This window comes from Cavia porcellus, unplaced genomic scaffold, assembly GCF_034190915.1.
Source record: "Cavia porcellus strain 051 isolate PalLab524CR breed Dunkin Hartley unplaced genomic scaffold, mCavPor4.1 scaffold_23, whole genome shotgun sequence".
NCBI lineage: Eukaryota > Metazoa > Chordata > Mammalia > Rodentia > Caviidae > Cavia > Cavia porcellus.
This window is the reverse complement of record NW_026947506.1, coordinates 39,568,798-39,640,886: the sequence shown is the minus strand read 5'-3', so window position 1 is coordinate 39,640,886 and position 72,089 is coordinate 39,568,798. Positions and strand designations below refer to the sequence as shown.

At 38.2% G+C, this 72,089-nt stretch overlaps 2 protein-coding genes across 5 annotated transcripts in view; both read left to right on the top strand.

Moving 5' to 3' along the window:
* LOC100717928 (NXPE family member 3-like) overlaps positions 1-14,174 on the top strand; it is a 16,434-nt gene extending 2,260 nt beyond the window's left edge. The window contains 5 exon segments of the mRNA XM_063233612.1: positions 5,402-5,481; positions 8,621-8,704; positions 8,707-8,832; positions 13,643-13,984; positions 13,987-14,174. Coding sequence (XP_063089682.1) covers positions 5,402-5,481; positions 8,621-8,704; positions 8,707-8,832; positions 13,643-13,984; positions 13,987-14,174 — 820 coding nt within the window.
* Positions 14,175-17,372: 3,198 nt separating this feature from the next.
* Positions 17,373-55,052, top strand: LOC100718210 (NXPE family member 3-like). 4 transcript variants are annotated; one of them, XM_063234204.1, is made up of 7 exons: positions 17,389-17,527; positions 17,682-17,801; positions 18,275-18,405; positions 31,015-31,769; positions 38,751-38,830; positions 44,773-44,985; positions 53,596-55,052. In XM_063234204.1, the coding sequence occupies exons 4-7, from the start codon at positions 31,030-31,032 to the stop codon at positions 54,126-54,128; spliced, it is 1,566 nt and encodes a 521-aa protein (XP_063090274.1). In that variant the 5' UTR covers positions 17,389-17,527; positions 17,682-17,801; positions 18,275-18,405; positions 31,015-31,029; the 3' UTR covers positions 54,129-55,052. The 4 variants fall into 4 exon arrangements, with proteins under 4 accessions (XP_023420898.2, XP_063090274.1, XP_063090273.1 ...); XM_063234203.1 differs by having other exon boundaries at positions 18,272-18,405; XM_063234202.1 differs by lacking the exon at positions 18,275-18,405.
* The last annotated feature ends 17,037 nt before the right edge of the window (positions 55,053-72,089 follow it).

The window sequence follows — 72,089 nt, the reverse complement described above, 5'->3', positions numbered from 1 at the left end:
CTTGTAATCTCTACAGTAATTATTTAGGAATTCTTTTTAAAGTTTTGAAATTTAAAAATGGGTATCTTTTAAAAACTCGTTTTACTATTTATTTGCATTTTGAAGTGGACATAAAACTTTTCTGGTATTGATTCTCTGAACTTTGTTTAAATTTGTTTGTGACCTGCCTGGCATGATGCTACATCCCGACATGCTGCCTGCAGCCCAGCATGTTGAAAGGCTGAGGTAGAAGTATCAAAAGTTAAAACACAGCCTGGAGAATTTAGCAACTTAGCAAGATTCAATCTTACAATTAGAACTAAAATTCAATTTTGACCCAACAATTGATGTTTTTTGTTTGTAGCCCACATTCTTTGAAAATATTTTACAGTCTATATTCCTTCTGAAAGAAGATCTGAAACTATTTGATATAGCTTGTCAATTTTAAAAATTCCAAACATCTATATTTTACTTTTTTATATCTGCTGAATCTACTAGCTTCAGACATAGACATAGTATATTGTTTATATATTTGTAGGTTTGAAAATTTCTCGATCCAGCAGTTTTCCCTTTGTATATTTCCCTTTATACATTGATATGTACATTGAGCTTTGCATTTGTTTTATGTTATTGGTTATTATTCATTCTACTTTTTTGCCTTAAATTCTAATTTTTATTGTATTAATCTTGTCAAAAGGGCCTCAAATTGCTTGATATTGGTATATCTTTTCCCATCTCATTATATTTAAAATTTTCTGTATGAAATAGCTGTAGAAAAGAATCTTAACCTGACTATGTAGCATATTCTTAAGGATAGCTAAGTAGATCATGGAAGGAACTAGATCCCTAAGTGTAACTGACTTTATATAAATAGAATAGGCATTCAAATCAACAGTGAACAGATTAAATAGCCAAGAAATGGAAAACTAGATAGTCAGAACTTTGCACTATACAGAAAGATCAATGTCAGGAGGATTAAAAACTTAACTGTAGAAATCGTATCTTAACACTCTTTATGAATTGGGATTGATAAAGTATTGTTTTATTGTCATAGAGGAAAATATTGGTAAGTTGGGCTATATGTAAATAAAAACTGTCTTTGTTACAAGAAGCCATAAACATAATTTAAATCAGGCTCTTATAGATTTTGAGATGATATTAATAACACAGATAATTGATCCAAGATGAGTATCCTCAGTAAATAAAGAAACCGTACAAAACAGTAAGAAAATACGATAAAGGTCATGAGCTGGCACGCTGATGCACACCTGTACTCCCAGGACTCTGGCAGGCTGAAGAAGGAAGATTGCAAGTTTGAGTCCAGCCTGGGCACCGTAGCAATTTAGCAAGATGCTGCCAAAAAATGGGCAAAATGTATAAATAAAAATCACAGAAAAAATATGAATAGCAAATAAAATATAAGTATATATTCAGACTCATGTACAACCAGGGAAATTTAAATGAAAACCAACATATCATCTTTCAAAAACTCTTCGGGAGACAGGGTCTTGTTCAGTTTAGCAATTTTTATATTTACAAAAACTTTAAGTCTGAAAAAACAAAGGGTGATGAGGATGGGTAGAAAGAAAAAATCTCATATATCAATACCTAGTAAAGTTGAAGATGCATATAAGTTGCCACTCAACAATCTGCCTTCTAGTTGTAAACTGTAAAGAAACTTTCTTACCTGAGACCCAAGGAACACATACAAGAATGTTTATTGTAGATGTTGTGCGAGGAAAATGCTGGAAACTATCTCACAACCAATAGGAAGTAGATAATAGAATCATGAAGTTCAAATGAATAAATAACAACTATATCCTATAACAACTAAACCTTGAAAATATAAGTAATGATACACACATAATATAAAATACCTTTATCATGAAGTTTAAAAATGTTATGCAATTCTACTCTATATTTTAGATACATTATATAGCATATGTATAAAATGTGGATGAGACTATAACCACCGAATTTGCAGGAGTGACCTTATCTTTGCAGTGAATGGAATGGTAATAAAGTCGTTAGTGAGTGTCTTTGTGATACCTGTAATGACCTGCTTATTGTGCTTTTTAAAATTTAACTTTTTATTGTGAAATAATTATTGACTCACAAGAAGTTGAAAATAGTACATAAAATGATGTAACCTCCCTTCTCCAGCTTCCTTCAGCAGTAACATCTCACATATATGAAGGGAAATATCATGACAAGAAAATTAACATTAAAATTAACAAAAAAACAAACTCATTGGTACAGTTCTGTTAAATAGACTACAAATATTGTTTAGTTTTGATCAGCTTACATGTGTACCCAGGTCTCTATGTGTGTGTGTGTGTGTGTGTGTGTGTGTGTGTGTGGTCCTTCACAATAGATTTATGTAAGCACCAGCACAATCAAGATACAGGAAGCTTCCATCACCAGACAGGAAATCCCTTCTGCTGTCCCTTTTTGGCACTCCCACCCTCCAATTCCTGTCCCTTCACCAGGTGACACTATTCTATTTTCCATTTCTATACTTTTGCTACTTTTATAATATTATACAAATGGAGTTAAACAGTGTGCAGTCAGTTGTGATGGGTTTCTTTCCACTAGGCATGATACCCTTGTAACCTGCCTGAGTTATTGGATGCATCAATAATTCATTCCTTTCCCTAGCTCTCTGAGATGTCACTGTATGTGTTTAACTATTCATACTTTAAAGGACATTCAGGAGTGTTTCCAACTTTTGGCTCATTAATAAAGATCCTGTTAATATTTATACTGAGGCTTTTGTATGACAACAAATTTTCATTTCTCTGAAATAAATGCTGAGTGCAATCTTTCAATTATGCAATTGATGAATGTCCAGTTTTAGCTTTATTAGTTTTAGATTTTGTTTCTGTTTTTGCCTTTGTCTTTGTTTTTGTTTTCTGAGACAGGGTCTTATGTAGTTCATAGTGGCCTTGAACTCACTCTCTGGCCCAAGCTGTACTCAAACTCATGGTGAGCCTCCTGCTTCAGCCTCCCAAGTGCTGGGATTATAGGCATGTGCCACCACAGTCAGCAAATGTTTAGTTTTATAAGAAACTGACAAACTGTTTAACAGAATGACCTTGTCATTTTACATTCCAAGAGATCTAGTTTTTCTGCATTGTCTTGAGCACTGCTGGGCTATTATTTTTTTAAAGACAGACTTGATTTATATCTGGAAAAATGTTAACATCTAATAGAACTGGATGTAAAGTATACAGTAATTTTTAAAAACATGCATAGAAGACAGATAACAAAAGTAGACCAGTTTTTCAGGAAGTTGTCCTACATAAGAAAGGAGACATTGCTACAGCTTCAGAAAGAGTGGAGTAGCTTTGTTTAATGAAGGATGTATGACCACGTTTATATTCTGGAAAAAAAAAGAACTCGGAGGAAGAATAAATTAAATTAAATAATTACATTACCAATCTCTGGTAGCTCATCCAAAAGAACAGTTTGTGCTTTCATTGTTTGATTGTTGGACCATTTTTGATGCCTATATTTTGTAACCTGAACAACTACTTTTAAGGTAGCAATATGCAATATATTAAACATTGTTAATCTCTTATTATTTACATTTTTTGGTAGGAAGTATAAAGGTAAGAAAACCTCTCTGTGAAGTAGGAGATACTGTCCAGGAAAGAGACGAAAAGAAAATAGCAAGCTCCCAACATCAGCTTTGGAGAATGAGAAAGGCATCTAACTGGAATCAGATGCGAGACTTGTCCAACGGCATTCCCAGCACCACCAGAACTGGAACCCATTAATTCTAGAGACAGCAGTTCATTCATTTGTGCAATGAACACTGACTAAAAGATGCTGTGTAGCTATTTGTCTAATTTTAATACTTCTCAGCAGACAGTAGTTTTACTGTGTCTTTAAATTTTTTGATTTAAGCATTCAAAATCGCCTTCATGAAAGTGTGATTTACATGTTCCAAAGTGTGCATGTTTCAAGTATGCGTGTCAGTACATTTTAATGAGCACATACACTCATGTAGCTACTGCCACAGTGAGGATATAGAATAGTTCCACCTCCCCAGAGTTGTCTTGGGCCTTTCACAATCAATTTCCTCTACCAGGCTCCAGGCACAGGCAAATGCTGATTTGCCTTCTGACCCTAAAGATCACCCTTGTCTTTTCTAGAATTATGACTAGAATTCTAGAATTTTGAATTCTAGAATGATGTCCAGGATTGTCAATGAAGTCATAAGTATACACTCCTCTGGCTCCCTCTGCTCAGTGAAATGTTCTGGAGGTTCAGCATGCTGCTGCTAGGTGTGAGCAGTTCTTTCCTTTCATTCCGTAAGAACGTTCTGCTGTATAGATATACCACAGGTTGTTTACCCATTTGCTTCTTGATGAACATTTGAGTTTTTTCCAGGTTTGGGCCAATATGAATAAAACTGTTGCCAATCTTGATGTATAAGACTTTTGTAGACAAATATTTTCATAGTAGGGAAACATCTATGCACTGATTTGTTTGTTTGTTTTGTGGTACCAGGGATCAAACTGATGACCTCACACTTGCCAGGCAGGCACTTACCCCACTGAGCTAAATCCCCAGCCCTGAATTTTTTACTAATAGATTTCTTTAAAAAGTTTTAGATTTATAGAATTTGAGCTGATGGCACAGAAAGTTCTCATTTTCTCTTTCCTCTACTGTTTCTCCTGTTTTTCACAACTTGCATGATTGTGGTGTATATGTTATAATTCATGAGCCAGTATTAACACATTAATGCTAATCCCAGTCTACTGTTTATTCAGATTTCTTTAATGTTTATGTAATGTCATTTATTTCTTTTCCAGGACCCCATTTGAGTCACCATAAATTTAGTTATCCATTTCTTTTAGCGCCTCTCGGCTGTGACAGCTTCTCTGACTTTTTTCTTTGTGCCTTTTGGTATTTTGGGGCAATGTCTTGCCATGTAGTTCAGACTGGCCTTGAACTACTATGTAGCCCAAGCTGGTGTCACACATGCAGATTCTCCTGCCTCAGCCTTCTGGGTGCTGGGATTACAGTGTGTGCCACACCTGGCAGCTTCTCTGAATTTCTTTATCTTTGATGACCTTGACAGTTTTGAGAAGTACTGGTTAATTATACTGTTAGATTCACTTTTATTGGAATTTGTCTGTTTTTGTTCTTACACCAGAGCTGTATGTCTTTGGAGGAAGATGCCATAGGTAAAACTATATTTGTTTTAAGGCACAAAATATGATTCTTATGTTCCTCCAATCATTCTTTTCTGTGTTGTAATTGTCTCAAGTTATCAATGTAATAATTAGATTGCAATGACCTTGTTCATTTTTGAAGTGAAGCAGAATAAAGGTGACCAGTCAATCGTCACACACCCTCGCAGCTTAAACTTCACCTGGTCGCATCCCTCAATGCAGCTGTCCTGTTTCTCTAGGAATGTGACAGACCAACTGCTCTCTCAGGGCATTTCTCCTATCCTGGTCAGACTTGCAGCCACAAGCAACACCACTCTGGGTGAGTAGGGCTGGCATGTGCTGGGGCTGGGATGGTATCAGACCTAGGTGGCTTCAGTTCCTTGACTGAGAGGGTGGATACTGTAGAGGCCAGTGGCATGGACCATAATAACAGATTTCCAGGATTCGAAGGCTATCCCTGCCCATTGCTATTCTTTTTTTAAATCACTTTATTGAGTTATGATTGACATAGAAATTGCACATATTTAATATATACAACTTGATGAGTCTGATGTTAAGTGTACATCTGTAAAATCACCATCTTTACTATACTATACACTATACATTTATAAACAGCACTATAAACTTATCCACGACTCACCTGCAGGTAGTTTTAAACTGCAATGTGATAGGGCTGATAAATAGACCAAGAGTAACTCTAGTTTAAGATTCTAATAGAGACTAAGGAGTTCAGTTCTGTTTTGAAGATATACTGCTGTGCAGATCATTGTAAATTAGGTTACATCAGTTGTCTAAACTAGATATTACGATATTTGGGGGCAGTAAACTTTCCATTATCTGCAAGAATGCTGCACACTGCACAGGTAACTGGTAGACATTTCATACTACATATGTATAGAAGTATATGCTTCCTTACACTACTGTGGTTATAAGATATTTTACATTCAATATTTGCTGAATATTTTTAAATGTCTGTTAAGGGGGAAGGAGAAAAGTAAGAAAGGAAAAGATGATATATATATGTTGGTAAACCTATATAAATGTATGCATGTATATCTAAGCAAGATATACTACTTATCTCTGTCAGTTTATCAAAAAGAACAGTTTGTGCTGTCATGGTTTGATTATTTTTGTGCCTAGATATTGTAACCCGAACAACTAATTCTAAGGGAACAATATGCAATATATTAACTAGTGTTAATTTCCTACTGTCTTTTTAAAATTTGGTATCATTTCTACACTTTTTTTCTGGTTTGCTTTTTAAAACAAAATACCTGTTATCTCTGAAAGTTTCCTCTTGCCCTATTTATTTGTTATTGTTTACATAGGATTAAAATACTTAACACAAGATTTGTCCTCTTAGCAAAATTTTAAATATGTAATTCAGTGTTTTGTGCTGTGTAGTTGTCTGCCGGGTTCCCTGTATATCTTGTACAACTGAAAGTTTGTGTTCCTTCACCAACATCTCCCTATTTCCCCTTCATCTCACCGCTTAGCAATCATTATTCCACTCTCTGGTCCTGGGAGTCTATTTTACATTCCTCCTGTGGTACTTGTCCTTTAGCTTATTTCCTGTAGCATAATGTCCTCGAGGCTCATTCATATTGTTGAAGGGGAGCGTTTAAAGCTGTTACTTTTCTAGCTACTTTTAATGAATAATTGACGAATAAAATTGTATAATTTAAGGTATACAATGTGATATGGTATGTGTATATGTCATGAAAGAATTACTACAATTAAATTAGTGAGCACACTCATTGCCTCACACACTTGCCTCATTTTTGTGTCCTCGGGTGTGTGTGTGTTTGATTGATAGAGACTCTTAACCTATCAGCTCTTAGCAAATTTCAAGTATACAACTGTAGTCTCCAGGGTGTGCCTTAGATCTCCAGAACTTATTTCTTTTATAATCCAAAGTTCGTAAGTTTTGGCTGTTTCCCCCTCATCTCAAATGCCTGGAAACCACTGTTCTATTCTGCTTCTGAGTTGAGTTTTTAGATGTTACTTATAAGGGCATCATGCAGTATCTGTCTTTGTCTGGCTTCTTTTACTTAATGTAATGTTACCATGCTCCACAAATGGCAAGGTTTCCTTTCCTAAGAGTGAAAAACAAGGGCCAGGGATTGAGCTCAGCGGCATAAGCACCTGCCTGGTGAGGCTGTGAGTTCAGTTCCCGGTACTAAAACAAAAGTGGATAACACTCCATTTTGTAATATGTGACATTTTCTCTCTCCATTCTTTCATTGAAGGACACTCCGTTGTTCCTTGTCTTGGCTGTTGTGAATAATGATTCAAGAATATGGCAGTGTAGATAGTATCTCTTTAAGATCCTGGTTTCAATTAATTTGAGCATAACTCAAAAATTGGGATTGCTGCATCATAATAGTATTCTACTTGTATTTTTTAAGTGTTTGTGGCACTAGGGATTGAATTCAGGGTCTTGTGCATGCTAGGCAAGCACTGTACCACTGAGCTACGCCCCCAGCACCCACCTGTAGTTGTTTGAGAAACTTCCCATCATTTTTTTAATTTTAAATTTTTGTTAGCACCCACATGCAATATATAAGGACTACATCCCTTGTGTGGACTCAGTCCACATACATAACACATTTTAAATATTTTTCCGGCTCCTTCTCTTTGTCTCCCCTCCCCTCCCACTCCTCTTCTCTTGCCCTCTCTTCGTCTCTTGATCCCCTCAACATCTGTTTCAAAATTTTATTTTAAAGAGAAAAACTCCCCAAATTTGAAAAACAAGATAATAGGAGCGTAACAATGGTTAATATATTACATGTATTACTAGATGCAGGAATTTAATTATCCAAACAATATTAGCACAAACCTTTCCTTCTCAACGAATTAAGAGAAATTAGTAGTATAACTCTCTTCCCCTCACTATTTTTGATCATGGGCAAATTACTTAGCGTTTGGTGTCCCAGCATCCTCACTTGTAAGTGGAGGTCACAACACTTCTCCGTAGGTCTCATAAAAGACTAAATGAAATACAGTGTGCAAAGCACGTGGAAGAGAAGACTATCTGACATGTTGTTAGAGGCTAATGTTGGCTCCCTTTGGCTTCCTGGATATGTTTTAAACAATTCTTCTTTGTGAACTCATGAAGGAAATAAATACTGGAACATTAAGTAGCTTCCCAACTCATCTCCTGCTCCCAAGTCCTGTCTTCAAGGTTTCTGTAGATGGGAAAGAAGACTCTGAATTTGAAAACCTCCTTTCTTCCAAAGACCCCTATTGCCTCAGTTTGAGTTCTTATGCTCACGCACTTCTGGTTGGTTTCCTTTTATGAACCTAACAAACAAGGTCCTCCTGCACGGTATTGGCCCAGTCCATGTATCCAAGCAAAGGAACAGGAAGCTGGGTAAGTGGCACTGGGACTTGAAGAAAGGGCAGCACTCATTTCATGACTAAACAGTCTCATGTACCCAGTGATTGCTCTGTTGCAGTTGTGCGTCCTGAACAGCCGTGCTACCCTGGGATCCCAACCCCAAAGCCCTCTGGCTTCTACCATGGAAATGTCTGGTACTCCCTGCCTGCTCCAGCTGCTCCTTGCCCATAGGGGACAGCATCGTGGGCTGCCTAGCTGGCCGCATCGTTCATAAGATGGGGGACTCCACGCTTTGGCTGTGGTGGGAGTATCTGCGTGATACCGTGCCCTGTGAGTACTGCGAGTATTCCAGTCCCCACCAGAACAACTCAGAGAGCAAGAGGAGAGCTAGGGCTGAAAGAAGGCAGAAAATTACATTCATGGGGCAGAACTGGCTTTCATGAGAGTGACAGGATTTGGAGCAGGGAGAGGCTGGGAAACAAGGTACTCAGAGTCCTCATCATCTCAGCCATGAAGTGTCAGATTAGGGAGCTCGTAATGATGAGATGGCAGGTGTGTATACAACTGTGGCTGGAACTGAAGATTTGTTGGGGGATACTGGAGATACAGAGTTGGAATTTAAGGGAAAATGTAGAGAAATCAAGATTTGAAGGTTAATGTTTAAAGCAGCATTTTCTTGTTTGGGGGCAGATTGCAGAGAAAGAGAGGAAGAAAGAGAAAGGACAATGGTAAGGTGAGGCTACACTGGCAAAGAAATAGTGTCCACAGTGAAGGAAGATGCTGGAGAAAGCAACGGTGACTGCTGACTGATTGGTCTGGAGTGAAAGGAGGTGACTGAGTGACGCTGCACAACCATAAAGTGGGCTCAGAATGATGTCCCTGGGGTACTGGGATTGCAGCATGGCAAAGGAGTGCATGAAGACAGTGTATCTACATCACATTTCCTCCCAGCGGATTGAAGAGGTGGGAGAGGGCTTCTCAGTGAACCAGTGGAGGAGGTATTTGAGGACATGGGACTGAAGTGGAAATGAGATGGTTGAGCTTCAGACAGAATTTTGATATTTATTCTTTTGAGAACAAAAGATATAGTGGCAAGAGTGTCCTACAAACTGAGTGTCACCTGAGTTTCTACCTCTCATAAACCAGAGTCTAGAGCCAATCTCACAATATGACAGGGCATGGATTAAAGGATAGGTCTTATCACTAAAAGAGCTAACCTGAGAGCTGAGGAAGAGAAAGACAAGAAAGCATATGAGCACTCAACTCCCTTCTCTGTCCTCCCATCACAGGAAAGGAAAGATATCTTAAAAATAATAAGGAATCAGGAAATTACAGCTCAACAGCTGTAAGATGACTCCACGAAAAACAACATAGGATTGATAGGGATAAATGAAAAAGAAGGGGACAACACAAATGATATCAGAAGTAACTGCTAAAAATTTCCCACACATAGAGAATGGAAACTTACATTAGGATTAGTAAAGCATATAGAACTCCAAATAGCCATAACCAAAATAAAAATACACCGAGATATATAATAATCACCATCCCAGGAATCCAACATAAAAATAGAATATTAAAAGTTGTTAGAGAGAAGAGACAGATCGCCTATAAAGGAAAGCCTATGGGGATGACAGCAGACTTCTCAACACAAAAAATGAAGTCAAGGAGAGCATGGAGTGAAGTATTTCAGATCCTAAAGGAGAATGATTTCCAACCTAGACTGATGTACTCTGCAAAACTGTCCTTAAAAGTGGATGGAGAAATAAGATACTTCCATGACAAAGAACAGCTGAAGAACTTCATGATCACCAAGCCAACCCTGGAAAGTATACTGAGAGACAGATTAGATACACATAGGAAAAAACCACTGAGCAAGGCAGACAGTTAAACAGAACGGAAAGATAAAGATGCAACAACAGAAAGATAACACGTCAACAATAAAACAATATGTAACAGTTATAACCATTAATGTAAATGGTCTCAATTCAACAATTAAAAGGAACAGACTGGCAGAATGGATCAAGAAACAACATCTAACCATATGCTATCTACAAGAAACCCATCTAACTCAAAAGAAAACTCACAGACTGAAAGTCAAATGATGGAAAACAATACTACATGCACCAGGAACCCCCCGCCCCCAGAAAAAAAAAAACCTTGGGAAGAGCTCTTCTGTTTGCAGACAATGTAAACATCAAACCAACAATGATCCTAATAGATAAAGAAAGTCACTAATAACTAGATAAGGGAAAATTTCAAGAGGAAGAGATAACAGTCTTATACATATATGCACCAAATTTCTGAGCACCCAGTTGTACAAAGCAAGTATTAACAGAAATGAAAAATCAAATTAGCAATAACACTATTATAACAGGAGGCATTAACACACCATGGACCCCATAAGAAAAGGTCAACCAGACAAAAAAAACCAGCAAAAAACTAACAGAACTCAATCAGAGTTGTGAACAAATGGACTTGATAGACATATACAGAGTGTTCCACCCAACAACATCAGAATATACATTCTTCTCAGCAGTACATGGGACATTCTCTAAAAAAGACCATTTACTAGCCCACAGTACATATTTAAATAAATGCAAAAGAGTTGAAATTATCCCATATATTTTATCAGATCATAGCACCATGAAACTAGAAACTAATGATAAAAGAAATGGCAAACACAAACAAACACATGAAAATTGAATAACACAGTCTGAGCAATCAGTAAATTACAGGGGAAATTAAAGAAGAAATTAAGCAATACCTACAAGTAAACAAAAATACAAATACAACTTGCCAAAATCTGTGGGATTCAATGAAAGCAGTCCTCAGAGGAAAATTTATTGCAATGAGTTCCCATATCAGAAAAACAGAACAAACACAAATGAACAACTGATGCTATACCTCAAACATCTAGAAAAAGTGAGCAAGTCAAGGCCAAAACCAAAAGGAGGGAGGAAATTATAAAAATGAGAGCAGAAATCAATGCAATGGAGACTAAGAAAACAATCCAAAGAATCAACGAATCAAAGACTTGGTTCTTTGAAAGAATAAATAAAGTTGATAAGCCCCTAGCCAATCTAATTTTAAAAAGGAAAGAGAAAGCTTAAATTCATGTAATAGGGAATGAAAAAGGTGAAATCACTACAGACTCTGTGGAAATACAGAAGATCATCAACACCTATTTCAAAAACCTCTACTCTCATAGGTATGATAACACAGAAGAAATGGACAGATTCCTAGAAACATATGAAGCACCAAAGCTGGGTCAAGAAGATGCTAAACTGCTGAATATCCTAATTTCTATTAATGAAATGGAAAACGTAATTAAGGCTTTATCTACAAAGAACAGCCCATGCCCAGACAGATTCACTGCAGAATTCCACAAGAAATACAATGAAGAGTTAATGCCAATACTCCTTAAAATTTTTCAATGAAATTGAAAGGGAAGCAATTCTTCCTAAGTCATTCCTGGAAGCAAATATTACTCTAGTACCAAAACATGACCAAAATAAATCAAACTCACATGTATAAATACTGTAGAGTCTCCCTAATGTAAGAAATGGTAAGAGTACATAAGAGTTGGTGGGAATCATGATTCCCTATTACATTGCTTTGAAGCCTTATAATGATTGCATTCATTAATTGGAATGGGTTTATTGTAGGGAGCAGTGCGACCGCCCCATTGCTGCCTCCCCGCCTCTCTCCTATGGGCATATGATGCACCTGCCTACATTAACCACAATCCTCTCCTGCTTATACCCGGACATGACAATGACCCTGTTGTATTCATCCCCATAGCCTCTTCCTGTCCCACCAACCCGCCCTTGGCCCATAAAGGATGCGACCACTTCCTGAATAAATGAGGCTTGATTGGATTCTCTCGACTTGCTTCAATCTCTCTTTGTCTCCGCTCTGTTTCTATTCATCCCCATTCCCCCTCCAGGTACACCCCATGGTTTGATCCGCAGGCTGGATCAGTTTATCCTGTTTTGTTTGATTTTATTATCTGTGACGGTTGAACAGCTATTTTGAAGAAAACAAGTCATTATAATAGCCACTGCTGATCTAATATCATCTTACTCTGAAGTTCGACCATGCTTTTGCTCTTCTGTTTCCATTGGTTCTATCATATTATATCTTTTTGGGTTGTATGATGTGTGATAGTATAAACAAATTTTCTATGGAAAATGAGAGAATATAGTAGCCATAGTTGGTTTTCTGTTATTTGTTTCTGAAAGTTCTGTAATACTTTCATTCTCTTTAATGGTTTTATACTATTTTGTTACATTTCATACTATTGTATATGAAATTATGCTCAACTACTTCAAAGAAAGAGACATTATGGTAGTTACTGATACTTACAGGTTGTCTTCTGGTGAAATACTGTATTACTTACATTGTTCCTTTCTGATCTGGTTTGCTATGTCCTGTTTTGTCTTAATCTCTACAAAATAAAAAAAAGAAAAATGAGTAACCTGGTAGAATCACTTTGCACCAATTCTGCTCAAGGACTGGATTAGATTCTCAAGAAAGAGATGTTTCTAAAGATAAACTTAGAAGCCCAGGACAGTAGCTTGGCAAAACCAGAGCCTCCCAGCATGATATGGAGCCTTGCTGTGAATCAAAAACATTCCTCTTGGGGCCAACATTATCTTGTAACATATGGGAGGGCCTGCATGCAGCAACTCTGTGCAAAGAGGGGTCCTCATCTAGTGTGTGAGAGAAAAGGCCGGAACTCAGGTGCCAAGCTGGCCACCATGGCACAAGAACACAAACTTGCTGATGAGTTTCTAGCTTGGATGTATCCCATCCAGTGGGTGACTGAAGGAAGCCAATGGGTGAACCTAAGTTGGATGGCTCAGTCAGCAGACTGCAAAGAGTAACAACTAAGAAAGGAGAGTTTCTACAGCACTATCAATGAGACAAAATGCTAGCGGCTGGGAGGCTGAGGACCAAGAGAAAGCCTTCTCACTGTGGATCCAGGAGGTGACGGACAATATCCTAGATTAGGAAGAGGATCTGCTGGCCACAGTATATCCATGTGCTAACAAAGAGATGCTAGAGCATTTGAAATTTTAATTGAGGAAATATTACTTACTATTAACTCTGGATCCCCATTCTCATCTCCAAACAGCCCTGAAGCCTGTGGATCTCCATGCCACATATCACTCGGGGCCACTGATGGCCATGGACATGACTTGGGGCATAGTGCTGCACTGGCGGGCCCACAGCTGGCCCCTGGACACTCTCCGCACACCATTGGCCTCCCTGCACTCAGCGGTCAGGTAGCTGACAGGCCTCGCCGGGAGTCCACACACCGTGGTTGTGCTGGGCTTGGGACCCCACTTTACCACCTTCTACCCCTCCATCTTTGTGCGATGGCAGGGAGGGATTCGGGCAGCTGTGATGGCCCTGCTGGCCCAGGCACCCAGTACTCTTGTGGTCATCAAACTGGCCAGTACTGGCTACAAGTCTGTGTGGGCAGTCACTGGCTCACCCTACATGTGAACCGGCTCCTTCGAGCTGCCATTTCTAATCTCCGTGTGGCCTTTGTGGATGCCTGGCAAATGACCTCCAGCCTGGCCCTACCAGACAACATCCACCCAGTGAAGCTCATTGTCAGCAATGAGGTGGACCTACTCCTCTCCTTCATCTGTCCCACCTAACCACTCTGGGTGCCCTGGAACTGTTATCACAGCGTGCCTAGGGCCTGCCCACAGGGCCTTTGAAGAGGAAAGGTAGAACAACCAACTCACAGTGAGGGTGAAGAGTGACTCAGGGCTTACGACCTGGATAAATTCTCAACATTTGGGTGACCATCTTTTCCTCTACCTGTCTTGCACTACACTGATAAGTGCGTAATTTTTTATTTAAATGAGGGCACACATTATATGCATTCTTTTAAATTCCCTTCTTTCTTTTTACAACTTTGTTCATAGGCACTTGGCTCCTATAGTCAAGAGAGAAGGAAGCCTGGTTATTGTAAACCAAATATTGCATATTGTAATCCAAATATTATAATCTCTTTTCTCATCTTCTTCACAGCTCAAGGAAGTGTATGCTTGTAATTTCAATGAAATGTTATTGGAATTCTGTCAAGTTAATACCAATATACCATCTCCAGGGAAAGCCATGGTGAGATTAGACATTAAGACATACATCTGTCAGTTATGGGCAGCCAAAAGATCCTGAGTTCAGTCCAGGTGAGCATACATGGAACAAAGGCCTTGATCCAAAGCCTTTCACAAAATTTATTTTCTCATCAAGAAAAGAGTGGCTCAAGAATGAGTGAGATTCAGGAATTATGTGAGAAATGTAAGCTGAACTGACCAGGCAAGTGCCTCTGCAGTACATAGGGAAAAGTATGCAGAAAGACGGATCTGCAGAATTCGACTGAGGTAGCATTTGGATGATTTAGGAAACTGTTGCTTCATTTTCTGATATGTAAGCTTTTGTGACCTGGGAAGTCCTATCTTCTTATCTTGTGGTTCCAACCCAGTCGACATTCCTGGAACGATATGGCTCTGCCATCCTGCTGTGCTCAACCATTTATAGGGAAACCTGTGAGGAAACAGGAAACTCTGCGCTGCTTCAAGCATTACCAATCACAACCTTAGCTAGCCTTATTTGCATTGCTGAGAGCCAATTGAAGGGAGAAGGTGATAGCACAACTGGCTCTGCACATATCAGTGCATGGAAACAGGTTTGCTAATGCTATTGTTGTGCCTTAAATGGGAGTTACCCACGTCATCTCCTACACCTGGCTACTGCTCCAGCTGGCAGCAAACCTTGGCATCATCCAAATGGTGCTGTTTTTAGGCACATACAGAATTCAAGAGCTGTGGGGTCAGGAAGGCTTTGAATAGGAGCCAGCCACTGTGCCCCTGAGAGGGAAGTATGTAAAGCTGTGAGTGTGAAATCAAAGGTGCAGTGGAGACCCCGGAAGTGTGGAGATATCAAGAATGTGTATTATCTGAGGAAAACTGCAAGAAGACACCACAGCCAACCCAAGACAGCAGCGACAGGAGCTATAATTAGCAGAAGTACTGTAGCAGTGGAGCCACCCAAACACTTTGGAGTTCACATCTGGCCACAGATCACCTCTGATCCTGCACATGGAACTCCAGGATTTAATGCTTGCCCTGTTGGAAGTTGGACTTGCTTTGGCTCCATTGCTTTGTATCTGTGTTTATAATTTTATGTATAGAAATATTATCCTGTGTCATTGAATGTTGAAAATGTTTAACTTTCTTTTCATTTGTACAGGGATTTGCAGGTAAGAATTTGCTTTAAAGATCAGATAAGAATTTGGACTTGGACCTTTCAACAATGCTGAAATGATTCAGACTTTGGCAGTCAAAGAGTTTTGGCCCAGACAGGACACTGTAGCCAGGAAAACCTCAACGGGAGCCAGGAAGCCCCTATCTCCCCTGCTCCTAGGAATTTATCTGTGAGGCCTTCTTCCCCGCACCTGGGAATTTGCCTATGGTGCCAAACCTAGGACCAATGGGCTACCCGTGCATCCCTGATGCCCCCTTAGGTTCCACCCCAAACCGAGGCTACTTACATACACCTCATGCCACATATCTGCTGGAGAGATCACCGGACTCCAGCGGTGGGGGGTGCCGGTCATCTCTCTCCCTGTTCTCAGAATAAAGGCCGCCTTTTGTTTTATACTTTTCATCTTTTGGAAATAATCCTATCAGGCAGATCTTGGAGATGGATTAAATGCCCTTTTGCATAAAAGAATACGCATGAGTCTTTGGAAAGCCGGATGCAGAATGCTATGGCTTATATTTAGATGCCCTTCTCAAAGCCTCACATGGTTGTAGGTGGGGCTCTTTCAGAAGTAGCTGAATCTAGAGTGCATGACTCTGAGATTGATTCACGGTTTATGCTAGGCTCCGGGCACTAAGTGTGCTATCTGCCCTAAGTAGTTTAGATAAAATATAAAGGACATAATGACATTGTCAAAGTCCCTTTCTTGCTTTTGGTATTTTGTGGTCACCAGGAACTATTCTCTGTGATGGTCTTCAGCAAAGCCATCCTGCCTTGGAGCCAACCTATTATGGGCTGAAACCTCTGCGAGCTAAGTCAACATTTCCTCTTCTAACTTTGGGTGTTAGTATTTTGTGTCAGCAACCAAAAAAGGAACTAAGACATACCATGAATGAGCTTAAAGAAAGGGACCAAGTAGAAAGGACGTAGGCTATGCATGTTTATTATAAAATCATGTGGACTTCGGAGGGCATGGCTGAAAGGTGGGAAATACTGATAACGGCTTGCGCTGCCCCTTTTTATCCAGGAAAAAAGAGTTTTCAGGATCACTAAACCATTTCAAAGTTCAGTTAAAAGTACACACTTTGATCATCATTTTGACAAACTTTTATTCTATTTTCCAGTTTGGTTCCTCCAACGCTTATTTTTCTGCCTTAGGTGATGAGTGCCTGTAATCCCACTACCATGGAATTCTGTGGCAGGAAAACCACAGATTTGAGCCAAGTTTGGGCAATTTTGTGACTTAGTGAGACCCTGCCTCAAAATTAAAAATTAATAAATACAAAATATAAAACACTTGTGAAAGTACTAATTCCTCAGATGTGTAAACCAGGCTTATTACAGAAATCCAGTTGCATGCCACAAGGAAACCTGTCTGTTTACAGGAGTGTGTGTTTGTTCCAAAGGTCACATCTGAGACTTTAGGATTCTGGTAGAAAATCAGGACTTGAAAGAGTAAATTCTGAGGATGGCTGAGAGACAGAGGGCTGCAACAGACTGCATAGTATTGAAAGAACATGTACATATGACACATGACGACGTTTACGGAAGTGGGAACTTTTCCACAGTAAACACCATCCTGTATGATGGGCGAGTCTGTTAATTTGTGTTACTTTATGGTTTAACCTGGATCCTTGGTTCATTCTGATCGCACAAGAAGAAACCAGATAGCATGGATCTGTTTACAGGACAATCCAAGTACCGCAAGATTTTGACTGTGGGATTGTCCATTTTAGTTTGGGTGAGTATTTCCCTTGCCTGTACTGTCTCTTATTGCTGGCTCCTCTTTTTTCTCCCTGTGCAAACTCAGATATGGTTGAATTAAGAGCTTTTACCTAGTAAAGGGGATTACAGAAGCCCTTTGTCTTCTTATGACCAATCTTTTGTGATTTCAGGAACAAGGTCTGCAGGATGGGGTATGAGCTGCAGGAGGAGGCTGAGCAAGCTGACAGTTGAGGTCGATTTGGACTCTAAAATTTAACTTCAAAAGAGGTTGTTCTCAGGAAATTCTAGTGGTGAGAAAAAAATAAGCAACTTACATTGTTCTTTACTCTCATCTTTGAAAAATGTTTTCTGTCTTAGTATAAAAGAAAAAGTCTGTAGTGTAGGAGTCTGTAGTGTACAGCTGTGCTTTGTACAGACCAAAAAAAGTGGCAGGAAATCAAGAGAGGAAAAAAACCCTCCAATATGTAGAAAGTGAGCAGGTGACTACACTGACTGAGACTTTTTTAAAAGAACAACAGAAAGCCAGTAAGTGTTCAGGAAATGGCACTTTCTTGCCTGTTTTGCAAGCAAAAAGAAAATTTCAGCAATAGATACTCCATGGACCTCTTACAGTTATTATTTAAACAGTAGGGGTTTTGTATGGAAATAGTAATATTTCTACTCTTCTTTTAAAAAGTAGGTGATCTGGACTATGGTTTCATAAACTGGCCTTTATTCTAAGAGCACTGAGTTTAATAGGAAATCTGAACTCCTTAACAAGCAGGTCTAAAGAAAACTTAATTTTCTGAAGAAGACAAACTGACAGCTACGGACAGAAAAAGAGCTTAACAGAAATGAGGCAGAGAAGATTGGATGATAGGAACAGCTATTTTGGAGAAAATGACATCTTAATAGGTAATACAGATTTAGTATCATCTTGTTTTGAAGTCTCATCTAGCTTTTGTCCTTCTGTCTCCAATGGTCTAAATAGGCTGTATCTTATTGGATTTTATTATGTACGATAGTATAAGCAAAAACCTGTTAAAGACAAGGAGATTATACAGAAACCATTGTTCATTTTGTTAGTCGATTCTAAATACTCTGTAATGCTGTCATTCTCTCGAATGGTTTTACATTGTTTTGATATACTTAATGCTACAGTATACGAAGTTGTACTCAAGGATTTCAAAGAAAGAAACAATATGGTAACTACTTTTAGGTTAGGATTATCTGGTGGTGAAACACTATTCTGCTTAAATGGTTATGTTTTGATCTGCGCTGTTTCGTTGTTATGCCCTCTTTTATCTCAATCTCCACTCCATTATTTACTTTTTTTATCTTTATCCTTTTAATTAAAGGAAAAAAAATAGCAGGATATATTATAGTAACCCACTTTGACTTTTCATTACCTTGATTTAAAGCCCTGTATTACTCTCACCATCTGGTTTTTAACTGATGTTCCCCTATTCTGTTTTGCTGGATAGTATCAGGTTCGAAAGTTTAGGCATCAGCTGTGAAGATAATGAGATTCATTATGACGCCCATTCTTGTTGACTTTTATCTACTTTTGAAGACCTACAATGTCTCCAATGTTTTGATTTTGTCGGTTTTATTCTTTACTGTTTTGTTCAATTGTATTTTAACTAATGATACAGGCAATTCTATTAGAGATAGCGGGAGGCATTATGGTAACCATTGTTGATCACCTTGTATTATGTTTTTACATTATCTATTATATCCACCCTTTTGACTTGACCGATTCTGTTCTGTTATGTCACATTTGGTTTTACTCTCTTCCAAAAAAGTAATAAGAACCGTGGGAGCAATGAAACCCAAAATGTGTAATAGTCATGGTACAAAAGAGAGGAAAAGAAAGTGCTCCAAACTATATAACTGCAGGTATATTTAAGTGTATAAGATAGAAAATGATATCACAGAGTTTTATTGGATCAATGAACAGAACTGTTTGCAGTATCATTGATGGAATGTCCACTTTACAAGCTTTAATTTTGTGACTTGAACAATTATTTCTAAGATGACAATATGTAATCCATTAACTAGTGATTTCCTACTGTTCATTTTTTTCTGTAAATCTGTATAACTTCTACCCTTTCCCTGCTTTTTTTTTCTTTTCTCCTTAAATAAAATTTAAAAAAAAAAAAAGAAAACTTAATTTTCATTTCCAGGATATCTTTCTATTGTGTGAGAGGGGGAGATTTATTTCTGTAGCAGCTGAAACTTTCCACTGTTTAAAAGCAGTTCAACTACAACACACATAAAAATTACATAGTTTTAAGTGCTCAATACAAATTACATCTATGTGATCACAATCCAAATCCAGAATTAGAAACTGCCATCACCCGTGGAAGCCTCCTCATGGCCTCCATTCCTGTCACTACCACCCTCTTGGTCAGATCCAGCACCTTGACTTTGGACATTGTTGATTAATTAACTAATTAATTCATTTTTGGTACTCGAATCAAACTCAGGACCTGGAGCTTGCCAGAGAGGCACTTATGCCACTGAGCTGTATCCCCAGCCCCTTTTTGTCTGTTTTTTCATCTCACAGAATAATATTCACACACCATCTACTTGAAGTATAAAATATTTTTGCAACATTAATTCATGTTATTATGTGAAGATGTAATTTGTTAATTTTTATTTCATGATGGTATTTTAGCATATGAAAATATCAAATTTACTTACGCATTCTGCTATTAATGGAGATGTTTGTTGTTTTCTGTTTCAGGCTTAGATATTCCTACTCTAAACAGGCTAACCTTTCTGTTGGGGCTACTATATATTATACTTTTGAGCTAAATTGCTTGGGCCTATGGTACCTATATGTTAAGCTTAAGTAGATCCTGAGAGTTTGTCAAGTAATTTTTCAGATTTGTTCACCTCTTCACACAATATGAGAGGTTCCCATCTCTGCCAACACTGTAATTGTCATTTAATTTTGTCTTTTCTTGGAATATGTAGAGTTATTCCATTAGGATTTTAACTTGCATTTATTTTCTTACTAATTCAGTTGAATAGCTATCTATATATTTATGGATCTTCCTCCTTTCAGGTGAAATGCTCGCCACTTTCTGTGTACTTTCAATTGGGTGGCCTGTATTTTCTTATCAATTTGTAGAAATTCTTCATAAATTTTAGATGTGAGCTCTTTCATTTGTTATGCATGTGTGCTATAAATATCTTTCCTAACTTTCTATTTTGTTTTTTATTGTCTGGATACTGGCCTTCAGTGAAAGATAATTATGCATTTAATTCTAGTCTAGACCAATTTATCCATCTTTTACTTTACTGTTAGTACCCTTGTATTTTGTTTAAGAAATCTCCCTCATTTCCAAGCATGGAAATACTTTTTTGTTATTTTCTAGGAGATTTTGACTTACAACATACCCTGAATTGACTGTTGCTGGTGTTACAAGGTTGTGATCCAGGTTTTTTTTCTTAATAAGGATATTCAGTTGTTCTAACACTACTTATGGGAACAAAAAATTCCTATCCTATTTTGCAGTGCCACTTTTGCATCTGATGAACTGTCTCTAAAGTGAGGCTCTATTTCTAAGTGCCGTATTTTGCTCCAGGGAAGTATTTGTTTATTCTTATACCAATACCTTTTCATCTTAATGACTTTAGGCCTGTTAAATAAATCCTCACCTCATGTTTTTAAGACTGTCTTGTCTTGTTTCAAAAGCTTTGCATTTATATATAAATTTAGAGTTAGCCTCTCTTTTATACACACAGATACAAAACATGAGATTTTGATGAGAATTGTGTTGAACATACAAGAAAATTTTAGTAGCATTTACAGCTTTGCAGTATGGATTCTCCAACCCATAAACCCAATACTTAGGTAGACTTTCACACAATTTCTTGCCCCTCCTTAGCTTTTTTTTTGTTATAGTACTACTACTTTCAAGCCTTTATGATCTTCTATTATGCAAAATGTTTGCTGGCTGTCTCCACTGTCAGTAAGATTTTGAAATTCGTGGGACTACAAGTCTGTTTAAGTTGATTCTACTGCTCTCCAGCATGGCAGAAAATGTCAACAACTGTTTTCTAGCTTCCTGAACAAAAAACACAAGTTTGTCTGGGACAAAATTACAACAAATTAAGTTATAGATCGAACTGGATTCCATTTGTAATCATGATTTAGGGCAGCCTCCATTCTGAAAAACATAAGGTGAGCTCCCACTGGGCAATGGCAGAATTACGAGTTTTATAAGGTGGAAATGAGGAAATAGAAAAACAGAATAAAAAATTGGTTCATATCAGGTTATTTTAGGATTCTTTCTTTTAAAGACCAACAACTTTTCATTTTGACTTTGGAAGACTGGTAGACTGAAATCTGGAATAATCAGTTTAGTTTTCTTGACATTGTAAATCTATCAATATTTTCCTGATGATGAGTAAATTTTGATGATTATCAAAGAAATACTTCCCTACAATGGGTCAGGATATTATCCTACACTGTATTTCTTTCTTTTTGTTTTCTTTTGTTTTGTTTGTCTTTTTTGAGGCAGGGTCTCGCTATGCAGTTCAGGCAGGCCTGGAGCTCAATTTGTAGCACAGGCTAGTCTCAAACTTGCAATAATCTTTGTGCCTCAGCTTCTCAAGTGCTGGGATTACAGCGTACAGCACCACATCTGGTTTCCTATGCAGTGTTTTAAAGCACTCATGATTACATTTGTAGTTTAATAATTCAGGATAACTTCCTACCATAAAATAATCTACTTATATGAGTATAAAAGTCCCTTTTGCCATGTGAAGTTACATATTCACAAGATCCAAAGCTTACCACCTGGACATCTTGGAAAGCCAACATTCAGCTTACCAAAGTGACCAAAGCCATAATCCTGTGGACGTATGATCTGTGAATTTGGACTCCTCTTTTGTTCATACTGCCGAACTATAGGTGCACCTCACCCTCATAGAAGAGGCCTCTATCTTGACTTTTGAGAAGTAAAGTTTTATTAGCTCCTGTGACTTTCCTGTAAGATTGGGTTTCAGGGTCGTATTTTTGTATGTGATCACATGCGTCCTGTGTCTCCTTTCTTACTCTTTCTCCTTATTTCCTTCTTGTTGTCTAATAATCTCTGTTCTACTTTTGTGACATTATTTTTGTTTTGTTTTATTTTGAGATTCCATATAACAGGAAAAGGACAGGTATTAGCTTTTCTGACTTTGGCTCTTTTGTTCTATGATGATCTCTAGCTCCATCCATTTTCCTGCAAATGTCACACGAAATTCAGTCTTCCTTATGACCGAATAACACTTCATTGTGTATATATATCATATTTTCTTTATCCATTCATCTGTTGATAGGCACCTATGCTGGTTCCAGATCTTGGCTATTGTAAACTGTGCCACAGTGAACAAGGATTCGCAGGAGTTCCCCCTACTACACTGACTGGAATCCCTTTGGATGTACACTGAGTGGTGGTATAGGTAGATCATATGGTAGTTATAGTTTTAGGCTTTTTTTTTGAGGAACCTCCATACTTACTTCCACAGTGGTTGTACTAATTTATATTCTAACCAGTGTCCCTCTCTCCCATCTTCACCAGCTCTTACTGGTTTTTGTTTGTTTGTTTTGTATTCTTGATTATTCTGACTGAGATGATGAAATCTCAGTGTAGTTTTGATCTGCAATTTCCTAACGTTTAAAGATGTTGATCATTGGGCTGGGGATTTAGCTCAGCAGGCATAAGTGCCTGCCTGGGAAGCACATGGTGATGAGTTCAATTCATAGTACCAGAAAAAAAAAAGATGTTGATCATTTTCCCCTACATTTATTGACCATCTATACTACTCCTTTTGATAGGTGTCTGTTTTTGCATTGATCAGGATATTTGCTTTCTTGGTGCTTTTTGGGTTCTTTTTTTTTTGAGCTCTTATATGTTGTAGATATTAATCCTTTTTCAGAAGAGTAGCTGGCAAAGATTTTTTTCCATTCTTTAGACTGTCTATTCACTGCACTTATTGGTTCCATTACTGTTGTGAAAATTTTAAATAGATGTAGCCCCATTTCTTAATTGTTGCTACTGTTTTCTGTGCTATTAGGGTGCTATTCATAAAGACTGAAGACTTGTCCTGTGTCTAGGGCTTCAGTGTTTTTAAAACTGATTTTATTGGTACATTTAGATATATATAATGACCACATTCATCACATGGAATTTGTACCTGTTCATAATATATCTTGATTCTTCTTTTACTCCCCAATTCTCTCCCTTTCCTATGGACCCTTCTTTCCCTTCTTATTTAGAAAGCTTTGTTTCTATTTTTCTATCTGTTCTATTTTTTTCTTGTCCCTTCTTCCCACTCTTGCTCCCTTTCCACCTGAACATTTTCTTTCAATTTCCCAAGATCTATTATACATTTTGGTCCTTATTTACCCTTTCAGTTTCTCACACTAGAGAAACAATGTGATATTTAAACATGTGTATCCAGTTTATTTCACCTACCTGTGTGGTCTCAAGGGACATCCATTTAGCTAGAAGTGTCTCAAGTTTATAATTGTTTATAGCAGAGTAGTACTCTATATTATTATTTTAAAAAGTCATTTCTTCTTTATCCATCTATCTGTTTGGTGACATTTGGGCTGTTTGCAAGATTTAGCTACTGTAAATTGTGCTGCCATAAGCATGGGTGTACATATATCACTGTGCTATGATACTTCTAATTCTTGCAGGAAGATTCTAAGCAGGGGAATAGCTGAGCAAAAGGGAAGCTCTACCTAAATTTTTTGAGAAATATCCACACTAATTTCAACAGTGGTTGAACCAGTCTAAGACTCCCACCAACAGTGGAGAAGGGTTCTTTATTCCTCCACAGCCCTGCCAGCACTTTTATTGGTTGATTTCTTAACAAGAGCCTTTCTTTCTGGGGCAAGATGGAATCTCATTGTTCTTTTAATTTGCATCTCTGGAATGATAATTGATGTTGAACTTTTAAAATATATTCATTTCTACAAAAAAATTAAAGATGTACTGGCACTACTGCTCAAACTCTATCATGAATTGAAAGGGAAGTAATCCTCCTTTCCTTGTAGATAGGACTCACCTACTCACTCTCATTGCTGGAAGCAAGGCTTACCTGCTGCCAAAACCAGAGAAAGGTCCAATTTAAAAGAAAAAGAAAAGCCCATCTCTTTAGCCAACATAGTCTCAAAAGTCCGCAGTAAGACCCTGTATATCCCCACAAAGTCATGGTTCAGCATTCAGGGCCTCAGTCATTGGTGGATTTTTCCTTAGAACCTAACTAACAATTGTTAGCACAGAAATTCCTATTATTTTATGGCATCTGCAAACATTCTCCACAATTGTTTTTTTGTGGGGTTTTTTTGGTGGGAGGTTTGCAAGGAGAGCATTATTTACTCCTTCTTGCTTCCATTTGGCAGCTGCCTTGTACCCCATTGGGGGCAGATGTACCAGCATTCCCGCATCCTAACACATTGCTCAACTATGTATACCCATCTCTAGTATTCTCGATTTTGTTTTTCTTAAAATCTAAGAGATGACACCAAAATACCCTGAACCTTCTAAGACTTTATGAATACAGTATTTTATTACATCAAGTTCCATAATTGTGAGAGACATAGCATACTCCTTGCCTAAACTATAAAAGTAGATATTTATAGGATTCTTTTCTGGGCCAGGGATTTAGCTTAATGGCATAAGTACCTGCCTGGCAGGGTCAAGATTGTGAGTTTGATATGTGGTACAAAAAAAGAAAGAAAGAAAGAAATATAGGCTTTTTTCTGATTGTATCTTAAAGTCATGGTTTTCCACAACTGAAAGATACTCTAAGAACATCATGAATTTTTCAGGCCCACTATACTGGCCAGCAGAATACAGTAAATCCTCAAGATGACAAAATAGATTTCATCTGAGCAATGCAGGGACAGTTCAACAGATATAAATCAATAAATATAATGCATTATACTAACAAAACCAATGAAGAAAACTTCATGATCATCTCAAGAGATGCCACAAAAGCATTTGCCAAAATCTAGCATCCATTCTTAATATGATCTCTACAGATAATTGGAATTAGATGGTCTTTATCTCAATCTGATAAAAGTCATCTATGACAAATCAATCCCTAACATCATATTATATGGTTAAGAACTGAAACCCTTTATTCCAAAAATCAAGAACAAGACAAGGATGTCCATTGTCATAACTTATTCAATGTAGTTCTGGAAACATTAGCCAGAATACTTACATAAAAGTAAGAATTGAAAAGGAATAAGGACAGAAAAGGAATAAACTATATTATCAATATTTGCTGATGAGATGATATTCTACATAGAAGAATCCCAAAGCTTCACCAAAAGACATCTAAATTTAATAACCGAATTCAGTAGCATAGGTGGATATAAAGTCAGTATTGAAGGAGAGGGCCAGACAAATCGATAGTGATTCTTATTAACCAAGACAGTACAGCTGGAGGATTTAAAGTCGTGCTGAGACCTTGAACGCTGATAAAAGGAGGCTGCAAATCCCGCGCCTTTAAATCAACACACTGACCTGTGGACCCAGCAGGAAAAGCTGAGTTGCATTTGGGGACTGCGGGAAACTGAGACCCGGGCCGGGACTCCAAGTAGCAGCCAAGTCTGCACCTCTGCACCAGAGCAGATGTACAAAGCTCGCGCGTTTCAAATTTAAACGGTGCACAGATATCTGACCGGTCAGCCCTGTGCCGGGAGCTCACGCTGTGCACCGCCCCACGCTGTCCTGGGAGTGCGGGAAAAGTGGGCAGCTTGGTGTGCGGTGGTCCCGGAATGAGGACTTGCACCGGACTCTGGTGAGTATCGGGAACCCCGCGGCTGCTGGGGTTGGCCAGAGAACAGCTGGCCCACCACCACGGGGAAATCAATAACACAGAGTCTGGTGTAGACATATTAGCCTGGCGGCAGAAACTGCAGCGTGGTGATATCACCAGGTCCCCCTGTAGGAAGGGCTGGTGGAAGACATCTTGAATCCTGGCAGAGCCTGATTACTTGCTGGCTTCAGCTCCACACAGAGAACTTAGTGGGAGACATCTTAGTTTTGGGCAGATCTGCTATTCTGGTGCTCCTGTCACAGAGAGGTTTGGAAGAGAACGGCTGGGATTTGGGCAGAAACCTGTGCCATAGTGACATTACTCAGCTGCTTCTGGTACAAAGAGAATTGGCAGGAGCTACTGGGGCTAAACCAAGCCTCTGCTTGGGGCCCAATAAGCGGATACAAAATAGCCACAACTCAGTGACAACCAGAAAGTACAGCCTAATTTATGAACTAACTGACACAGAGGCTAGAGACTATCCTGTACCGCCCCTGCATCCCAGCCTACCCCAGATAACAGTAAATTGGGGAGGACAGCAAAAACTCAAGCCAGCACGCTTCTGAAAGGCCCTAAGCAATTCGGAGAGGGCCAGAGAACTCCAGGACAGTCTGAAAGAAACCAGAAACATGACAAGAGATAAAAATTAAAAAAAATCTTCAGCTTCTCAACAGGAGAAAACAAGCCCAGGAGAACTAAACACTGAAGACAACAAGCACAGTAATCATCCTCTACTCGACACAGCATCAGCCGAAATTAAAAAGTACCTACATGATCTCATAGAGGAATTTAAAGATGTACTCCTGATCCAAGTAAGGCAAGATATAAAGAGATTAATTAAAGAAATGACAAGCCCAGCCCAAGAGAACACAGATGGAAGAAATGAGGAAATCAGAAAAGAAAGAGAAGCATCTGAAGAAGAATTTAAGCATAACTTAGAATACATGAAACAGATCCAAAGAGAATATCAGGAAACTAAAAATTCCATTGAATATTGGCAAAATGCCTTGACAGAAACTAAAGACAGCCTTCTGAAACTTGAAGAGAGATTTAGGGCATATGAACGTGAAAGAAAAAGCCTCTTAAAAATAACAAGGAACCAGAAAGAAGCAATTCTAAAACTGGAAGATGACAAAAAGATACATAACCTAAGAATAAAGAATGTGAGTGAGGAAGCAGGAACATCCAAAAATGAAATACAAAAAATATTCACAGAGATATTAAAGCAAAATTTCCCATGTATAGCAAAAAGAAATGATATCCAGATAAAAGAAGCATACAGAACGCCAGCTACCTACAACCAAAACAGATCTATGCCTAGACATATAATAATCGAGATCCCAGAAATCCACCAAAAAAACAGAATATTAAAAGCAGCCAGAGAAAAGATGCAGGTTACCTATAACGGAAAATCTATCAAAATAACAGCAGACTTATCAACACAAACTCTTAAGTCAAGAAGGGAGTGGAGAGAAATATTCCAAGTCCTGAAGGAAAAAAATATGCAACCAAAGTTCATATATCCGTCAAAACTCTCTCTAAAAATTAATGAAGAAATAAGATACTTTCAAGACAAGGAGGAACTATGGGAGTTCGTGGCCACCAATCCAACCCTACAGAGAGCGCTGAAGGACATTACAGAGAAAGAGAGGAAGAGATATCAGGATTCCAGCTACAATGGCAGAGAGGCCTCAGTGAACGGGGCAGACAATAGAATGAGGGAATAAGGTGGACAAATTATAGCAGAAAAGTGGAGTAGCAGACATGAGGCAGAGACGGTAAGCTAGTCTTTAGTATAGACAGCTCTGAAACTATATTTAAAAAAAAAGCAGAGGTCATTGCTAATGCTGTATAATGATTTAAAAGACACAGTAGTCCTAGTGCCATATTTAGATTGAATTTAATTTGTTCTGGTCTGTCCACTCATGTCAGATTTGAAGACACAGACCTCTAGAACCAAAAATAGCAGGTTATACCATGGTAACTATCCTTACTTTCCTATTGACTTAGGCTGAAATCCTGTATTACTTACATTGTCTTACTATGACTGATCTTAACTGTATCTGAATCATAAGACTATTGGTTGGCCTTGAATGATTCTATTTGAAATTGGTATGCTTGTTAGAATCAACCCTAAAAGTAGAGGAAACTACTCTGAGCATGACAAGATGTAAAGGATATCCATACTGGTATGAATCAGTAACAGCTCTCAAATACTACAATGCAGTCAAAGATAAGTTTTTATAAAAATAGGTGATAGTATGTTTAACTATAATAAGCCAGTGTTGTGGACAAATCTATTGAAAATAACAAGAGAAAACATAGTAGCTCCAGAAGATCATGTATATTGCAGTTTTATGTGTCTTATCCATTGCATGTTTTTCTAGGAAATTGTTTTGCTGTCTAGTTATGACTTGGTTTTCCCTATAATACAGAGAGGATAGATATATAGGTAGAAATTCACACATGGGTTTCTTTTTTCTTAAATTATGTACGGGAACAGATTATATAATACAAGATGTAAGGAACAAATACTCTGAGGAAGAGGCGCTGAGAAACCCGAGGCTTATTTTGTAGCATTATAATATAAATTCTAGCAATCTATTGTTTGCTGAATAGAATGACATTAGTCTGGTTTCTTCAGTTCAACTTCAGCATACGCAGAGATGGGGACGGCTATCACAAAGAGAATGAGAGATGCGATGGTAGTTGCTATTGTCTTCCCTAATTTGGAACTTGAGGACCTAAAAAGACTTCATCATCCTGTAATGATTTGATTAGTTCTATAATATGCAATAAGTATATAAAGTGGGTGAAGATAGGGACAACTATTTGTAAGAAGCTAGAGACAGATAATGAAGATCTCCAGTGGACTTGCTTTGAAACCTGTATTCTTTTAAATTGTTTTTTATTTTTATTTTTTTAAATGTTCTGTTCTGTTTTGATATGGTTAATCTTACCCTCTTTGAGATGTAAAACAAATGTGTAGGACTGATAATCATATTACGGAGCTTTTGTTCAATCATAGAGCAGAATGGTCTGTAGGGTCACTTTTTTGAATGTCATTCTAAATACTTTAATTCTACAACCTGAACAGCTATTTCGAAGATGACAACTTGTAACTTATCAACCGGCAATTTCTTACCTTTTGTTTATCTGTAATTTTGTATTATTTCTAACCTTTTGTTTTTATTTTTATCTCCATGTATTTTTTTTCGTTTCCTTTTCTTTAAATAATAAAAAAAAAAGAAAGAAAGATATCCCTTGTTCTTGGGTAGGAAGAATTAATAGAGTGAAAATGGCCATAACTCTAAATTTGTTGCATAGATTTAATGCACTATTAATCAAAATTTCAATAGTGTATCTCACAATTAGAAAAACAATTCTAAAATTTATTTGGAACTAAATTTTTTCCTGATTTTTTTTCACCTAGCTCTTTATTTGTGTATAGAAAAGTTATGGGTTCTAATGTTGATTTTACATTCTGTATCTTGGCTTTTAACTGGGATCCACATTCTTATCCTAAAGCCTTCTACTAAGGTTTCCCTGCAGCTCATTGTGCTAGATCTGGAGAAAAAGCAGTATCACCTCTAAGAGTCCACAATTTAACAGATGAGACCTATCTGTAAATAAATAGCCAATTTAGGAGACAACGAAAGAAGAAGGGTTTGCTACCCCTGTTCCTCATGACACAGACATGGCTGTACTAATTCTTCTAAGTACAGATTGATCTCTCTGATGCTCATATGCTTAATTATAGTATGAACTTGATAGGCATTGGCAGGTTCCCGATTTGAGACATATTATTGGATGGCATTTTTCAAATGAATCACACTTGCTTGAATAAAAGGGATATTGATGGATGTGAGGATCTGCATTCCCTTCAGTCACCACCATTACATCACACAAAACATGGCTTCTCTGCACTGTAATTCTCCTTTGGATCTTTTCACTTCTTAGCATGGTGTGTTTCTAGGAATATGGCATTCAAGATATCTGGGGCCTGGACAAGGCTCTGGGGTTTGACCCAGCTGTGTCTCTTCTTAGAGAAGAATCAGCTGTCTCCATCCTTTGTCTTGCCCACCCGGTTCTGTGTTTTTCTAGTTTTCTGTTTTTATAATGGTTTAAGAGGCTGCACCTCTCTTTTACTGAAGACCCGAATAAGAAAGAGATCTCACTGAAAAATAGTCCCACACCACTCTTGTAAATTCTCAAAAGCACCAAGTAAAGTTTCCGTACCCGCAGATGTCAATTAGAAACCCACACTAGAAACAGTGCAGGAGGGTTGTGGAGGAGCCACTGGGTGCAAAGGGGACATTAGAGTGCCAGGTTCTGAGGGGAAGAAAGATTCCTGAGGAAGAAGGGCAGCAGAAATGTGAAAGGGGCACCGAGCCTGTGTGTATCTCAGTGGGTGCTGAAGGGTGCTAGTAGACGGAGTAAAAAGGTCAGGGAAGGAAGCAGTAGGGCTGAACCGGAGGCCCAACTTCTCTCCAACTGTGAGATGCACCTTTCACAGAAAGGTGCCAGTCACTCAGGTGCCAGGCTTACGAGAGACAGACAGCGTGATGTAGGCAGAAAGGACTCCTGAGTCCCAGCTGGCAGAGGGGACTAGCACTGGTTATTAGCTTCCAGGAAAAGAAACCAGAGAAACAATCCTGTGACAAATCCCTCTTCCTCTACCCACAGATACTCTATCTCAAGATGTTCTGGCCTGACAGTATCACCTACCGGATCCCAGGACCCCAGCCAGCCTCTAAACTTGCTTCCAACTCCACGGAATCTCCCTTCCTCTTGGATTCTCTCCCTCAGGCACTCACCAACTTGACCTACCTTCTGTACTGGCCTCCAACCCCAGGAGATCAGGGGGATCTTTTGGCCTCCACCAGTCCCAAGACCTCTACTTATTACCTGAGGGGTCCTGCCCAGGCCAGCTATACCTTGGGAGACTACTTGGAGGCTGTCCTCGTGGCCAGGGACCACCGGGGCAAGCCCAAGACCCATGGTGGAGATCTTTTTAGAGCACAGCTGCTGGGCTCAGAATTAAAAGCAGGGGTTCCCGGGGATGTCCAGGATCTGGAGAATGGCACATACCTTTTGTCCTTCCCCTTGCTTTGGGCTGGGAAGGCCCAGGTGCAAGTGCGACTGATCCACTCCAGTGAGGCAGTTGGGGTTCTGCGCAGAATCTGGACAGAGAAACAGGCCACTGTTAATTTTAGGGGATATTTCCGGGGAACACAAGGGCCTGAAGAAACTGTGATTTGCAATGTTGACCCTCAGTCAACTGGCACTAAAAGGGCTACCTGCCAGTACAGGGATGCAGTTTCTGGTGAGCTCTGGTTCTGTGCGAAGCCTCCTACCTTGCCCTGCAACTCTTTAGTTGGTCACTCAAGTGGGAGTTACCGAAAAGTAACCACAAAACATGATGAGAATCTACTGGCACGGTAAGAAATTCTGTGATATGTGTCAAACCCAAGACACATCCTTCCTCCTACGTCTTACCCCAGTGATCCAATGGCCTCCCACCACTACTTACACTGTTCATTTATTCCTACTGTCTTTCAATATGTTTTTGTTCAGCACCTACTATGTGACAGATGTTGCTAAGAAGAACCACAGCACAGTAACCAGGCCAGGCTATAGATCCAGAGAGGTTACAAGTGAATTTAGGTTTGAAAGAGCTACTCAGCAGGTGGGGTGGCACAGGCCTGTAATCCTAACACTTCGGAGGCTGAGGCAGAAGTATCTGCACTGTGTTCAAATCCAGCTTAGGCTACATCAACTGCATAGTGAGATCCTATTGAGAGAGAGAGAGAAATAGAAATTGAAAGGGAAAGAGGAAGAGGAAGAGAAAAAAACAGGGAGAGAGAGAAGAGAGGTAATCAAAACAAATCAAACTCTCTTCAAATGTAGCTTGAGCACTTTATCTAGATTCTTTCCTTCACTTAGATTTTAATTAACTTCATTTTTATTTTGTTAAATATTCAATAACTTTAGTGGATTTAAAACTATTATGTCCTTACCTGTAATCCCAGCACTCAGGAGACTGAGGCAGGGGGATTGCTGTGAGGCTGAGGTCAGCCTAGGCTACAAAGTGAGTTCAAGGCCAGCTTGAACTGCACAGCAAGACCTTGTCTCAAACAGACAAAGTAGGGCTGGGGATTTAGCTCAGTGCTATAAATGCGTGCCTGGCCAGCACAAGGTCATTGGTTGGAACCCAGTACAAAAAAAAGTAAAACTATTATATCCAGAATTTTTAGTAAAGTATAAGGTGAATATTTAGGTCTGTCATAGTACCAGAAAAGGACTCTGTACCCTATTATATAGATTTCTGATTATATCTTTAATATTTATTTGTTTCTTGAATTTCTCATAGAACAGCTTTGCTTTTTTCTAGCTTCATGATTGAGAACACTTAACCCATCTATTTCACTCTTCCTTTCTATTTTTTTATTTTAAAGAGAAAACAAAACACAGAAAAAAAGAGACATATAGCAACAACGACAAAAAACGAAACAACAGTGATACAGGATTTCAAGACAAGATGATAGAAATTTAACAATGGTTGTTATATTGCATATTGTTATCTTCAAGAGAGTTCCTCAGATTACCTGATATAAGCATGCATCAAAGTCCCTTTTATGGAATAAAAGTGGTGAATGCTATAAATGTCCCTCTGAATAGAGCTTTAGCTGCATTCTCCAAACTTTTTTATGTGGAAGCTTTTTTTAAATTCCATTTTACATATCTTGTAATCTCTACAGTAATTATTTAGGAATTCTTTTTGAAGTTTTTGAATTTAAAAATTGGTATCTTTTAAAAAACTTTTTCCCAATTTATTTGCATTTTGATGGACATAAACTTTTCTGGTATTGATTCTCTGAACTTTGTGTAGAATTTCTTTGTGACCTGCCTGGCATGATGCTACATTCCTGCATGCTGCCTGCAGCCCAGCATATTGAAAGGCTGAGGTAGAAGGATCAAAAGTTCAAACCTGGGCCTGGAGATTTAGCTCAGCTGCATAAGCACCTGCCTTGCAAGCAGGCAGTCCTGAGTTCAATTCCCGGTACAGATAAAAAGGAAAAAGACCAAAAAAAAAGTTCAAACCAAGCCTGGAGAATTTAGCAATTTAGCAATATTTTATCTTACAATTAGAACTAAAATTCATTTTTGACCCAACAATTGATGTTTTTTGTTTGTAGTCCACATTCTTTGAAAATATTTTATAGTCTATATGTCTTCTGAAAGAAGCTCTGAACCTATTTGATACAGCTTGTCAATTTTTAAAATTCCAAGCATCTATATTTTACTTTTTATATCTGCTGAATCTATAAGCTTCAGACATACATATGCTATATTGTTTATAGATTTGTAGGTTTGAAAATTTCTCAATCCAGTATTTTTCCCTTTGTATATTTCCCTTTATACATTGATATGTACATTTACCTTTCCATTTGTTTTCTGTTATTGGTTATTATTCACTCTACTTTTTTGCCTTCAATTCTAATTTTTATGATATTAATCTTGTTATAAGGGCCTCAAATTGCTTGATGTTGGTATATCTTTTCCCATGTCTTTGTATTTCAAACTTTCTGTATGAAACTGCTGTACGAAATCTTCTTAACCTGACTTTGTAGCATATTCTTAGGGATAGTTAAGTAGATCATGGAAGGGACTAGATCCATAAATGTAACTAATTTGACATAAATAGAATAGGCATTCAAATCAACAGTGAATGTATTAAATAGCCAAGAATTGGAAAAGAGATAACTATATTGGAACTTTACACTATACAGAAAGATCAATGTCAGGAAGTTTAGAAATCTAACTGTAAAAACCATATCCTAAAACTCAAAGAAGATAAAAGAAGAAAATATCTTTATGAATTGGGATTGATAAAGTATTGTTTTATTGTCATAGAGTAAAATACTGGTAAGTTGGGCTATAAATAAACAAAAAAATGTCTTTGTTACAAGAAGTCCATAAACATAATTTAAATCAGGCTCTTATAGATTTTGAGATGATATTAACAATACAGATAATTGATCTAAGATGAGTATCCTGAGTAAATAAAGAAACCCTACAAAACAGTAAGAAAATACGATAAAGGTCATGAGCTGGCACGCTGATGCACACCTGTACTCCCAGGACTCTGGCAGGCTGAAGAAGGAAGATTGCAAGTTTGAGCCCAGCCTGGGCAACTTAGCAATTTAGCAAGATGTTACTTTAAAAAAATGGGCCAAATATATAAATAAAAATCACAGAAAAAATATGAATGATGAATAAACATATAAGTACATATTCAGCCTCATGTACAACCAGGGAATTTAAATCAAAATCAAAATATCATCTTTCAAAACTTTTCTGGAGACAGGGTCTTGTTACATAGTTCAGGCTGGCCGTCAACTCACTATGTAGTGTAGGCAGGCCTTGAACTCCTGCCTCCTGCCTCAGCCTCCCAAATGCTGGGATTGTAGGCATTCATTAACAAGCACAGCTTTAATAATTTTTATATTGACAAAAACTTTAAGTCTGAAAAAACAAAGGGTGATGAGGATGGGTAGAGAGAAAATCTCGTGTATCTATTATAAGGGTGTAAATTGTTTTAACAACTTTGGAAACAATTTGACAATACCTAGTAAAGTTGAAGATGCATATAAATTGCCACTCAGAAATCTGCCTTCTAGTTGTAAGCTGTAGAGGAAATTTCTTACATGAGACCCATGGAATATACACAAGAATGTTTATTGTAGAGGATGTGTGAGGAAAATGCTGGAAACTATCTCACAACCAGTAGGAAGTAGATAATAGAATCATAAAGTTCAAATGCATGAAGAAAAGCTATATCCTGTAACAAAACTATACCTTGAAAATATGAGTAATGGTATACACATAATATAATATACCATTATGATAAAGTTTAAAAATTTCCAAGCAATTCTATTTCATATTTTAGATATATTATATAGTAAATGTATAAAATGTGGATGAGATCATGAACACTGAATTTGCAGGGGTGACCTTATCTTTGCAATGAATGGAATGGTAATAAAGTGGTTAGTGAGTGCCTTTATGATACCTGTAATGATCTACTTATTGCTTTTTAAAATTTAACTTTTTACTGTGAAATAATTATCGACTCACAAGAGGTTGCAAAATAGTACATAAAATGATGTAACCTCCTCTCCCCAGCTTCCTTCAACAGTAATACCTCATATATATGAAGGGCAATACCATAGCAAGAAAATTAACATTGGTATAATTCTGTTAACTAGACTACAAAATTTGTTTAGTTTTGATCAGCTTACATGTGTACTCAGGTCAGTGTGTGTGTGTGTGTGTGTGTGTGTGTTCCTTCACAGTAGATTTATGTGAGTACCAGCACAATCAAGATACAGGAAGCTTCCATCACCAGACAGGAAATCCCTTCTGCTGTCCCTTTTTGGCACTGCCAACTTCCAGCTCATGTTCCTTTACCTGGTGACCCTCTTCTGGTTTCCATTTCTATACTTTTGCTATTTTTATAATGTTATACAAATGGAGTCAGACAGTGTGCAGTCAGCTGTGACTGGTTTTTTCCACTAGGCATGATACCCTAGAAACCTGCCTGAGTTATTGGATGCATCAATAATTTATTCCTTTCCCTAGCTCTCTGAGATGTCACTATATGTGTTTAACCATTCATACTTTAAAGGACATTCGGGAGTGTTTCCAACTTTTGACTCATTAATAAAGCTTCTGTTGATATGTATATTGAGGCTTTTGTATGAGAATAAATTTTCATTTCTCTGAAATAAATGCCTGAGTGCAATCTTTCAATTATGCAATTGATGAATGTCGAGTTTTAGCTTTAGTTTTAGGTTTTGTTTTTGTTATTGCACATATTTTCAAGGTTTTGTTTTGTCTCTCTTTTTGTTTTCTGAGACAGGTTCTTATGTAGTTCATGATGGCCTTGAACTCACTATGTAGCCCAGGCTGTACTCAAACTCATGATGAGCCTCCTGCCTCAGCCTCCCAAGTGCTGGGATAATAGGCATGTGCTGTCGTGTTCAGCAAATGTTTGGTTTTATAAGAAACTGCCAAACTATTTAACAGAATGACCTTGTCATTTTACATTCCAAGAGATCCAGTTTCTCTGCATTGTCTCCAACACTGCTGGACTATTCTTTATTAAAGACAGATCTGATTTATATATAGAAATATGTTAAGATCTACTAGAACTGGATGTCAAGTACACAGTAATTTTTTAAAACATGTAGAAGACAGGTAATGAAAGTAGACCAGTTTATCAAGAAGTTGTCCTACAAAAGAAAGGAGACAGAGTTGCAGCTTCAGGAAGAGTGGAGTAGCTTTGTTTAAAGAAGAATGTATGACCATGTCTATATTCTGAAAAAAAAAAGAATTTGGAAGAATAAAATCAAATAAATAATGACATTACCAATCTCTCTTAGCTTATTGAAAAGAACAGTTTGTGGTTTCATTGTTTGTTTCATTGTTTGATTGATCATTTTTTTCATGCCTATATCTTTTAACTTAAACAACTACTTTTAAGGTAGCAATATGCAATATTTTAAACATTGTTAATCTCTTATTATTTACATTTTTTGGTTGGAAGAAAAAGGGTAAGAAAGCCTCTCTGTGAAGTTGGAGATACTGTCCAGGAAAGAGACAAAAAGAAAATAGCAAGCTCCCAACATCAGCCTTGGAGAATGAGAAAGACATCTAACTGGAATCAGATGCGAGAACTGTCCAATGGCAATCCCAGCACCGCCAGAACTGGAATCCATTAATTCTAGAGACAGCACTTCATTCATTTGTGCAACGAACACTTACTAAAAGATGCTCAGTAGCTATTTGTCTAATTTTAACACTTCTCAGCAGACAGTAGTTTTACTGTGTTTTTAAATTTCTTGATTTGAGCATTCAAAATCAACTTTATGAAAGTGTGATTTACAGGTTCTCAAGTGTGCATGTTTCAAGTGTGCATGTCAGTACATTTTAATGAGCACGTACACTAGAGTAACTGCTGCGACAGTGAGGACATAGGATAGTTCCAACTCCCAAGAGTTCTCTTGTGCCCTTCACAATCAATTTCCTCTACCAGGCTCCAGGCACAGGCAAACGCTGATTTGCCGTCTGACAGTAAATATCAGTTTGTCTTTTCTAGAATCATGACTAGAATTCTAGATTTATTTCCAGGATTGTCAATGAAGTCATAAGTATACACTCCTCTGGCTCCCTCTGCTCAGTGAAATGTTCTGGAGATGCAGCCTGCTGCTGCTAGGTGTCAGCGGTTCTTTCCTTTCATTCCGGAAGAACGTTCTGCTGTATAGATATACCACAGGTTGTTTATCCATTTGCTTCTTGATGAACATTTGAGTTTTTTTCCAGGTTTGGGCCATTATGAATAAAGCTTCTGCTAATCTTGATGTATAAGACTTTTGTAGACAAACATTTTCATAGTAGGGAAATATCTATGCACTGATTTGTTTGTTTGTTTGTTTTGTGGTACCGGGGATCAAACTCATGACCTCACACTTCACAGGCAGGCACTTATGCTGCTGAGCTAAATCCCCAGCCCTGCATTTTTTTATTAATAGATTTTTTAAAAAGTTTTAGATTTACAGAGAAGTTGAGCTGATGCCACAGAAAGTTCCCATTTTCTCTTTCCTCTACTGTTCCTCCTATTTTTCACATCTTGCATGATTGTGGTTTATCTGCTATAATTCATGAGCCAGTATTAACACATTAATGATAACCCCAGTCCACTGTTTATTCACATTTCCTCAATGTTTACCTAATGTCATTTATTTCTTTTCCAGGATTCCATTTGAGTCACCATAAATTTAGTTATCCTGATTCCTTAAGCTTCTCTGGGCTGTCACAGGTTTTCTGACTTTTTTTTCTTTAAGTGTTCTGGTATTTTGGGGCAATGTCTTGCCATGTGGTTCAGACTGGCCTTGAACTCACTGTTTAGCCCAAGCTGGCATCACACATGCAGATTCTCTTGCCTCAGACTTCTGGGTGCTGGGATTACAGTGTGTGCCACATCTGGAAGCTTCTCTGAATTTCTTTATCTTTGATGATCTTGACAGTTTTGAGAAGTGCTGGTTAATTATATAGTTGGATTCACTTTCATTGGAATTTGTCTGTTTTTGTTCTTATACCAGGGCTGTATGTCTTGGGAGGGACATCCCAAAGGTAAACTTATATTTTTATTAAGCCACAAAATAAGATTCTTATGTTCCTCCAATCATTCTTTTCTCTGTTGTAGTTGTGTCAAGTTATCGATGTGATAATTAGATTGCAATGACCTTGTTCATTTTTGAAGTGAGGCAGAATAAAGGTCAACAGTCAATCATCACACACCCACAGCTTAACTTCACCTGGTCACAGCCCTCAATGCAGCTGTCCTGTTTCTCTAGGAATGTGACAGACCAACTGCTCTCTCAGGGCATTTCTCCTATCCTGGTCAGACCTGCAGCCACAAGCAATACCACTCTGGGTGAGTAGGGCTGGCATGTGCTAGGGTGGGGTGGTAGTAGACCTAGGTGGCTTCAGTTCCTTGACTGAGAGGGTGGATACTGTAGAGGCCAGTGGCATGGACCATAATAACAGACTTCCACAATTCAAAGGCTATCCCTGCCCATCACAATCCTTTTTTAAAATCACTTTCTTGAGTCATGATTGACACAGAAATTGCACATATTTAATATATACAACTTGATGAGTGTGATGTTAAGTGTACATCTGTGAAATCACCATCATTAACTCTATAAGGTTATCCATGATTAACTTGCCGGTAATTTTAAACTGCAGGTTGACATGGCTGATAAACGGACCAAGAGTAACTACAGTTTAAGTTTCTAATGGTGAATAATGAGTTCAGTTCTTTTTTGAAGATTTACTACGGTGCAGATCATTTTAAATTTTGTTACATCAGTTGTCTAAACTAGATATTAAAATATTTGTGGGCAGGAAACTTTCTGTTATCTGCAAGAATGCTACATATTGCACAGGTAACTGGTTGATATTTCATACCACGTATGTGTAGAAGTGTTTTATACTTGAGGGAAAGTATATGCTTCCTTACACTACTGTGGTTATAAGACATTTTACATTAAATATTTGCTAAATATTTTTAAATGTCTGTTAAGAAGGAAGGAAAAAAGGAAGAAAGGAAAATATTATATATATGTTGGTAAACATATATAAATGTATATGTATATTTATGCAAGATCGATAACTATACAACTCATCTCTCAGTTTATCAAAAACAAGAGTTTGTGCTGTCATGGTTTGAGTATTTTTGTGCCTGGATCTTGTAACCTGAACAACTACTTCTAAGAGAACAATATGCAATATAGTAAAAAGTATTAATTTCCTACTGTTTTTCTAAAATTCGGTATCATTTCTACCCATTTTTTCTGGTTTGCTTTTTAAAACAAAATACCTGTTATCTCTGAAAGTTTCCTCTTGCCCTATTTATTTGTTATTGTTTACATAGGATTAAAATACTTAACACAAGATTTGTCCTCTTAGCAAAATTTTAAATATGTAATTCAGTGTTTTGTGCTGTGTAGTTGTCTGCCGGGTTCCCTGTATATCTTGTACAACTGAAAGTTTGTGTTCCTTCACCAACATCTCCCTATTTCCCCTTCATCTCACCGCTTAGCAATCATTATTCCACTCTCTGGTCCTGGGAGTCTATTTTACATTCCTCCTGTGGTACTTGTCCTTTAGCTTATTTCCTGTAGCATAATGTCCTCGAGGCTCATTCATATTGTTGAAGGGGAGCGTTTAAAGCTGTTACTTTTCTAGCTACTTTTAATGAATAATTGACGAATAAAATTGTATACATTTAAGGTATACAATGTGCTATGGTATGTGTATATGTTATGAAACAATTAGTACAATTAAATTAGTGAGCACATTCATCACCTCACACACTTGCCTCATTTTTGTGTCCTCGGGTGTGTGTGTGTTTGATTGATAGAGACTCTTAACCTATCAGCTCTTAGAAAATTTCAAGTATACAACTGTAGTCTCCAGGGTGTGCCTTAGATCTCCAGAACTTATTTCTTTTATAATCCAAAGTTCATAAGTTTTGGGTGTTTCCCCCTCATCTCAAATGCCTGGAAACCACTGTTCTATTCTGCTTCTGAGTTGAGTATTTAGATGTTACTTATAAGGGCATCATGCAGTATCTGTCTTTGTCTGGCTTCTTTTACTTAATGTAATGTTACCATGCTCCACAAATGGCAAGGTTTCCTTTCCTAAGAGTGAAAAACAAGGGCCAGGGATTGAGCTCAGCGGCATAAGCACCTGCGTGGTGAGGCTGTGAGTTCAGTTCCCGGTACTAAAACAAAAGTGGATAATACTCCATTTTGTGTGCATGTGACATTTTCTTTCTCCATTCTTTCATTGAAGGACACTCCGTTGTTTCTTGTCTTGGCTGTTTTGAATAATGCTTCAAGAATATGGGAGTGTAGATAATATCTCTTTAAGATTCTGGTTTCAATTCATTTGAGTATAACCCCAAAATTGGGATTGCTGCATCATATAGTATTCTATTTCTATTTTTGTATGTGTGTGTGGTACTAGGGATTGAACTCAGGGTCTTGTACATGCTAGGCAAGCACTGTACCACTGAGCTACGTCCTCAGCACCCACCAGTAGTTGTTTGAGAATCTTCCCATCATTTTTTAAATTTGAAATCTTTGTAGGCACCTGCATGCAATATATAAGGACTACATCTCTTGTGTGGACTCAGCCCACACACATAACATATTTTAACTATTTTTCTGGCCCCTTCTCTTTCTCTCCCCTTCCCTCCCCCTCTTCTCTCCTCCTGTCTTCATCTTTTAATCCCCTCATTATTTTTTTCAAAATTTTATTTTAAAGAGAAAAACCCCCAAAATTTCCAAACAAGTTAATAGAAGTGTAACAATGGTTAATATATTACATGTATTACAAGATACAGGTATTTAATTGTCCAAACAATATTAGCACAAACCTTTCCTTCTCAAGAATTAAGAGAAATTAGTAGTACAACTCTCTTCCCCTCACTATTCTTTTTTTTTTATTTAAGGAGAAAAGAAAAGAAAGAAAAAAAAACAGTGAAGGGGTACAAGTTATACAGATTTACAGGAGAAAAAAATGCGCAGTAGGCAATCACTAGTTAATGGATTACATATTGCCATCTTAGAAATAATTGTTCAACTCACAAAATTAAAGCTTGTAGAGTGGACATTCCAACAATGATACTGCAAACAGTTCTGTTCAATGATCCAATAAAACTCTGTGATATCATTTTCTATCTTATACATTTAAATATACATGCAGTTATATAGTTTAGAGCACTTTCTTTTCCTCTCTTTTGTACAATGACTATTACACATTTTGGGTTTCATTGTTCCCACGGTTCTTATTGCTTTTTTGGAAGAGAGTAAAACCAAATGTGACATAACAGAACAGAGTCGGTCAAGTCAAAAGGGTGGACATAATAGATAATATAAAAACATAATACAAGGTGATCAACAATGGTTACCATAATGCCTCCCGCTATTTCTAATAGAATTGCCTATATCATTAGTTGTTATACAATTGAACAAAACCGTAAAGAATAAAACCGACAAAACCAAAACATTGGAGATATTGTAGGTCTTCAAGAGTAGATAAAAGTCAACGAGAATGGGCGTTATAATGAATCTCATTATCTTCTCAGCTGATGCCTAAACTTTCGAACCTGATACTATCCAGCAAAACAGAATAGAGGAACCTCAGTCAAAAACAAGATGGTGAGAGTAATACAGGGCTTCAAATCGAGATAATAGAAAGTCAAAGTGGGTTACTATATTATATCCTGCTATATTTTTCCCTTTAATTAAATGGATAAAAATAAAAAAGTAAATAATGGAGTGGAGATTGAGAAAAAAGAGGGCATAACAGCGAAACAGGGCAGATCAAAACATAACCATTTAAGCAGAATAGTGTTTCACCACCAGATAATCCTGACCCAAAAATAGTTACCATATTGACTCCCTCCCTGAAGTCCTTGAGTACAACTTCATATACTGTAGCATTAAGTATATCAAAACAATGTAAAACCATTTAAGAGAATGACAGCATTATAGAGTATTTAGAATCGCCTAACAGAAAATGAACAATGGTCTCTGTATAATCTCCTTGTCCTTAAAAGGTTTTTGCTTATACTATCATACATAACAAAATCCAATAAGATACAACCTGTTTAGACCATTGGAGACAGAAGAACAAAAGCTAGATGAGACTTCAAAACAAGATGGTACTAAATCAGCATTACCTATTAAGATGTCATTTTCTCCAAAAAAAGCTGTTCCTATCATCCAATCTTCTCTGTCTCATTTCTGTTGAGCTCTTTTTCTGTCAGTAGCTGTCAGTTTGTCTTCTTCATTTTGTTCTCTGCTCCATTCGTTGTGGCCTCCCCGCCACTATTTCTGGGTTCTTTGTATTTTTCTTTTTTTAGAATATCCTGCAATACTTTCTGTAGGGTTGAATTGGTGGTTGCAAATTCCCCCAGTTCCTCTTTATCCTGGAAGCACCTCGTTTTTCCATCAATTTCCAGGGACAGTTGTGCAGGATATCTCAATCTTGGCTGGAGATTATTATCTTTCAAAGCTCGAATTATTTCTCCCCATGCTCTTCGTGATTTGATGAGAAATCTGATTTGTGAAGAGAAATCTGCTGTAATTCTGATGGGTATTCCCTTGTAAGTGATCTGTTTCTTGTCTCTTACAGCTTTTAATATTCTGTTCTTGTATTGAATTTCTGGAATTTTTATTATTATATGCCTGGGTGTTTCTCTGTTAGGGTTATAGGTAGCTGGGGTCCTGTATGCCTCATACATCTGAGTATCTTTACCTTTTGCTAAATTAGGAAAATTCTCCTGGATTATTTCTGTGAGTAGCTTTTGTAGTTCACTTGTTTGTGTCCCTACTTCTTCTTTTATGTTCTTAATCCTTAAGTTATGGCTCCTCTTATCATCTTCTTGTCTTTGTATTATTGCTGTGTGTTTCTTTGTTATTTTTAAGAAGTTTTTCATTTCATTCTCCCATGTTTCAAGTCTGCCCTCCAATTCAGATAGTCTGTCCTTAGTTTCTTTCAAGCTGTTATGCCAGTCTTGGATAGACTTCTTAATTTCTTGATAGTCTCTTTGAACCTGCTTCACATACTCAATGCTTTCTCTGTTTTCTCCATCAAACTATTCTCCCCTCTTTTTCTGTTCTTCCATTCCACCATCTGCTTTTTCCTGGGTGGTGCTTAGCATTTCTCTAACTATTCTGCATACTTCTAGCTTCAGGTCATTGATAACTTCATTCCTGAATTGGTCTATGAGGCTCTCTAGATGGCGCTTAATGTATATTGGTGCGGTGTCTACTATTGCCTGTTTCTCAGGATTGGGGGCCGAGGAGCCTTTTTTGTTGCTTCCCTTCCCCATATTTTCTGTTCCTTATAAAATGCAATCTTACATAGGAGGCCCGGCTTCCCTGCCTGTCAGCCACAGCCTGATCAAATTGCGCTGGCTAGTTGTTCCCGCCCACCGCTGTGCCCCAGGGAGTTGCGGAGGAGGCAGCCTACGCGGGAGTCGGTCGCTCCTCCAGGCCACCGTCAGGCTCTGGGATCTGGGTTAGGCCAGCCTAGGGAGTCCGCCAGCAGCGTCACTCAGGCCAGGCACCTTTCACCAATCCCGTCCGAGAGGGGAATGTGCGGCTGGAGTTGTCACCGCGCCCTGCTCTTACAGGACTGCCCGAGCCCAGAAAAACCTCCGCTGGAGTCAAACTGTGGTAGGGGATCAGTTTCTTGCTCACCTCGCCACCAGTCAGTTTTCCTCCTTGTCCGTCCTGTTTCCGACTCCGTTCGCAGACTCCCGTTTCCAGAGCTCGGTGCGTCTCTCCTTGCCGAGCCGCTGTGGAGGCAGCCAGCCGCCGGGCGGCGGGAAATCCAAACCACGGTTTCCAATGGCGCGGGGTCGAGCCTCCACACCGAGATTTTTCTGTTCCTATTTTAGCGCCAGGACTGTATTCTAAGTTAGATTCTCTCAGCCCAGTTCGTTCCTGAGTCAGCAGAGCATATCTCTACTGGTTCGTATCTCCTTAGTCCGCATCATTCCTGGCCTCTGAGCCGAGTCTTTAGAGAGCCTTCAGTAGCTGCTGCTGTCTCTGTCCGCCATGTTCTCAGGAAGTCCCCCCCTCACTATTCTTAATCATGGGCAAATTACTTAGCGTTTGGTGTCCCAGCATCCTCACTTGTAAGTGGAGGTCACAACACTTCTCCATAGGTTTCATAAAAGACCAAATGAAATACAGTGTGCAAAGCACGTGGAAGAGAAGACCATCTGACATGTTGTAAGAGGCTAATGTTGGCTCCCTTTGTTCAATAGGCTGTTGTGTTTTCTCCGTCCAATAGCCCTGTCCCCACAGCTCCCGTGCTGCCCTGGCCTCCTGTCCCCGAAGCCCTCTGGCTTCTACCATGGAAACGTGTGGCACTCCCTGGCCTGCTCCAGCCGCTCCTTCCCCACCGCGGATAGCATCGTGGGCTGCCTGGCTGGCCGCATCGTCCACATGATGGGGGACTCCACGCTTCGGCAGTGGTGGGAGTATCTGCGTGACACGGTGCCCTGTAAGTGACCACGAGGGATGGGTAAGGCAGTGGAGACCCAGGAAGAAAGAAGTGAGCAGGAGGGGCTTGGAAGGATACAGTCCTGCTTGGTGGGGAGTGGGGCAGGATGTCACCCTTCAAAAGGCAAAGGAGTGAAGAAATCCAGGCTGGGAGGATGCAGCTACTGCCATGGAGCTACCTTCTTGGTTTAGTGAAGCTCAGGTGGCCAATTAAAGCTGTTAAGTAACACAATGCGTGATGACACCAAAAAATCCTTCACTGAGGATCTCAATAAACACACACAGGTTCTTTTTAAAAGTAAAATGTGCAGGGTATTAAGTATTGAGTTCAAACTTTGATCTCCCTGTCTCCGTGTTTTTCTTTTTCCTGTTCCTCCTCCTCCTCTATATCCTCCTCCCTTTTTTCCCTCTTTGCCTGCATGCTGAGCTACATTACGAGTGCTTTTTTATTTTTTTATTTTGAGACAAATTCCTGCTAAATTTCTTAATTTCGCAGCCTGGGATGAGACTTATGATCCTCCTGCCTCAGCCTCCTGAAATGCTTAGACCACAGGCTTGTACCACCACACTTGGCTGTGCACCTCAGTCTTGACTAGTGACTTGTAAGACATGGTAGTTTCCTTAGCACCTAAAAACTTAGTGAGTTCCGAGGAATGTATATGGTTTTCTGAGCCATTGCAAACTTAACAGAACCCCAAATCTTATGTTTATCTAAGTAGTAAATGTTAATGGAAAATAAATCTATCACATATTTGTGAGTAAACTCTTCATGCACCTAATGTGGAAAATGAAAATAAACACTAAGCTTTTAAAGCAATTATATTAAGTAAAAGTATGCTCCAACCATCTAAGACTTAGTACAAAGATGCCATAAATGTTGGGTTGCTGGTGGTGGTGCGAAGCTCACTGGTAGCAGGTTTGCTTAGCATGCGTGAGGACCTGATTGCAATCCCCAGCAAACAAAAAAGGTTTGATTCACAAGAAAGAAGTGAGAAAAGCTACCCAAATTGCCAGATAGACTGGTGCAATAAGCTTTATAAACTCCATTCTTAAGCTGTCAACAAGAATAATGTTAACGATGATCAACTGATTTTTGTCTCTAATTTCAGATAGGAAGTTCAGATTTGATTTTAAAATACACACACACACATGCACACGCATGTGTGGGTGCATGTGTGTGTGAGTACGGAATTCTTCTGCCTAGTCCTATCTGCCAGAGAGGCAACATTGTGAAAACGATGATGTGTCCTCCCTTGTTTGCCAGGTCTGGCATGGTGCAACTTCTGGCTCATCCTTAAAGTCAAAATGACCTTGAAAGGTAGACATTCACAACAGATTCAGAATGTGAAGCCAGCCATGACAGTCAAGGCCTTTTAAAAAGAGGCAAATACTTGGGATAAGTGCATTTAGAGTGAGGGGGATTATCTTGAGGGTGATTACTAGCAATGTGTCTTTTACTGTTTTGGGAAAATTTGTTTTATTTTGTTTTTTGGTGAGACAGGGTCTTTCCATTCAGTTTAGGCTGGCCTCGAGCTCACTATGTAGCCCAGGCTGACCTGACACTGACAGTAGTCCTCCTGCCTTAGCTTCCCAAGTGCTGGGATTGTAAGCATACACCACGCTGCCTGGCTTCTAATATTTTTTAAAATGAAACATTCTCTGTATTTTTGTATCATTTCATGTTTCATTTTTAAAAATAATACTGCCAACAGTTCTTCACACTAGCACCGCTTCGTAGTCCCACCATCGGTACATTTGTCTTCTTACTATTCTGCATCATTTTTATGCTGGCTGCTTTCAAACCCTTGCCAGAGCATTTCAGCTTCTGGGTAATGTTGGTGTTGTTCCCTGTTGATTTTCTTTTCTGGTTCAAGTTGTAATTGCCCTACTTCTTAGTGTAGTGTGTGATTTTTCCATGCATACTGAACATTTGCCCTAGCACCCTCCTAGGTGGCAGGAATATAGCAGTAAACAACAACAAAATTTAATGCAATGTTCCTATTACCTTGGTCACTTTGCTCACTACTGAGACACAATCCTGGACACCCAACCTTACAGAGAGTTTTATTCTGGCTCAGTGTCAAAAGTTTCAGTCCATCGTAAGCAGGCTTAAACCCAGGGACGGTGTGGGGAAGGGTCTGCCAGGGAAGAGGGCTGCTCACACCATGGGAGAAGAAAACACAGATCAAAGACAGGAGCCAGGTCAGGCCTCTCGTGACCCAGCTCTTCTAACCAGACCCACCATCTAACACACGTCAGCTCTGAACTCATACCTGGATTAATCCAGACAGGTAAGTGCACTCATGATCCAGTCACTTCCAACAGCCCCACTTCTCAACACACAAGGCCTTTGAAGATCATCCTCGATGTGAACCGTAACACCTACCTCACCGTGCATAAACTAGTAGAAAGACTTAGAAAAACAACTAGCAAAAGAAATATTCACACAGAGAATGAAAATTTCCATGGGAAAAAATAACCTGTCTGGAGTTGGGTGTGATTGTATACACCTGTAATACCAGTAATCTGGGAGGCTGAGGCACAAAAATCTCACATTGGAGGTCAGCCTGGGAAAGTTATTGGCTTACCAAGATCTTGTCTCAACCTGAAAGACACAAAATGGCTGTGGGTGTAGCTCAGTGAGCAAGCCTTGGGTTCAATCCTCAGTACCACAAAAAAGTGTTTTAGACTAAATTACCAATATCATGACATTTCATATTGAGTATTTATGCAAAAGTACTTTTTTAAATAAATATTTCATATGGAACCAAAATAAGAGGATTACACCTAACAAGATGAATAATAGTCCCTTCAATTGAAGGAGCTATTGACTTCATCAACTTTTCTCAATTCTCCTTCAAAAGCCTGTATAATTTTCCTAAATGTTTAATTTTTTTTTAAGAACAATAGGTTCCCGGCAAAACTGAGAACAATACAGGGATTTCCCATATACTTCCCTCCTCTGCACGCATACATATCTTCCCACATTAAGAACATCTTCCCCCAGAGCAGTGCATTCGTTATACTGGAGGAATCTACCTTGTGACTGAAGGATGAATCTGTCACTGTGACCCATCACAATTGTCTAAAGTCCAAGGTTTACATCAGGCTTCACTCTTGTGGTGTACCTTCTCTGGGTTTGGATGACTGTCTGGTAACATGTTTTTACCATCATGGAATCAAGTGGAGTATTTTCCCTGCCCTGAGAACATTTTCTCTTCCTTTTACCCTTTCTTCCCCCTCCTTCCCTTCTTGCCACACACTGATCTTTTTACTGTTTCCATAGTTTGGCCTTTTTGAAAGCTCATATCATTGGAATCATTTATGTAAGGCTTCTCCAGGGTAACTGTTGATTTAGTAATGTGCATGTAAGTTATTCAGTGGTTTGATGGCTGGTTTCTTTATAGCCCTAATAATGTCCCACTGTCTGGATATACCGTTGTTTCTTTACCTGCTCACCTACTAAAGAACATTGTAGTTGCTTTCAAATTTTGACAATTGTGAGTAAACCCTGCAGCACACTGGGAAAGGGTAATATCTGATTGCCTGTCATCAGTGACAGTGAGACTGCCCAGGTGAACACATAAATTCTTGGCTCTGCCATAGCACCATCACGTTTTCCCCTTAGGAACAGAGAGGAAGCTATGCAGTATTATTTTGGCACAGTGTGAAGTATAATAAATTCCCATTAACTATGCTCATAATGATTTTAACCCAGTGATTATTATTGCTTGAACCATTTAGAAACTGTTGCAAAATACTGATTTTATGACCCTTTTGTTTTCTCTATGTTTATTTAGTAGACTTATTTTGTAAAATAATTCATTCATTAACTTGGTAACAGGTTATTCAAAAACACATAATTCTTTCTGGAAATGCAATGTATATAGTTTCTCGCTTTCCCTCGCCTTTTTTTTTTTTTTTTTTTGAGACAAGGTCTCACTATGTAGTTCAGGGTGGCCTTAAACTCACATGTAGCCTAAGCTCGGTTGGAATCCTCTGTGATCCTCCTGTGTGCTGGGATTACAGACATGCACTATATTCCCTTTTAATTACCAATTTAAAAAGAAAAGAGCTGGTTTCAGAGTTGCTTCATATGGCAACAAAATATTTTATCTTTTCTGAGTGTCATTGTGGACACATGGATTTTTTATAAATTCAAGGTAATTGAGTCAGTACCATCATTATTTTCTCTAATGTTCAAATTTTCACAATGTTTGCCAAATGGGCACTTGTTCCTTTACGGAAGCAACTTTAACTTTAAAGCTTTCCTTGGTTTCTGGCACAAAGTGTCCCAGACACACACTGTACCTCTTTACCCCCAGACTTGGAATCTGTCGCTTCTCTACCGAGAATTGGAAATGTGTATCTGGGCACAATAAGTACTTATTATTATAGGGTAACATATTTTTAGGTTATTCCACAGACAAAAGATATAGGGAAGTGATAGATACATAGATAAAACTACAAATTACAGCTTTCATTGGATCTCTTTGTTTTTTTGCTTGTTTGCTGTCGTGCGGATTGATCCCAGGGTATGTCATAGAAACAAAATATGCAATCCTCAAAATTAAGGAAGGAAAAGTTTATTTAGCTCACAGTTTGTGGAGGTTTCAGTCCATGTTTGGCTGGCTCTGAGACAGGGTGATTAATGGCAGAGATCAATAGTTCATGCAGCAGAAAACATAAAAAGCAACAAGAATAAAAGAAGAGAGAAACACATGACAGGAGACCCTTCCTGTCCCTTATATTGTATGTAGGCTACTCACCAGAGGAGGGGTATAGCACTCGCACCCATAATCCCAGCATTGGCTCATGAATCAAGCACAAATTCTAGAAATCTGCCCCCACACCTGCATGAGGCTTTCAGGGGACATCCAGACACAAAATATAACACAGGGCCTTAGCCGGCAGCTCCATCCCAAGCTATTTTTAAATATATATATTTTTTTAATTTGAGAGAGGGTGTCACTAAGTTCCTAAATTGCCCAGTCTAGGCTCCAAATTTTGGTCCTTCTGCCTCAATTTCCCAGAGTTCTGGGATTCGGTATGTGACCTACATTTTAGAATCTGTGTTTATTTATTTGAGCATGTATTTGCATTTCATTTCTCCTACCTTGAAAAACCTAAGAACTTTTACCTATTTCCTGCATCTGACCATATTTATAAAGCATTATCCAAGCAACAATAACACTACCAAAAATAACAATAAAACTGCTGGATGATATTAAAGTTCCCTTTATCAACGAGTATGGTAGTATGAAAAGACTTCAAAAGCTTACTTAATGAAGCTTTCAGGGCTGGGAATTTAGCTCAGTGGCCTACATGCCTGCCTGGCAAGCGTGAGGTCATGAGTTTGATCCCTGATACCACCAAAATTAAATAAATATATAAATAAATAAAAAGAAGCTTCCACTGGACAAACAAAAAAGGGAAACCCTGGGAACATCAATGAAGGCAGTAACTACTGATTTAAACACAACAGATGTGTCTAAATCCATTATAATTATAGCACTTTGGGAAATTTTAGGCAACTGAGTCATTATTTTAAGAACTGATAAGGAAAGTAAAAGCATACAGTCTTTCTTCTCTTTCGTATACGACTGAATAGCAAATTTCTTTCTATAAAAACATTCCAGCTTAAATACAGAAGTAATGATAACACTAGACATTGAAAATTCTGTAATTGATGGGTCTAAAAGGATTATCTATCTATCTTTTGCAAATGGAAAGGGACTAAGAGATGGAGGGAGGAGCAGGGAAGAGAGAAAAAGGTAAAGTAAAAATAATTAAAATGTGTTATGTCCTTCTGCTAACTTCCTAGTAATGAATGTAATCATTTTGTACTGATGTATAATGTACTAATATAATTTTTATATAAAGTACTAATATAAATTTTATAAAATATAAAAAATTGAAATAGTTATCAATGTATGCTCCTATCACAAAAAAGCAGAGATATTTAGACACTGCATGCCTGCTGATGAAAGGATACAGCCATCATCCATGAAGTTCTGACGTACAAAATGAAATGTGAGCCAGCCATCAGTAATCCCAGCATTCGGTAGGCTATCAGCAGAATCACCATGAGTTTGAGGCCCACCTAGGGTACTCACTAGGTAGTGAGTTCAAGGTTAGCCTGAATTTCATCGACAGACTCTGTCTAAAAAACAAAAAATTACAAATGATTTAAATTATGTATATTTGCTAGTCAAAATGCAAATATATTACAAATCAGTAATAAAACATTCTTGATAGGAATATCATGTTCATAGATATCTCAGTGAAAATCTAAGTAGCTACATATTTCATATACTCAATTAAAATCCCAGCAGGAATTTTTTCCCTGAAATTTCAGTTTATTGAATAAAATATATGGAAATGTTAAAACATTAAAAAAATGTTAAAGATGTACCTCGAGTTCAGTGCCCAGACACAAAGACACACACACACACACACACACACACACACACACACAACACACACACACTGAACGTTTTTTGCCAGCCACCCTTGTTGGTCCATATTCTTGTCAACATTTGACATTAGCATTTATAAATTTGGGCAAAAATTATGGGTACATAGTAGTGGCTCAATGATTTTATTTCAAATTTCTCTTGTTATCTATGAGAGAATGTCTTTTATTTAAATTTTGGATACTTACTGTTTGATAACATTGATTGAGCAATCTTTCCTGTCTGCATAGCTCTGCAGTGAATAAATCATCAATCAGAGGTTCATTTGTTGGCTTGTTTAGGAGTTGTCTATTCTGTTTAGTGAATCCACTTCTTTGTACAGGACCCACACCACCCATACGATTATATATAAATAATTATAGATTCCTAGTGGACAAGAATCCTTTAGAATGGTCTTATCAGATTTGTTGACTTTTAATACTTCCATATGTTTTATTCAATAAACTGAAATTTCAGGAGGAAAAAATTCTCCCTGGGATTTTAATTGATTACATGAAATTTATAGTTACTTTGATTTGCATTGAGATATTTATGAACATGATGTTTATATCAGGAATATTTTCTGATTGATTTATAATTTATTTGCATTGTGAGTAAATTTAAATATTTGTACCTTTATGATATTTACTTTTGGGCCCAGGATTTTGTCTGTGCTGTTAATGTCTTACCCTTCCAATCTGGGTACCATCCAGGAATGGGTTGAATAATTGAGGCAATGAGAATTGAACCCAGGACATTCCAACTGAACTAAAACCTTTGCTCTTATTGTAACTTTTTGCTTTGAGAGAGAATCTTCCTAAATCATTAAGTTACCTAAGCTGGGCTTGAACTTAAGATCCTCCCACCTCAGCCTCTCAGGAGCCAAGATTACAGGCACACACCACCATACTTTTCCTTGCTTAACTGCTCTATCTAGGACTTCCTGTCTACTGCTCTGGCCAGGACTTCCAGAAATCGTTACTTTCATTCAATGAACTCTGTTTTTCCTTGGGACAAACATTAAAACCACAAACAGAATCTTCATAATACTGCCTGATCTGACTCTGCCTGTTTCTCATCTCATGTCAGTTATTATGTTCTAGAACATTAACAGTCTTTCAATCTCTCATACCCAAAGTTTCTAGCTGTAATGGGAACACCTGTCTCTCCAAAGAGACTGTATGTGCATGGGAAGAGACTTCAGTGTCCCTTTAGTCATTGTATATGCAAGTATCAAAACAGTGCCCATGAGATAGATGAATCTCAATCTGTTGCTGTGGAATATTTTTACATAAATATGAGAGTAATTGAAAACTGAACTAAAGTTAGATGCAAGAATTAAATGCTGAGACCCTTAATAATGAAGAATGAATGGGACTTGAATGATTTGACTTTTAAGACACAGAGAAACAACAGATTTGACAGAGCTCTTCTCCATGAAAACTTGAAAAGAAAAAGATGAAACTTTGGGAAGTCACTCAAATGATAGATAACTGGTGCTGGGGAATGACGGGAGTTCAGGAAATAGCAAAATTTGTGTAAAAGATTATAGCTTCATTTTATCCATATTGCCTTCAAGGCAACAGGGAAATATAAGAAAATGTTAACTGAGCACTAGAAATGTGGAATCACAGCTCAGGAAGCTAACAGCTCTTAGACAGGAAACATTCCTAGAAGTGAACAAGTTCCATACAGGTAGCTTGTAAAGAAAAGCAGCTGACAGGGACACAATTTTAGAGAATGCTTTCATTTACAGAGTAAAGGAAAACATGAAGCAAATTATTAAACCGGGAAGATAGAAAACCCTGGGGTAATATAAAGGATAACAGTTTCCAGGAGAGAACTCTCAGCATACAAAAGTCAAATGCTGCACAGGTTCAAATGCAAAAAGGGGGTGTGTAGAGCTCAGTGGCAGAGCATTTGCCTAATATGTTGAGGCCCTGGGTTTGAAATCTCAGCAACACAAAAAAAGGAAAAGGAAAGGAAAGTGTACAGGACTTCCGGTGGATTAGTGACGTCCATGGGGGAGAGGCATTAGGCTTTAGGAAGATAACAGTCCTGTCCTAAGGAACTAGCAGAAACAGAAACTTGTGTTTGTACAAGAGGATGGTACACAGCCCTGTGTTAACTTACGAAATCTGCCTTCCTCCCAACAGCCCTGAAGCCTGTGGATTTACATGTCACATATCATGTGGGGCCCCTGATGGCCGTGGACACGGCTCGGGGCATAGTGCTGCACTGGCGGTTTCACAGCTGGCCTCTGCGCAATAGCCGCACACCAGTGGCCTCCCTGCACTCAGTGGTCAGGGAGCTGACAGGTCTGGCCGGTGGTCCCCACACCGTGGTTGTGCTGGGCTTGGGAGCCCACTTCACCCCCTTCCACCCTTCCATCTTTGTGCGACGCCTGGCAGGGATTCGGGCAGCCGTGATAGCCCTGCTGGCCCGGGCACCCAGTACTCTTGTGGTCATCAAACTGGCCAATACTGGCTACAAGACTGTGTATGACAGTGACTGGCTCACCCTGCAGATGAACCGGCTCCTTCGAGCTGCCTTTTCTGATCTCCGCGTGGCCTTTGTGGATGCCTGGGAAATGACCTCCAGCTTGGCCCTACCAGACAACATCCACCCAGTGAAGCTCATTGTCAGCAATGAGGTGGACCTACTCCTCTCCTTCATCTGTCCCACCTGAGCACTCCGGGTGCCCTGGGACTGTGATCACAGTGTGCCTGGGGCCTGACCACAGAACCTGTAAAGAGGAAGGGTGGAACAACCAACTCACAGTGACGGTCAGAAGAGGAGTGACTCAAGGTTTACCATCTGGCTAAATTCTGAACATTTGGATGACCATCTTTCTTCCACCTGTCTTGCACTACATTGATAAATTTGTAATTTATATAAACAAGAGCATACTTTACATGCATTCTTTTAAATTCCTTTCTTTGGAGAAATTTTTACTGGCTAAATTGCATGTGATGCAGTTATAAGGAGCAGCACAGAGATCCTTGGGCCCTTTGTTCAATTTCTCTTGATGCCATCATTTTGTAAACTAGTTCAGCACCATAACCACGAACAACCCACAGTCCTACTCAGATGTCCCATTTTTGCTGTACTCTTGTTTTTTGTTTTGTGTGTATGTGTTTGGTGTGTGTGTTTTATATTACTGGAGACTGTCTTTGCACTCAACTCCTCCCATTCTGCCCTTTTTAATTTTTTAATTTGAGACATGGACTTGCTATGATTCTAATTCGTCGAGACTGGGCCACCTCCTGCCCAGTCGAGAATTTGCAGTTCTCCTGCCTTAGCCTCCCACAGTGATGGGATTACAGATGGATGCCCCCACATCCAGCAGTTTGCTTAATTTTTGTAATATTGGTTGAACCCAGAGTCTTGTATGTGCTAAACCAGTGCCAAACCACTGAGTTACAACCCCAGCTCCTACTACATTCATGTGTATATACTTAGATTTATGCAACTTTTATCGTATGCACGTTTGTGTTTTATTCTTGAACATCTACTTTGTAAGCTTTGAAAAGGAAAAAAGAAAATACCCAAGAGTTTATCCACACTGACAAGTTTGATGAGAAGACCTAGATAAAATGAGGTTTCAAAAGGAGTATTCTCTTGGTCTAATGGTGATACACAAATAAATTTCCAGATCAAGGGAGCACACATACACATCCAAAAATATTTGGGGGGACTAAGGTACTATAACAAGTAGAGGAGGCACCTGGAAACATCAAATGCCTTTGATTTATGGAGATTTATGGAGAAACCTATACTTTTCTCTGGTCTTAAAGAATTATTCAGAGAAAATTTTAAGGATAAGGGACTGGGGCTGGGGATTTAGCTCAGCTGCATAAGCACCTGCCTTGAAAGCAGGCAGTTGTGAGTTCGATCCCCAGTACCGATAAAAATGAAAAAAAAGACAAAAAAATAAAAAATAAAAGGATAAGGGACTGCTCACATTCAAAAACGATGAAGCATACCAGAAATAAGGTGGCAACAGTAACAGGAAAAAAAAGAGAAGTCAGAAGCATAAACCTACAAAAACTTGAGCTTTTGGATCAACTAAGTTATAATTCAAAAAGAATACTTCAAAACCATGAAACAATTATGATTAACCAGTCTTAATAAAAAGCACTACAGTTGTGTGTTATTGGGAATTGAACCCAGAACCTCACACCTAGTTGTAAATACATGTGACACTAAACCTGGTGGAAGATTATCTCTTTTTTAAAAATTTTATTTAAAGAGGAAAAAAAAACAGTAAAAGGGTACAAGTAATACAGAATTTTGAAAAAATAAACAGTAAGAAATCATTAGCTAATAGATTACATATTGTCATCTTAGAAATAGTTGTTCAAGTTACAAAATTAAAACATACATAGTGGACATTCAAACAGTGAGAATGCAAACAGTTGTGTTCAATGATCCAACAAAAACTTAATAATATGGTCATCGATCTTACACACCTAAACACACTTGCAGTTGTATCCTTTAGAGCACTTTATTTTGTCTCTTTTTTACAATAACAATAACACATTTTGGGTTTTATTACTCCCATAGTTCTTATTACTTTTTTTGGAAGAGAATAAAACCAAATGTGACAAAACAAAACAGAGTCAGTCAAAACAAAGGTCGGACATAGTACATGATGTAAAAACATAACACAAGGTGATCAATAATGGTTACCATAATGACTCTTGAAACCATAAAAAGAATTGCCTATATCATCAGGTATAACAAAATTGAACAAAAAAGTACAGAACAAGACCAATAAAACCTAAACATTGGAGGCATTACAGGACTTCAAAAGAAGTCCTGAATCTTATTGCCTTCAAAGAAGTTGCCCAAGCCCTCAACTTGATGCTATCAAACAAATCACAATAAAATCAGTGAAAACACTATGGTGAGAGCAATACAGGGCTTCAAATCAAGTTTATAGCAAATCAAAAAAGTTATTATAATATATCCTGCTAATTTTTAAAATTTATTTTCCCTTAATTAAAAAATAATAAAAAATAAATTTAAAAATTTATTTTTAAATGGGGAGATTGAGAGGACATAACAACATAACAACACAGGTCAAAACAGAACAATTTAAGCAACATAGTGTTTCACCACAAGATAACCCGACTTAATAGTAGTTACCATAGTGTCTCTTTCCTTGAAATATTTGAATATAACTTTGTATACTATAGCATCAAACGTATCAAGACAGTGTGAAACCATTCTAGAAGATGAAAGTATTACAAGGTATTTAGAAACAGCTAACAGAAAACAAACAATGGTTTCTATATTATCTCCTTGTCTATAAAAAATTTGGTTTATACTATCATATAATAAAACCCAATAAGATACAACATGATAAAACCAATGGAGACAGAAGAACATCAGTTTGGTGAGACTTCAAAACAAGATGATATTAAATCAGCACTAGCTATTATGATGTCTTGTTTACTTCAGAGTAGCTGTTCATGCCATCACAGACAATAAAATCAAACAGCTGAGAATAAAGCCATTCCAATTAATGAGTGAAAACGTTATAAACCTTCTGAGTAGTACTCCATTATACAAAAATACCACAACTTTGTTATCCATTCCTGTGTTGATGGACATTTAGGTTGTTTCCAAGATGTGGCTATTACAAATTGTGCTGCTATAAACATGGGTGCACATATATCAATGTGGCATGATACTTTCAGTTTTTCTGGGAATATGCCTAGAAGTGGAATAGCTGGAACAAATGGGACTCCAATCCCAGCTTTTTGAGAAATCTCCACAATGACTTCCACAATGGTTGCACCAGTCTACACTCCCACCAACAGTGTAGGAGAGTTCCTTCCCCCCCCCCCCACCCGCAGCCTCTTCAGCATTTGTTGTTGGTGGTTTACTTGATCCTGGCCATTCTTCAGGAGTGAGATGGAATCTCAGTATAGTTTCAATTTACATTTCTCTAATGAATAATGAGGATGAACATTTTTTCATGTGTTTATTTGCAATTTGTACTTCTTCATCTAAGAAGTGTATATTCATCTCAGATGCCCATTTTTGGATTGGATCTTTGAATTTTGGGGGTCAGATTTTTTTTAATGCTTTATATGTTTTAGACACAAGTCCTTTGTCTGAGGGACAGTTCACTAAGATTTTTTTTCCCAGTGTGGGTTTTCTTTTCACTATACTGGAGATTTTTTTTGACATGCATAAACTTTTTAGTAAGAGGTTATCCCAGTTTTTGATTCTGGGAGGTATTTCCCATGGGGTTACATTCCTGTTCAGGAATTCTCTAAATACTCCTAGGTCTTCAAGGTTTTACCCAGTTTGTTATCTAATAGATTTATTGTTTCTGTTTTAATATTCAGATCTTTGTTCCATTTAGATTTTAATTTAGTGCATGGTGATAAGCATGGGTCTAGTTTTAATTTTTGGCATATGGAGAACCATTTTTTCCAACACCATTTCTTAAAGAGACTGTCGTTCTTCCAGTGAACATGTTTGGCCCCTTTATCAAAGATAAGGTGGTTGAGTGTGTTTGTAGTTGTGGTTGTATCTTCTAATCTATACCATTGATCTTCGGCTCTGTTTTGATTCTAATACCATGTTGATTTTACTTCTGTTGCTTTGTAGTATAACTTCAAGTCAGGGATTGTGATGCCTCCTGCCTTGCCTTTGCTGCTTAGAGCTATCTTTGCTATTCTAGGTCTCTTCTCGCTCAAGATGAATTTTAGAAGTAATTTCTCTAGATCTATGAGGTATGTTGATGGTATTTTGATTGGGATTGCATTGAATCTGTATAACAGTTTTGGGAGAATGGCCATTTTCACAATATTTATTCTTCCTATCCATGAGCAAACGATGTCCTTACATTTTTTGAGATCCTTTTCAATTTCTTTTTTCAGTGTATTATAATTTTTCCCTGTATAGATCTTTCACTTCTTTTGTGAGAGTAATTCCTCAACATTTCATTTCTTTGGTTGCTAGTGAGAAGGGTGTGTCTTCTCTTATTTCTCTGTTGGTGATTTTGTTGTTAGTGTATAGGAATGCTATTGATTTTTGAAGATTGATTTTGTATCCAGCTACTTTGCTGAATTTATTTATTATATCTAAGAGTCTTTCAATGGAGTTTTGGAGATCTTCTATGTAGAGTACCATATCATCGGCAAATAATTATAATTTAAATTCTTCTTTTCCTATCTTTACCCCTTTTATTTCTCTCTCTTGTCTAATTGCTCTGGATAGTATTTCCAGTACTATATTAAATAGGAGTAGTGATAAGGGACATCCTTGTCTTGTGCCTGATTTTAAAGTAAAGGCCTTCAATTTTTGGCCATTTAGTATGATATTGGCTGTGGGTTTGTCATAGATGGCCTTTATTATAGTGAGGAAAAGACCATCTATTCCAATTTTCTGTAAAGTTCTTATCATAAATGAATCTTGGACCTTATTAAGGGCTTTTTCTGCAATTATAGAAATGAGCATGTGATTCTTACTTTTGGCTTTATTGATATGGTGGATTACATTTATTGTTTTACGTATGTTGAACCATCCTTCCACGCCTGGGATGAATCCCACTTGGTCATGGTGTATAATCTTCTTGATGATTTGCTGCATCCTATTTGCCAATATTTTATTGAGGATTTTTGCATCTGTGTTCATTAGGGAGATCGGTCTATAGTTCTCTTTTATAGTTGGGTCTTTCTCAGGTTTTGGTACTAGAGTAATATTTGCTTACAGGAATGACTTAGGAAAGACTGCTTCCTTTTCAATTTCTTTGAAGAGTTTGAAGAGTGTTGGCATTAAGTCTTCTTTGTATTTCTTGTAGAATTCTGCAGTGAATCTGTCTGGGCCTGGGGTCTTCTGTGTAGGTAAGGACTTAATTATGTTTTCAATTTCATTAATAGAAATTAGGCTATTCAGCAGTTTTTACATCTTCTTGACTTAGCTTTGTACTTCGTGTTTCTAGGAATCTGTCTTTTTTTCTGTTTTATCAAACCTTTGAGAGTAGGAGTTTTTGAAATAGGTGTTGATGATCTTCTGTATTTTTATAGAGTCAGTAGTGGCTTTGCCTTTTTCATTCCTTATTGCATGAATTTGAACTTTTTCTTCCATTTTTTCAATAAGGTTGGCTAGGGGATTATCAATTTTATTTATTCTTTCAAAGAACCAACTCTTTGATACATTGATTCTTTGGATTGTTTTCTTAGTTTCTATTGCATTACTTTCTGCTCTGATATTTTTAATATCCTGCTTCTTTTGGCTTTGGGATTGACTTCCTCTTCTTTTTCTAGATGTTTGAGGTGTAACATCAGGTTGTTTATTTGTATTCATTCTGTTTTCCTGATATGGGAACTCAGTGCAATAAATTTTCCTCTGAGGACAGCTTTCATTGCATCCCACAGATTCCAATAAGTTGTATTTGTATCTTTGATTGCTTGTATGTATTGTTTAATTATCTGTTTAATTTCCCCTGCGACCCAATGATTATGCAAGAATGTGTTATTCAGTTTCCATGTGTTTGTGGATTTTTACAGTATCTTTTATCATTAATTTCTAATTTCATAGTGCTATGATCTGATAACATGCACAGGATAAGTTCAACATTTTGCATTTATTTAAATACGCTCTGTGAGCTAATATACGGTCTATTTTAGAGAACGAGCCATATACTGCTCATAAGAATGTGTATTCTGGAGACAGAAAATGGCGGCTTGCTAGAGGATCGGGCGGAGAGTCTCTCCAGAGAAATCATATTAGAAGCTAGAATATGACAACATGGAGAGGGCCAGACAAATGGATAACGATTCTTATTAACCAAGACAGTGCAGCTGGAGGATTTAAAGTCATGCTGAGACTGTGAAGGCTGAAAACAGGAGGCTGCAAATCCTGTGCCTTAAATCAACAATTTGACCCATGGACCCAACAGGAAAAGCTGTGTTGGCTTTTGGTGACTGCTGGAAACTGAGACCTGAGATCCCGAGAAGCAGCCAGGACTGCCCCGCTGCACCAGAGGAGATCGTGAAAGGCTCTCTAGCTCCAAAGCCGAACACTGAGCACATTTCTGACCATTCCGCACTGTGCTGGGAGTGCATGCTGCGCGGATTTCTGACTGTTCCGCGCCATACCGGGAGTGCATGCTGCGCGGATTCCTGACCGTTCCCCACTGTGCCGGGAGTGCACGCCACACGGGTTTCTGACCGTTCCGCACTGTGCCGGGAGTGCACGCTGCGTGGATTTCTGACCGTTCGCGCCATACCGGGAGTGCACGCTGCGCGGATTCCTGACCGTTCCGCGCCGTGCCGGGAGCGTGGGAAAGGTGGGCGGTGTGGACCCTGGTGAGTACTGGGGACCCCGAGGCTGCTGGGGTTGGCCAGAGAACGTCTTGGAACTGGGCAGTGCCCGCCACCACAGGGACATCAATAACACAGAGTCTGGTGGCAGCCATCTTACAGTTGGGCAGAACCTACAGCTCGGTGGCATCACTGAGTCCCCCTGTAGGGAGGGCTGGTGGAAGGCATCTTGAAATTGGGCAGAGCCTGAGTACGTGTTGGCTTCAGTGTCATACAGAGAGCTAGTGGGAGACATCTTGAATTTGGGCAGTTCTGCTGTTCTGGTGCTCCTGTCACAGAGAGATGTGGAAGAGAACAGCTGGGATTTGGGCAAGACCCTGTACCATAGTGACATTAGTCAGCTGCTTCTGGTACAAAGAGAACCGGCAGTAGCCACTGGGGCTAAACCAAGCCTCTGCTTGGGGCCCAACAAGCATATACAAAATAGTCACAACTCAGTAACAACCAGAAAGTACAGCCTAATTTACGGATTGACTGGCGCAGAGGCTGGAGACTAGCCTGTACCGCCCCTGCATCCCAGCCTACCCCAGATAACAGCAAATTGGGGAGGACAGCAAAAACTCAAGTCAGCATGCTTCTGAAAGACCCTAAGCAATTCGGAGAGGGCCAGAGAACCCCAGGACAGTCTGAAAGAAACCAGAAACATGACAAGAGATAAAAATTTAAAAAAATCTCCAGCTGCCCAACATGAGAAAACAAGCCCAGGAGAAGTAAACACTGAAGAGAACAAGCACAGTAACCATCCAATATTTGACACAGGATCAGCCAAAATTAAAAAATACCTTCATGACCTCATAGATGAATTTAAAGCTGTACCCCTGATTCAAGTGAGACAAGATATAAAGAGATTAATTAAAGAAATGACAAGCCCCACCCAAGAGAACACAGATGGAAGAACTGAGGAAATCAGAAAAGAAAGAGAAACTTCTGAAGAAGAATTTAAACATAACTTAGAATGCATGAAACAGATCCAAAGAGAACACCAGGAAACTAAAAACTCCATTGAACACTGGCAAAATGCCTTGAAAGAAACTAAAGACAGCCTTCTGAAACTTGAAGAGAGATTTTATGGCATATGATCGTGAAAGAAAAAGCCTCTTAAAAATAACGAACCAGAAAGAAGCAATTCAAAAACTAGAAGATGACAAAAAGATACATAACTTAAGAATAAAGAATGTGAGTGAGGAAGCAGGAGCAACCAAAAATGAAATACAAAGAATATTCACAGATATATTAAAGCAAAATTTCCCATATATAGCAAAAAGAAATGATATCCAGATAAAAGAGGCATACAGAACACCAGCTACCTACAACCAAAACAGATCTATGCTTAGACATATAATAATAAAGATTCCAGAAATCCACTAAAAGAACAGAATATTAAAAGCAGCCAAAGAAAAGATGCAGATTACCTACAACGGGAAAACTATCAAAATAACAGCAGATTTATCAACACAAACTCTTAAGTCAAGAAGGGAGTGGGGAGAAATATTGCAAGTCCTGAAAGAAAATGATATGCAACCGAAGCTCATATACCCATCAAAACTCTCTCTCAAAATTAATGGAGAAATAAGATATTTTCTTTTTTTTTTTTTATTTAAGAGGAAAAAGAGAAAAACACAAAACAAACCAAAGCGGCGTAAGGGTACACGCAATACAGAACTACAAACCAAAACAAAACAAAAAAACATAACAGTAAGAAATTACCTGCTAGTAGATTACACACTATCTTCTTGAAAATAGTTCTTCAAATCACAGTATCAAAGAACACAAGGTGGACATTCAAACAGGGAGACTGCAGACAGCTGTGTTCAATGTTCCAAAAACATTGATAAAGTCAGCTATTTAACACCCCCAAACACACTTGCTGTTATATCCGTTAGAGCTCTTTTTCTTTTTTTTTCCCCTCTCTTTTTTACAACAAAATTTACACATCTTGGATTTTATTACTTCTTAGTGCTTATTACTTTCTTTGGGGGGGGGAAGAATACAGTCAAATATGGCAAAACAAAGCTGTCAGTCAATACCAAGGATAGACATAGCACATGGTGTAGAACAGAGTACAAGTTTATCAACAATGGTTATCAACGTTGTCCCTTGTTTCCTTAAAAAGAATTGTCTATCTCATTAGATATTATAAAGTTGGACAAAACAGTAGAGAACAAGACCAATAAAACTTAGGCATTGTAAACATTACAGGACTTCCAAAGAAGACAATAGTCAAACCAGAATGGGGATCTTAGTGAATCTTATTGCCTTCAAAGTAGTTGCCTATGTCCTCAAACTTGATACTATCATACAGAATAGAACAGAGTCTAATCAGCCAAAACAAGATCATGGGAGTATTACAGGACTTCAAAACAAGTTAATAGGAAATCAAAAAGAGTTACTATATATATATATATATATCCTAATTTTTTAAAATTTTTTCCCTTAAGTAAGACAAACACAAGAAATGACTAAATAATTTTTTTAAAGAATAAGGGGGAGATTGAGATAAAACAGGACATAACAATATAACAATAGAGGTCAAAGCATGACTGTTTCAGCAACCTAGTACTTCACCACCATATAACCCAACTTAATAGTAGTTACCATAGTATCTGTATTTTTCCTTGAAATATTTGGATAAAACTTCATATACTCTAGCTTCAAATATTTCCGTATCAAGAAGCCCAGAATAAAGCCTTTCTAATTAATGAGTGAAAACTTTATAAGGCTTCAAGGCCACCTAATGCAGAATCATGATTACCACATATTTTTATATATTTGAATCATTACTTACATTAGGGAAACTATTCGGTATTCACACATGCGAGATTGATTTATTTCACTTATGAGTATGGTCTCAAGCTGCGCCCATTTATTGATAAATATCTCAATGTGATCCTTCTTTATAGCTGAATAATACTCCATTGTATAGAAATACCACAACTTTTTTATCCATTCCTCAGTTGATGGACACTTGGGTTGTTTCCAAGATCTGGCGATTACAAATTGTGCTGCTATAAACATAGGTGCACATATATCACTGTGGTATGATGCTTTTAGTTCTTCTAGGAATATGCCTAGAAGTGGAATAGCTGGAATAAATGGGATTTCCAGTCCCAACTTTTTGAGAAATCTCCAGACAGATCTCCACAAAGGCTGTACCAGTCTACACTCCCACCAGCAGTGCAGGAGAGTTCCTTTTTCCCCACAGCCTCTCCAGCATTTGTTGTCGGTTTTCTTGATCCTGGCCATTCTTTCAGGAGTGAGATGGTATCTCAGTGTGGTTTTAATTTGCATTTCTCTAATGACCAATGATGATGAGCATTTTTTTCATGTATTTATTTGCCATTTGCATTTCTTCATCTGAGAATTGCATATTCATCTCAGATGCCCATTTTTGGATTGGATCTTTGAATTTTGGAGGTCTGAGTTTCTTTAATTCTTTATATGTTTTAGACAAGAGGCCCTTGTCTGAGAGAGAGTTCACTAAAATCTTTTCCCAGTTTGTGGGTTTTCTTTTCACTATGCTGGAGATTTCTTTTGACATGCAGAAACTTTTTAATAAGAAGTGGTCCCAGTTATTGATTCTGGGAAGTATTTCGCGTGCGGTTTGAGTCCTGTTCATGAATTCTTTACCTACTCCTATGTCTCCAAGGTTTCTACCTAATTTGTCTTCCAATAGATTTAGTGTTTCTGTTTTAATATTCAGATCTTTGACCCATTTAGATTTTAATTTAGTACGTGGTGATAGACATGGGTCTAGCTTTAGTTTTCAGCAAATGGAGAGCCAGTTTTTCCAGCACCATTTATTAAAGAGACTGTCGTTCTTCCAGTGAACCTGCTTGGCTCCTTTATCAAAGACAAGGTGGTTGAGTGTGTTTGTAGTTGTGGTTGTATCTTCTAATCTATTCCACTGATCTTCGGCTCTGTTTTAATTCCAATACCATGTTGATTTTACTACTGTTGCTTTGTAGTATAACTTCAAGTCAGGGATTGTGATGCCTCCTGCTTTGTCTTTGCTGCTTAGAATTGCCTTTGCGATTCTAGGTCTCTTCTGGTTCCAGATGAAATTTAGGAGTGATTTCTCTAGATCTATAAGGTATGTTGATGGTATTTCTATTGGGATTGCATTGAATCTGTATAACAGTTTTGGGAGAATGGCCATCTTCACAATGTTTGTTCTTCCTATCCATGAGCAAGGGATGACTTTCCATTTTCTGAGATCATCTTCAATTTCCTTTTTCAGTGTATTATAATTTTCATTGTATAAGTCTTTCACTTCTTTCGTAAGAGTAATTCCTAAATATTTCATTTTTTTTGCTTCCTAATGTGAATAGTCCAGTTTCTCTTATTTCCCTCTCTGTAATTTTGTTGTTCGTGTATAGGAATGCTACTGATTTCTGAGTATTGATTTTGTATCCAGCCACATTACTGAATTTATTTATTGTATGTAAGAGTATTTCAATGGAGTTTAGGGGGTCTTCTATGTAGAGTATCATGTCATCTGCAAACAACGATAATTTAACTTCTTCTTTTCCTATCTTTACCCCTTTTATTTCTCTTTCTTGCCTAATTGCTCTGGCTAGTACTTCCAGTACTATATTAAATAGGAGTGGTGATAAAGGACATCCTTGTCTTGTGCCCGATTTTAAAGTAAAGGCCTTCAATTTTTGGCCATTTAGTATGATGCTGGCTGTTGGTTTGTCATAAATGGCCTTTATTATATTGAGGTAAAGACCATTTATTCCAATTTTCTGTAAAGTTCTTATCATGAATAAGTGTTGGACCTTATCGAAGGCTTTTTCTGCATCTATAGAAATGATCATGTGATTCTTATTTTTGGCTTAATTGATATGGTGGATTACATTTATTGATTTGCGTATGTTGAACCATCCTTGCATTCCTGGGATGAATCCCACTTGGTCATGGTGTATAATCTTCTGGATGATTTGCTGGATCCTATTTGCCAATATTTTATTGAGGATTTTTGCATCTGTGTTCATTAGGGAGATCGGTCTATAGTTCTCTTTTATAGTTGGGTCTTTCTCAGGTTTTGGTACTAGAGTAATATTTGCTTCCAGGAATGACTTAGGAAGGATTGCTTCCCTTTCAATTTCATTGAATAGTTTGAGGAGTGTCGGCATTAGGTCTTCTTTATATTTCTTGTAGAATTCTGCAGTGAATCCATCCGGGCCTGGGCTATTCTTGGTGGGTAAGGACTTAATTACATTTTCAATTTCATTAGCAGAGATTGGGTTATTCAACAGTTTTATATCCTCTTGATCTAGCTTTGGTACTTCATATGCTTCTAAGAATCTGTCTATTTCTTCTGTGTTATCAAACTTTTGAGAGGAGAGGTTTTCGAAATAGGTGTTGATGATCCTCTGTATTTCTGTTGGGTCTGTAGTGATTTCTCCTTTTTCATTTCTTATTGCATGAATTTGAGCTTTTTCTTCCCTTGTTTAAATAAGGTTGGCTAGGGGCTTATCGATTTTATTTATTCTTTCAAAGAACCAACTCTTTGACTCGTTGATTCTTTAGATTGTTTTCTTAGTCTCTATTGCATTGATTTCTGCTCTGATTTTTATAATTTCCTCTCTTCTTTTGGCTTTGGGCTTGACTTGCTCTTCTTTTTCTAGCTGTTTGAGGTGTAGCATCAAGTTATTTATTTGTATTCGTTCTGTTTTCCTGATGTGGGAACTCAGTGCAATAAATTTTCCTCTCAGAACGGCTTTCATTGCATCCCACAGATTCCGGTAAGTTGTATCTGCATTTTCATTTTCTTTTAGGTATTGTTTAATTTCTTCTTTAATTTCTTCTGTGACCCACTGATTACCCAAGAGTGTGTTATTTAGTTTCCATGTGTTTGCGGAATTTTTGCAGTCTCTTTTGTCATTAATTTCTAATTTCAGAGCGCTATGATCTGATAATATGCAAGGGATGATTTCAACTCTTTTGCATTTGCTTAAATATGTTCTGTGAGCTAATATATGGTCTATTTTAGAAAATGATCCATGTACTGCTGAGAAGAATGTGTATTCTGATGTTGTTGGGTGGAACATTCTGTATATGTCTATCAAACCCATTTATTCACAGGTGTGATTCAGTTCTGTTATTTCTTTGCTCATTTTCTATCTGGTTGATCTGTCCCTTGGTGTCAGTGGTGTATTAAGGTCTCCTGTTACAATTGTGTTACTGGTAATTTGAGTTTTCATTTCTGTTAATAATTGTTTTATATAACTCGGTGCTCTGGAGTTTGGTGCGTATATATTTAAGATAGTTATCTCTTCCTCTTGGAGTTTTCCCCTTACGAGTATGTAGTGACCTTCTTTGTCCTTTATGGTCATTGTTGGTTTAAAGTTCACGTTGTCTGCAAACAGAATGGCTACTCCTGCCTTTTTTTGGATTCCTGCTGCATGAAGAATTGTTTTCCATCCTTTGACTTTCAGTCTGTGAGTATCCTTCTGGGTTAGATGGGTTTCCTGTAAACAGCATATGGTTGGATTTTGTTTCTTGATCCATTCTGCTAGTCTGTTTCTTTTGATTGGTGCATTGAGACCATTTACATTAATGGTTATTACTGTTAAATGTTGGTTAATTTTAGGAATGTTATCTCTCTGCTGTTGCATCTTTATCTTTCTGTTCTGTTTAATTATTTGCTTTGCTTAGTGGTTTTTTCCTTTGTGTATCTAAACTGTCTTTCAATATTTTTGCAGGGTTGGTTTGGTGTTCATGAAGTTCTTCAGCTGTTCTTTGTCATGGAAGTATCGTATTGCACCATCTATTTTGAATGATAGTTTTGCAGGATATATCAGTCTTGGTTGGAAATCATTTTGCTTTAGGATCTGGAATACTTCACTCCATGCTCTTCTTGACTTTATTGTTTGTGCTGAGAAGTCTGCTGTGATTCTGATAGGTTTTCCTTTATAAGTGATCTGTCTTTTCTCTCTGACAGCTTTTAATAATCTATTCTTGTGTTGGATTTCTGGGATGGTGATTATTATATGCCTGGGTGTAGTTTTATTTTGGTTATGACTGTTTGGAGTTCTATATGCTTCACTGATCCTGATGTCAGTTTCTGATCCCATGCTTGGGAAATTTTCAGCTATTACTTCTCTAAATATCCTCCTGACATTCTTCATGTTGTCTCCCTCTCTTTCATTAGTCCCTATCATTCTTATGTTATTCTTCTTTGCATCATCTTGCAGTTGTTGAATTGTTGTTTCCTGATTCCTTGTTATTTTCAAAAGATCTTTCCTTTCCTGTTCACTAGCTGCAATCCTGTCTTCAAGGTCTGAAATTCTATCTTCACTTTCATTAAGGCGGTTTTTACAACTTTCAGTGGAGTTTTTTTATTTCCTGTATATATCTCTGTGCATCTGCATTATGTATTCTGTTTGTTTCTTATATTGCTCGTCTAGGGATTCTATCTTTTTGTTTAGTTCCTCCAATTTTTTATCTGTGTTTTCTTTAGATATATTTAGAATCTCTTTCATTTCTTTTATCATTTCTTCTTTTATCTGGGAGATTATTTTGAGTTTGAATTTCTTTAAAGCTTCCTGGAGTTGCTTGTCAATTTCAGTGGCTATTGTGTCCGATATATGAGGTGGATGGGATATATTTTCGTCTATATACATCGCTCCTAGGGTTTCTTGAGATGGGCTGGAGGTTTGAGGTTGTAATTTGGTCTTTCGTTTTGTCATTTTCCTATATTTCTCTGTTTCAAGTGTTATTTGAAAGCTTCCTCAGGATCTGTTGAAAATCCCCTTCTATGTTTGGAGCTACTGAGACTCTGGCACCACGCTACCCCAAGCCATTGGGCCTACAGAACCAGTGGCCCTCCTCTGCCTGCTCAGAACTCCACAGTTCCAGACAAGCTGGGCCTCAGGGATACCGTGCGCACAACCTGCCCCTTGGAAGCTCCACAGTTCTTCAATCGCAGCCGGGTTAGGGTACTCACCACAGGCTGCAGTGCTTCAGGAACCTGTGGACCCTCCCTGGTTGCAGAGATATACACAGTCCTCCAGACACATGGAGAGGCCGATGCAGGAACCCCAAATCTGCCCAGCTCCTCCTCTGCAGACCAATGGCCAGGCGCGGCAGCTAAACAGGCTGGGCTAGGCTGATAGTGTGGGCCCGCCCACCCGTCGGTAGCTCAGCAATTCTCCAAGTGTAACCGGAATGGGGAGGCTGATGTGGAAGCCTCAAACCCACCTCTCCCCTTCACTGCACCTGGAAGCCTGGGGGAACTCCAGCAGTCTGGGCGGAGATATCCAGAGTCCTCCAGACATGCAGAGAGGCCGGTGAGGGCACCCCAGATCTGCCCAGCTCCTCCTCTGCAGGCCTATGGCCATGCGCGGCAGCTAAACAGGCTGGGCTAGGCTGGTAGTGTGGGACAGCCCACCTATCCAGAGCTCAGCAGTTCTCCAAGTGAAGCCGGAATGGGGAGGCTGATGTGGAAGCCTCAAACACACCTCTCCCCTTCACTGCACCTGGAAGCCTGGGGGAACTCCAGCAGTCTGGGCGGAGATATCCAGAGTCCTCCAGACACACAGAGAGGCCGGTGAGGGCACCCCAGATCTGCCCAGCTCCTCCTCTGCAGACCTATCTGAAATAAGATATTTTCAAGACAAGGAGGAACTGTGGGAGTTCATGGTCACCAATCCAACCCTACAGACAGCGCTGAAGGACATTACAGAGAAAGAGAGGAAGAGATACCAGGTTTCCAGCAACAGTGGCAGAGAGGCCTCAGTGAACGGGGCAGACAGTGGAATGAAGGAATAAAGTGGACAAATTATAGCAGAAAAGTGGAGTAGCAGGCATGAGGCAGAGATGGTAAGCTATAGTCTTTAGTATAGACAGTGCTGAAACTCTATTAAAAAAAGAAAAAGGCAGAGGTCATTGTTAATAGTGTATAAGGATTTAAAAGACATAGTAGTTTTATTGACATATTTAGTTTGAATTTAATATATACTGGTCTGTCCATACTGTCATGTCAGATTTGAGGGCACAGACATCTTGACCCAAAAATAGCAGGTTATACCATGGTAATTATCCTTACTTTCCTATTAACTTAAACTGAAATCCTACAATACTTACATTGTCTTACTATGACTGATCTTAATTGAATCTGAATCATAAGACTATGGGTTGGCTATGGCTGATTTTATTTGAAATTGGTATGCTTGTTAGTATCAACCCTAAAAGTAGAGGCAACTACTCTGAGGATGACAAGATGTAAAGGATTTCCATACTGGTATTAATTAGTAACAGCTCTCAAATCCTACAATGCTGTCAAAGTTAAGTTTTTATAAAAATAGGTGATACTATGTTTAACTATAATAAGCCAGTGTGGTGGTCAAATCTATTGAAAATAACAAGAGAAAACATAGTAACTATGGAAGATCATCTATATTGTGGTCTTATATGTCTTATACATTGCATGTTTTTCTAGGAAATTGTTTTGCTGTCTTGCTATGACCTGGTATTCCCTATAATACAGAGAGGATAGATATATATATAGAAATTCACACATGGGGTTTTTTTTTCTTTTTAATTATTTACGGGAACAGATTATATAATGCAAGATGTAATGAACAGATACTCTGAGGAAGAGACGCTAAGAAACCCGAGGCTAATTTTGTAGCATTATGATAGAAATTCTAGCAATACTAATGTTCTCTGATTATAATGACATTGGACTGGTTTCTTGCATTCAATTTCAGCATATGTAGAGATGGGGACAGCTATCACAAAGAGAATGAGAGATGCAATGATAGTTACTATTGTCTTCCCTAATTTGGAACTTGAGGACCTAAAAAGCCTCCAATGATTTGATTAGTTCTATAATATACAATAAGTATATAAGGTGGGTGAAGATGGGGACAACTATTTGTAAGAAACTAGAGACAGTTGGATAGACAATGAAGATCTCCAGTGGGCTTGCTACGAAATCTGTATTTCTTTAAATTGTTTTTAACTGCTTTGTTCTGTTTTGATATGTTTAATCTTACCCTCTTTGAGATGTAAAACAAATGTGTAGGACTGTCAACCATATTACTGAGCTCTTGTTCAATCATAGAGCAGAAGGGTTTGTAGTGTCACTTTATGAATGTCATTCTAAATACTTTAATTCTATAACATGAACAGCTATTTCTAAGATGACAATGTGTAATTTATCAACCAGCAATTTCTTACCGTTTGTTTTTCTATAAGTTTGTATTATTTCTACCCTTTTTAAAATCTCCATGTATTCTTTTGTTTCCTTTTCTTTAAATAAAAAGAAAAAAAAGAATGTGTATTCTGATGTTGTTGGGTGGAACACTCTGTATATGTCTATGAAGTCCATTTGTTCACAGGAGTGATTCAGTTCCGTTATTTCTTTGCTGATTTTCTGTTTGGTTGATCTGTCCCTTGGTGTCAAGGGCGTGTTAAGGTCTCCTGTTACAATAGTGTTACTGCTAATTTTGGTTTTTCATTTCTCTTAATACTTGTTTTATATAACTGTGTGCTCTGGAATTTGGTGCATATATATTTAAGATAGTTATCTCTTCCTCTTGAAGTTTTCCCCTAACCAGTATGGAATGACCTTCTTTATTTCTTCTGATCAATATTGGTTTCAAGTTCACATTGTCTGCAAACAGAATAGCTACCCCCACTTTGGGGAGGGGGGTTCCTGTTGCATGATATATTGTTTTCCATCCTTTGACTTTCAGTCTGTGCGTATCCTTTTGGGTTAGATGAGTTTCTTGTAGACAGCATATGGCTGGATTTGTTTCTTGATCCATTCTGCCAGTCTATTTCTTTTAATTGGTGCATTGAGACCATTTACATTAATGTCTGGAACGGTTATATGTTGGCTTATTCTAGACATGTTATCTTTCTGCTGTCGCATCTTTATCTTTCTCTTCTGTTCAATTGTCTGCTTTGCTTAGTGTTTTTTTCCTCAGTGTATCTAAACTGTCTTTCAGTATTCTTTGCAGGGTTGGCTTGGTGATCATGAATTTTTCAGCTGTTCTTTGTCATGGAAGTATCTTATTTCTCCATAAAGTTTGCAGGACACTTTTGCAGGGTACATCAGTCTAGGTTGGAAATCATCATTTCCCTTTAGGATCTGGAATACTTCACTCCGTGTTCTTCTTGACTTCATTGTTTGTGCTGAGAAGTCTGCTGTATTTCTGATAGGTTTTCCTTTATAAGTGATCTGTCTTTTCTCTCTGACAGCTTTTAATATTCTATTCCTATGTTGATTTCTGACATGGTGATTATTATATGTCTGGGTGTAATTTTATTTTGGTTATGAATATTTGGAG

Excerpts from the sequence above, each read along its gene's own strand:
- LOC100718210 (XM_023565130.2), top strand. The coding sequence starts at position 17,459 with ATGGATCTGTTTACAGGACAATCCAAGTACCGCAAGATTTTGACTGTG. Across the intron at positions 17,528-31,014 it reads GATTGTCCATTTTAGTTTGG|ATACTCTATCTCAAGATGTT; the intron begins GTGAGTATTTCC and ends CTCTACCCACAG. Across the intron at positions 31,770-38,750 it reads GATGAGAATCTACTGGCACG|GAATGTGACAGACCAACTGC; the intron begins GTAAGAAATTCT and ends CTGTTTCTCTAG.